The sequence below is a fragment of the Acartia tonsa genome, chromosome 8 (assembly GCF_053477335.1).
Source record: "Acartia tonsa isolate MP-2025a chromosome 8, ASM5347733v1, whole genome shotgun sequence".
Taxonomy (NCBI): domain Eukaryota; kingdom Metazoa; phylum Arthropoda; class Copepoda; order Calanoida; family Acartiidae; genus Acartia; species Acartia tonsa.
In genome coordinates, this window is record NC_137267.1 from 35,838,388 (window position 1) to 35,899,335 (window position 60,948).

General features: G+C 32.2%; 2 protein-coding genes across 2 annotated transcripts in view; both read right to left on the reverse strand.

Moving 5' to 3' along the window:
* The window catches only part of LOC145326820 (protein dimmed-like), an 18,132-nt gene extending 16,311 nt beyond the window's left edge, over positions 1 to 1,821 (reverse strand). The window contains exon 1 of the mRNA XM_080170247.1: positions 1,681 to 1,821. Within this exon, the coding sequence (XP_080026373.1) occupies positions 1,681 to 1,739 (59 nt within the window). The 5' untranslated portion in view covers positions 1,740 to 1,821. The remainder of the gene's footprint in view (positions 1 to 1,680) is intronic.
* Positions 1,822 to 36,053: 34,232 nt separating this feature from the next.
* On the reverse strand, positions 36,054 to 60,722 carry LOC145326590 (uncharacterized). Its single transcript, XM_080169961.1, has 22 exons — positions 60,627 to 60,722; positions 60,414 to 60,491; positions 59,916 to 60,065; positions 59,490 to 59,554; positions 58,568 to 58,680; positions 57,829 to 57,940; positions 54,223 to 54,252; positions 52,725 to 52,791; positions 51,999 to 52,065; positions 50,112 to 50,186; positions 49,165 to 49,220; positions 48,927 to 48,965; positions 41,673 to 41,767; positions 41,458 to 41,491; positions 40,921 to 41,019; positions 40,332 to 40,370; positions 39,770 to 39,882; positions 39,304 to 39,428; positions 39,009 to 39,120; positions 38,477 to 38,696; positions 38,029 to 38,090; positions 36,054 to 36,405 (listed from the first exon to the last, which is right to left on the reverse strand). Exons 1-22 carry the CDS (start codon positions 60,720 to 60,722, stop codon positions 36,357 to 36,359), a joined length of 1,896 nt encoding a protein of 631 aa, XP_080026087.1. The 3' UTR covers positions 36,054 to 36,356.
* Between the last annotated feature and the right edge of the window lie 226 nt (positions 60,723 to 60,948).

Genomic DNA, 60,948 nt, shown 5'->3' on the forward strand with positions numbered 1-60,948 from the left:
CCCCTACAGGCTAGGGGCGAAGCCGCTTGTGATTACAATATAGTATAGTTACTTTGTTTATTACTTTAGGTCAAGTCAGCTTAAGTTATATTGGGTACTGAGTAGTCTTGCATGGTTAGGGCACATAAGGTATATACCTCAAAGGGTTAGTGCACCTCTTTTTAATTTACATCAAAGTAAGGGGGGTTTTAGTGCTCAACACGCACTTTGTGTTAAAGCACATAACTCTCTTTACTATTTTCTTTATGTGCGATTTCTAAAGTCAATTAACAAGATGGAATGACAGACAGGTGAAGTTGTAATTCTATTGTTATTTTATAGCATTAAATAAGTTTACTAAAAAACAGGGTAGGAGGGGACATTGGGGTTACACTAGTCCCCAAAGTCTTGTAATAACGTTGGCCTAGGAACTTTGGGGACTTTAGTGAATTTTGTTTGGTTGTATAATTAAATTGTGTTCGAACGTTTCAACCACTAATTGTATCTACATAAGAGGTAATTTTGTATATCCTCATTGGGGATGTATATTAATTTATCTTAGTCTTATCCCTTTAGATCCCTGACAAACAAACCTTTTTATCTGTCTCTTAATTCTATTGACCTGTTCAATGGATAGGATGTAAAAAAAATTCTTTGTCTTATTGTATTTTCTCGTATTCATTCGAATCCAGTGGATAGGAACCGGTTCTCATCCATACGAAAAAACTATGTCTAGCATCGTATTATATCCAGTTTTCTACGAATATAAAAATGTACAATCATAAGATTAAAACCAGTTTTTTTAGCCCGTGTCTTCGGCACCTCGGGGCTGAAAAAAAAACTGGTTTTAATCTTATAATTGTACATTCTATATCCGCGAAAAGCTGTTTATAATACGATGCGAGAAATAACTATTCTTGTTAACTAGGATGACAACATTCATAAAAGCGAAGCTTTGAACTGTAAGAACAAACTAACTTTTTAAACTCTTGTAGAGTTTCAGAACAGAATTAGCCAAATATAAATGTATAATTTTGAAAAAATTGCACTTAAATTTGTTGCATAACTGTTAATTACAGGATACTTTTTAAAGGACATACTTACATTTTTAGGACTTGAGTATAGTGATGCTTGTCTAGAAATCAATTAGAGACAAGTTTCACTTTTAAAAAGACTACGCAATTAATTTATTCAATGCATAATTAAGCATTGAAAGAAAATTTATGACAAAAGCTTAATGCTTATCAAAAAAGAAATATTTGATATAAAAATGCTTTTTGACTAATAAAAATTATTATCACTTCTGTAGATTATAAATTTTAACTCTGAAGGTTTGTACAACTCAATCAAGATTTGATAAAGGTACCCAAAGTTTTAAGTCGACGAATGAAAGATTGTGTTTATAAAACTACGGGAGTCAGAACAATTCAATATCTTTCCCTCCCAAAATTAAGGTACAAAAGAATGTAATTTTGACTAGCGGAAAATATGTAGACTAGTTATTTATAGCATTGTATTATAAACAGTTTTCCGTGGAGATTAAAACCAGTCACGGGCTAACAAATCTCATGATTGAACATTTTATATTAGTAGAAAACTGGATATTATATGATACGAAACATGATTTTTTAGAGTGACTGAGAACCGGTTCTTCTCCAGGGGATATTAATCGGTTTCTCAGCCATACTGTAAAATGGTTACCTGTTTTCAGAATCAGACCCTCCCTCACTCGACATCCCGTAGTCACTTAATTTATCCATTTTTAAATATTTCTGCAGATTTATTTTTCCTGTGGTTTTTGCGGTTTCCTCTATGTGGTTAGAATTTTATGTTATTATTTCTGAAAAATAGTATGTATTAAATCCTAATTCTTATAATAAAGTAACAGGATGTCTGTCTGTTTGTCATCTGACTGTACCGAAGGATCTCCCTTACCGCTAAACCGATATGGTTCACCTTTACAGGGTAGCTTCTCATAGTTCCTAGGAAGGTTTTGGGGGAGTACCACCACCCTCTCAAGAGAAATCGCCTCTAGAAAATAATTACTCCCCCCCCCCCCGCTAGCATATTTAGTATGAATAAATATTCTTTACAAAATAAAATTTTTTTAAAGAGTTAAATATGTTAGCACCATGTTGACATATAATCCCAATAGTTTATGTCGAGTACATATGCATGATATTCGATACAAGTCATATTAAACAGGTATCCTAACACATAAGATATGATAATTAATGTAAAACGATAATTATATTTAGTATATAAAAATTTGGGAAACTGTTAGTTTGATCCAACCAATCAAGATTTAAGTAAAAAATCCAACAATATGATTGAATGTGATTAATAGGTACCAAAATAAAATAATTTACAGTCTGATGTCCCCTTCCTGCCTTGGTAATAGCCACCAAGTTATTGAGTGGTATCAATATTGATATTTACTCATATAAACCAAATTCTATAGTGTAACATTAACAAACCTATGATACTTTGAAATAATGACATAACGTAGAATCCTTGGTTTAACATGTAACACTAATAGTACGTTTTTGAAAGTAATAGAAGAAAACTCATCAATAGAAAAAAAAGTCTAGCTAGCATTTTAAAGGAATATTATATTATACAATAAGTACGTGATTATTTGAAAATAAAGTATAATGAAGTTGTTAACGCTGACAAGTAAAATATTTCATAAATAAAATTTTAAATCTACTTATTAAAAATAATGATATATTTAATTTTATTGTTAAGTAATTTCATATTTTAAGCTTTAAAGTAATTACTTTTTTAATTCTAAAAGATTTATTATTTTTAAATTCATCGTATTTTTCTGTCTTTTAAAATAATTTTATAAATAGCCTAAAACCTTCCCGAAAATAATTGCGGAACTATCGTTAAACAGTTAACGAGACATTACGGACAAAAGACATCCTGTTTCTTTATTTGATAAAATTTACCCTAATTCAAATTATATTCAATACAAGAACAATTTGATTCCATTTTACCAATCTCTTGAGACAATTCAGATATTAAATCAACGTCACGAGTACAAAAGCTAAAAAGGGGTTATCTATTTATCTTCATTCAAAAATGTTTAGGTTTTTGTTAAATATGTGTTTTTGTCTGTCTCTGTGTACAGAAGGATCTTGCTAACCACAGAACCGACATAGCTCTTCTTTACAGGATAGCTTCTTATATGTCCTGGGAAGGTTTATAACTATTTTGAGTAGAAATCGCCCCTAGAAAAAAATTACTCCCCTCAAAAAAGATTTTTTTGCAATTGAGAGTGATGGAGGGGGTCGACTCGACTTGCCACCCCCATGAGCGCCCCTAGAGGCCTCTAGGGTCGTAACGCTGGTACAAATATATACGATTAAACAACCTGTAGAGTAGCCTCGCTGCTGTTAAAGCAGCTGTCCTGTGATGAAAGTAAATTAAATATAATCCTGCAAGGCTTCCCCTTCTCTAGCACCGGAAATTGAGACAGGGATCTAAAGTGATTAGAAAATGGCCAATAATTGGATATACATTCCCAATGTTTGTTTATACACAAAATTATCCCTTCTGTAGATTACAATTAGTGATTGGAACAACCGATCAAAATTCATTAAAAGTCCCCAAAGTTGTTGAGCCAACGAATAAGAAAAACTTTGGGGACTAGTGTAATACACAGCCCAATGTTCCCTCTCTCTCTCTGGGATATTAACAGGTCACACAGGCACAGGGATACGACTATTAAAGAGAGATAAATCTCCCTTTAAAAATACATAAAGGTTTTCTGTGAACCTAGTAAAAGTGTCGGACTGATTATGACGTAAAAAAAATTAGCCAATGAGAGGCCACTATAAATTTTACCATTGGTCAATAATGGCCTCTCATTGGCTATTTTTTTTTTAAGGTCATAATCAGTCCGACACTATTACTAGGTTCGTTTTCTGTAAAACTAATGAAGAAATCAATGGTTTTTAAAAGAGATTTTCCTTCCAATTAAATTGTACAAAATTCTATAATTTACTGGCTCGTAGGCAGCCCAACAATTTTTTTGGAGAGGTGAGCTAATTTGCTAAGGTGGAGGGGAGTATCACCCCCCAAAAAATCATCTCTAAAGGCCACAAAAACATTTGTCAATTAACACCTTGGAACCCAGTAAAAAAGTCTGACTATGACGTCAGAAAAAATAAACAATTAACCAATGAGAGACCGCTTATATTTTACCATTGCTCAATTACAGTGAATACTGGCTTCTCATTGGTTAATTTTTTTCTGACGTCATAGTTCGACACTTTTACGAGGTTCACACCTTGGTTCAAACCCCTTAATTTTAACCAATCAGATGATTTCTTTACATTTAAAATGATTGGACGTCCTTGACTAAAGGTTAGGTCTAGGTGGATTTGTAAAAGCCCCACAGGGACACGGCCGATCTCAGCATTAACATAAACTTTTAAATGTCCATATTTTCTCTTTATTTTTACTGAACTGAAAAAAATTCAAAATATATGAAAACTCTTTTTAATCTTTAATGTAAAAATCATGTAAGACATGAATTTATATTTAGATATACAAAAATTAGGATGATAAAATAAATAAAAGCGAAGCTCTGAAACGGTAGGAAAAAACATTAAAATTCATAGAGTGTTAGAAATAATAAATAAGAATAAATATCTTATTCAGAAATCTTAGTGTGAGACATATTCTTTCTTGGATTTTATACCATTTTATCATGTACTCTAATAATTATACTAGCAGCTAGCTAAACAACAGTAACCCCCACTCATCACATTTACCAAATCCCATCTCCTCCAACTGGATTAACGAACTGACCAATATTTACGAGAAAAAAGAATTTAAATAAATTTTAGGATTATATTTCTCTGTTTTTGATTTACTAAAGTATATTCATCCTGTCAAAACTTTTAGAAATTCTACTCAAATTTAATGTAAGATAGATATATAATATAGGTAATATCTATTAAATATTATTTAACACAACTTACGAAAGCTTCGTCCCTAGCCTCCAGGCAACGGTAAAATTTTTTTTGGTTGATATGTAATTTAATGTTTACTTTATGGCAAAAATAATAAACTTGCTTGAGGGTGATATATCAATAATTCTTCCAACATAAAATAATTTCTAGCTGACAAAGTTGCTTGTTTACATTTAGTCAAATATGATACTCTAATTATTTCTCTATAGCTTACTTTATATAATAAATTTAACTATATTAAAGCTGACTTATTATAAAAATAAAAAAAACTAACCTTTCATATTAAAATATGTAAATTTTCATATATATGTAAATGTATTTTGTAGCACTTAGTAATATAACGAAAACTTCCCTACATAATTTTTAAGTGCTTAATTTTATAATGAGCAGATAATTCCTTCATATTTAGAAATTGAAAATACCTATCCTAATGTCATATACACATACTAGCGCATACGCCCCTAGAGGCCTCTAGGGGCACTTGAGGTTGAGGAATTGAATTTGATAACAAAGAGAGATGTTCATTGCAACCAAAATATATAAATACTAACGGATACGTTCTTAAATGGCCTCTAGGGGCCCTTGAGGTGTGGTGAGGAAATTTTAATAGTAGCAACAGCTTTTTGATTGCCTAACACTTGTCTTAATGTCTTAATGGTGTACTGAGTTGCGCCTGTTTAAGGGTCAAGAAATTTTGCTTACTCTGACATATTATGTCACACGCCTGACATATAAGCAGTAGTTACCATTTTACAGTCTTTTGTATGACGCGTTGTAGGTTAGACTAGAAACTGATTGACAACTAGGAGATTGGTTATAATTTTCAGTTTTTAAAAAACACCAGCTAATGATCTAATGTTTATTTTACTCTATTTTTAATACAACAGGACTTATTCTTTACCTAATGAGCGACTTCTTTTTCTGATTTTTACCTTATAAATTATAGTCGAAAGATTTTTTATAAAACGGCTTGCTTTATTGCATTAAGATCCATGACAGATCTATATAGGAAATAAACGTCTATAAATGAGCTCGAGTCTTCTAATAGTAGAGTGTTTAATACTCATAGTGCTCCAATAATCCATAATAAACTCTCATTGACCAGAACGATAAGACCCATTATTTTACTCCATGAAGAATAAATTCATTTTTTTTATTTCATGTTGCTATTTGAATTATATTAAAGTATTAAATTTCTATTCATAAAATAGAAAATTTAAATTTATAAAATAGTAAATCAAAGAAAACTTAGTTTTAAAATAATTTGATACTAGCGGCGTGTCCGTAATGTGTTCTGATATTAAACTAAAATGTAACATTTAACTAAACATTTTAACCCTTTCAGGATGATGATTTGAAACAAAAAAAAATACTAGGATCCTAAAATATTTTAAAGGAAGAGAGACAAAATTAGAAATACGGTTTTAAATAAAAATAATGAAATTTTAAAAAGACGGAAGGAAAGGGAATTGAGAGAGATAGAGAAAGAAAGATGAATATTCAATCTAGCCAATAGCGGGATAATTTTAGAACGCCGCCTCTAGTAATGGAATATTATCTCTTTTTAAATATATTTTTTTATAGATCTTTATTCTACAGAGTATCGCTGAAAAAGCTATGATAGCTTGATCATTATTTTTTTTTGTACAAATCTATTTATGATTTTATGCATATAAAGTGGTCTAAAATCCAATTTTTAAAGATTTTTGAAGATTATTTTACAAAAATAATTAGGTGATTAGGCTATCACATCGGATTCAGCGTTACGTGTTCTTTTTTATCCTCAGAAATCTAAAATTAACAACTCTTTAGTCTATGTAAATCTATATTGAGAGATTATGTTGATTTATAAGTTTGAAAATAAACATGTATAATTAAATCCAAAGTATTACAAGCGAACATAACTAAACTGTAAATATTTCACCTTCTTTGTAAAAATTAAGGGTTTTAAACACCTTTCCCATTGAACGTGTTCTTAAATGGAGTAAATAATGATTAAGTCTAAGGAAGATTATTTTATCTTCCAATAACCTTTCCATGTACTTTGTGAAAGTACTGGAATATGTAAAAAGCAAATCCTATGATAAATGTATCAAATTTGTTGGGGGTAATGGTATAAAACATTACAAACATGTCTTCCTATTCAGAGAGAGGGGACAATGAGCTGTTTATTACACCAGTCCCCAAAGTTTTATAATAACGTTTTCTTAGTGAACTTTTAACAACTTTTAGGGCTTCGGTGAATTTTGATTGGTTCGTTCATTAAGTTGAGTGTTCAAACGTTTCCACCACTAATTTTAATCTACAGAAGGGGTAATTTTGCGTGACATCATTTGGGATGTACATCATTTTATCGGCCATTGTCTTATTCCTTTAGATCCCTGCTACCTATATTTTTCTATCTATTTTCTAAATGTTTAGACTGTCTATCCATCCACTTTTGTTTCTCTAAATTGATGAACATCTCTTATGATGAAAAACCAAATTTCCTATTTATAAAGAATCTTCGCTTTTTAAAATTTGCATTCCCATATAAAAAACCCCTTAAATAGTGGATGTAAATATTCATTTATTTCCCGGAGGTAACCATTTATTTCCCCGATGTATGTCATTTTTAGAAGATTTTCAAATTTTTTTGGAAGATTTTTGAATTTTTAGTAATTATTAAAAGAAACTTGATATCAGGGATAAAAATGATCATAGCCGGGAAATAAATGAAAATTAAAAACCAAAATTAAACCACATTTTAGCATAAAAAAATGAGTTTTTGTTTAAATGAGAATGATATTCCTGTCCAGTTTTTTGTTTAGGAATGAATATTTCTTACCCGAGGGAATAAATATTCATTCCTAAACAAAAAACTGGACAGGAATACCCCATTTCTAGTAAACATGCAATAAATTAAGAAAAAATTATTTTTAAAAACTAATTTATAACATATTTTTATTTCGTAATTTTTATTTTATTTAAATTCTTATTTCAAATTTTAAATACAGATTTAAACTGTGCTATATAATATCTAAAGAGGATTTGTAGTAGATTTGTCCCTTACATAAATAGAGGAAAGGCTTTGCATGTGTGTTATATAAGATCTCGATAACGTTGGGACGAGAATTTATTAGGGGTTCACCAACCATCCTTATTTGTTATTGTTTACAAAAAAATAATGGGGACATTTTTTCTTCATTTAAGAAAATAGCTGAAAACCACCCCAGGACCAGTAGGTATTCCCATGAAGAGTAGAGCCCAATCGGTTAAGCAGAACCGATATCTTAAGCTTCAGACAGACAAACAGACGTGGACAGACAAAAAGACATCGATCTAATTTGTATGATAGATAAGTAGGTCTAGGACAAATGTCATTGATATATGTATATTTTTTAAACAGAATGCCACAGAGAGAGAGAGAGAGCAATAGAGAAATATAGAAAGAAAAAGACAGACAGAAAGAGATGGTTATAATCATTGAGAGAAAGGGGAAATAGGAAAAGTAGAAAGAAGGGATTAAGTGAGATAATGAAAAAAATCTATAAAACTCAGCGTGAAGTAATATATTAATCTATTTCTAAATGTCATACACACAATTAACATGGTTCTACATTCTGATAGGTAAATCAAACTCTACTTAGTCTAGACTCTTGTCCAGTGAATTACTGTGACCGTCAGACAAACCTATAATAAATAAATTGGAAATGAACCCAGTGGCGTGTACAGTAATTCGTCAGGGGGTGTGAAACCTTAAATGTTTGATGAAAGGGGAAGTCAGACCATTCCAATTTTGATTTTAAAGGGAATGTTAACACCCCTCTGTAGCATTTAAATGGGGGGGGGGGGTTAAAAAATCATCATTTCATCCCGACCCCAAAAGTTGAAATATTTAACCCACACCAAAAAAGAGGGCTTATAGTTTCTTGTCTATTATCGAGACAGAAAAAAAAGTGTTTTGTAGTCTGTTGAATGAGGATTGTGTAGCGACTATATTCTTGACGATCGTTCTGGAACAAACATAGACCTGGTTATAGACTAGATGAATTTAATATACAAAACATAATTAAATTTTCTTAATATTTGTCTCCCTCTATGTTCCTATATTATTTGACACATTTATAATTGTAATTATATTTATCCTGATAGAAAATGGTAGGATGTTTGTATGTCAGTCTGTCCTTTTTTACCTTAAAAACTAAACAGCTTAATTTAGGGAAGCTTCTGGTTCTAGTTCAATATATTCCCAAATTACCTTGATCTTTAAACCAAAATTGGGTCCTACCCCGAACGTAGAAGTCCCTACTGTCGAAGTGGACAAACGTAGGAGTCCCAAACGTCGGAGTGGACAAACGTAGGAGTGGGACAAAAGTCAGAGTGGAAAAACGTCGGAGTGGACATTGCTTAAGTAAAACCTAAGAGTGTCCGCTATTTTAATAATATGACAATTCTAAAATTTTTATTCCCCTGTATTTTAGGACCGGTGTTTTGTATAAAAAAAAATTCAAAATTGAAGAAAAAATTCAAAATTGAAAAAAAAATTCAAATTGAAAAAAAAAATTGGGACTCCTGTGTTTGTCAACTCCGACGTTTGTCTCAAAAATCCTGCGTTTGTCCACTCCGACGCTTGTCCCACTCCTGCGTTTGTCCTACTCCGACGTTTGGGACTCCTGCGTTTGTCCACTCCGATGTTTTTCCACTCCTACGTTTGGGACTCCTACGTTTGGCCTGGAACCCAAAATTGCTTTAAAACCTCTTATTTGGGACTATTACAATCTCAAACTACTTATTCATAATTTAATCTTTATGAAAGTAACATGATGTTTGTCTGTATATTTGTAGCGAAGGGGTACAGGGAGATAGTAGCTCAAAAAACAGCATGTGACGTTATAAAAATGAGGGATTATCCATCTCATTTTTAGGGGTTATCTTTCCCACTTCTCCTCTCATCTCCCTCATTTTTAAGACGTCAGATGCTTCTTTTGCCGTCATAGAGTTAAATGTTAATTAGGGGGAATGTACCTCCATCCTAAAGATAGCATCCACAGAAAGAAAAAAGAAGGAGGGGGATTTTTCTCTTCATTTTCGTTTTAAAAAAAGTAGAGAGTTAACACCTCCCCCCCTCTTCTTAAGATCACTAGTGGGGGGGGGGGGGGGCGTAAACGCTGTTATTATAATATTAAATGAAGCAATTTAATTTTTATAAATCCTTTATTAATTCTTTTAAAAAAACTGTATTTTTGCGTAAGAGTTGGAACTTTGGAAGTGTAATTAATTATCATCAAGTGCCTATCCCTCAAGTTATGCACAGCTATGCAATTTGTCTCCAAGCACTTGACTCCACGTGATGACGTAATCCGTGACGTCACCAGAGAATATTTGCTTTATAGGCTTATTATTATTCCTGAGATGTACAATATATTGGCTTTTATCTACTAGAATATCTAGCTGTTTGTTTAAATATCTATCTTAGCTATTCCATTAAATCTATCTATCTATATTATGTTTTTGTTAATCTAACTGTCTACGCATCCATTTTCTTCCATCTATCTATATTTTGGTAATTTCCTTCAAAATCCCTAGCGAGCACAAAAGCCCCCTACTCTTTTTTTTTGACAATTAGGGTAATTTTTTCCTATGTCTAATCCCTGCTGGGGGCCCTACATTTGCCAAAAAAAAGGGAAGAGGGAAGGGTTTCTGAGCTCGACTAGGTGTTTAAAGGGGAAAATACTTTTTTCTCTATCAATAATATATCTTCTTGGTAAAAAGTGCTTACAAAGAAAGATAAATTGACAGATAAAATATTTTTATTAATGTAAGTTGAAGTAATTGTGTTATTACTGAAGCCGATCGGCCACAGTAAAAAAAGCTTATTTATTATAATCAATTTTCTTTTCAAAAATAAAATTTTATATGAAAAAAGGTAATAATTTCATACCATTAAGAAATAAATCATATTATATTTATAATATTTATAGGAAAGCTGTCTATAATACGATGCAATAAATAACAATTTTTAGTTAAAACATTTTAGAAATTAAGTTAATAAATCAAATTTCATATAACTAAAAATATTTTTCCAAAAAGGTAAAAATCAACATGCTTTAAATGACCAAATACTTAAAGGTCTTTTAGAATCATTCATAACGGACTGACAGACCAAACTATTGCATTTAAAGCTTCGCTTCGAGAAATGAAAAATGGCGTAAAAGGGGTATGTAGAGTAAAGATTGAGAAAAAGTAGAATTTATATTCATTTAAGAGGAAAAAAAGAAAGTAACAAAATTAGATTTTTAAAAATCCATTCTTAAATTAATTTAATAACTAAATGCATTATAAAGCTTTTTAAAATTCATTTTATTTAATTCAATTATTCAATATTTTTTCAACTTAGATTAAAAATCAAACTAAATTTGTTCAATTTCTGGATCAAAAAACTTTTTTCTTAATTTTTTTTAAGATTCAAATTTGTTAGAAAATTAATTATAGAATATTATTACACAATTTAAATATTTAAGGTCGTAAAGAATATTTGAAAATAAAAATGGAAATTCAAGTTAAAATATTTTTCTTGTACTTTTTGTACAGAAAAAGTTATTTATCTAACATGTATGGCAACATCCATAAAATTGAACGTCATCAATTACAAAAGTAGTTTAGCAACGTTTTTATTATCAAATTATTAAAATACTTTAATTAGAAAATCACCTTTTAAACTACTCTGGAAATTTTAATAATCCTATAATTTCAAAAATGAAACCTCAATCAATTATAAACAATGATATAAATTAGAAAAGTAAAAATTTATTTTTTTAAAACTAGCTGAAATGTTTTAAAAGGGCATATTATCTTCATTAGTAGTGTAGCATTGAAAAAAAGGTAAGCTGATTTAAAAGATTAAACGGACCATAGACGTCCAAGAGGGGGGGGGGGGGTAAAGGGGTGATTACCCCCAAAATTTTTATTTTCAAAATTTTACCCCCCCCCCTCAAATAAAAAAAAGCTTGGACACCCCTGAAACAGACCTTGAGACAAATAGACAGACAAACGTACCCAAACTACAGATTGGCTGCGCTACTCAAAAAAATGTTCCCCTGTAAAAATATTAAAATTTAATCAAACTAATGGTTTGATTCAAAAGTATTTACATTGTAAGATGCATTTTTATCCAACAAGAATGAAAATGAACACAATTAATAAGGAAAAAAGGATAATTTTTGGAATTACAATACATTTTTTAAAAGTTTTCTGAAAAGTATATGGCAAAATAGCTTATCTTAAGGAGCTCTATCTTTAGACTTCTAGCTGATTTTAGATTTGTAAAAGCTTGATTTCCCTTAGACTTACAGGCGAATTACGAGCGGCTGCCGAGCCCTGTCTATCTCTGACTATTCTGCTATCATATGCAACTCTCTACATAAATGTCCCATTCTTTTGTGAACAAGTTCTAGGAAGACATAATTTTGTAAATAACATGCTTTTCCTTTCTGTATAATCATTATTAGGAAAATGTTATTAATTATCGTAGATACTCTAAAACATATAATGTAGGTATTACTTAAGTTTTTTTTATTTATTTTATTTTTTTATCTAACCCCCTATGGGTTACACCTTCTCATTTTAATGGGTTGTTAAAAAAATGTTTTAATTTTATTGTGTTATTTTTATTAAGAATTGTAATATTCAGTTTTAACATTCCCAGGGTTTTAAGGGACATTTCATATCAAGATAATCTATTTTACAAAACATTAATGCATACAATTAAAACAACTATTATTTTGTTAAAAATATAAAAGAATAGAATAGTTTTCTTTTGATGCATTATCCATTATCCCTGAACATTTATTACATAGAATTATATACGTAAGAGACTTCATGAAAATTCATCTGTTTATCTTCAGGACAACAATTAACTTTTTTGATTATAAAAGCAAAGATTTTATACATTTGGGATAAATTCAACCAGCTGTATTATAAACCAGTCAACCAATTTTACGAGCCTTGCATGTAGATTACTTTGATGATCAGGTACAAAAATTGTCTCAGAGGTGTACAGAAGAGAAGCGGGGGGGGGGTAATCACCCTCTTTACCAAACAGGGACAGTGGAGGGGGGGGGGCCGGGGGGGGGGTGTAAAATACCCTCACGAACAAGGAAAGTGCCTCATGTATGAGTGTCTAAATGCCTCTTATTATGGTTGTTTCCATCCTTGTTTTTCTTTTTAAAAAAACGTAAGCACTTTTAATAAATCTATAAAAATAGACAAAAAGGGCTTCTTTTAAGGAAATTTAAAGATTATAAAGGATCGTATTATAGAAAGATACACTTGTCTTCATTAATAAATATTCCATTAAAAATATCTGTATATAGGTTAGGTATGATGCCTACACATTTTATGCATAATATTCTGCAGAAATGTAAAACAAATACAAAACCTTAAATTGTGTCGTTCTTATTTAATGATGGATTTATAAGAACAACGCACACATGGGATTTTATTTTATTTCTAACCACCTTACCTAGAGAGTTGAACAATATAGGGGGAGAAGGCAAGGGGTTAAAAACTGTATGTCCCCAACCCGTGGACCTTGTGCTAGCAGACGAAAAAGGTCCCCGACACTGGATTTAGTATTTATGAGTATAATTGTTTGTGTCTAAAGCGAATATTTATATTTTATCGATTTCCAAAAGATTCATATCATAAAAGTAAAACACTATCATCATTACCAATTTTGTTATATATTTTATATATATTATTTATATCTTTATTTGAGTTCATTGGTCATTCCTAAGACGAATTGGTGCAGCTTATCTAAAATTACCACATACAAAAAATGTATAACGACGAACTGGTATACTATTTTTGTTTCTTTCCTTTAAAACAAACTGTCACTCTATTAAAATTACTGTTTGTTTTTCTGATTTGTAAAGTTTCGCTTTTATGGATGTTATTCCTGAAAGTCACTATATCTCGTATGAACGTGTATTTTTAAACTGAAGTAAATATATTAGCGCAACAGGCTCAAATACTCAACACCATGTATTGGAGGATTTTTAAAATATTCATTTTTATATAATTACAGCTGATTTTTAACCTGAAATTGTCAGCGAATGTGTTGTTATGTTAATAAAGTTGAGGTCTATGGGAATATTATTCCATATCTTCTCAGTGATGACGGAGCAAACCTCCCTGAGTATTTCCACGGAGGGGGGGGGGGGGTGTTTATCCCTACCCTTTACTGACGGACGTCTTGGAGGCCTCTCCGTAGGGGGCGTCTAGTAGGGCGGTGAGGTACCTGCCCCCTAGAGAGAGAAGGTGGTGTGTTTATAAGACAACTTAAATAATAATAATAAAAAAATATATTTTATCTTTTTAAAATTTTACTAGTTATTATGTCCATAGCATTTATGGGGCAATTTTAAGCCTAAAACCATTCCAAGACTTTAATTTAAAATGAAATTTCTTAACTCTAAAACAGGACCTATATAAAATTAGGAACTCAATCCTTTCAGTGAGCTTTTAACTAAAAAACCAAAACATTACTTTATAAGACTATATTATATAATAAGATATTTTTTCGTTAATAATCATGTACATGTTGATTTTTTGAAAAATACCCATTTATTCCAGTATTTATTTTTTTTATTTTTAAATTTTTGCTCATTTTTAAAAACATCTTTCTGTCTAGGAAGAGTGGGAGGGCCTTGTAGGATTGGATGGGGGGGTGGGGGGGGGGGAAGGGAACGAAAGAAAAAGAAGGAAAGGTAGAAAATAGAAGAGGAATAACATTAATTCCAAAGAGAAAAATAGATATTAGAGAGAGAGAGAGAGTAAAAGAGAAAGAGAGAGAAAGAGAAAAAGGCAATGTAAGGGGACGTGGTGGAAGGAAAGATAATGATTGTATCAGGGGAATGCCCTGACAAAGGGAAGAGGTGCAAACTATTACATGAATGGAACCAACAAGTGGCCGAAGTCTTTACATGGGAGCCCCAACAAAATAGCTATGAATAAGGGATCTTAAGCGTAAGGGATAAAACAATGAACGACAAATGATGTACATCCCCAATGATAAAAATTACCCCTTTTGTAGGTTAAAATGTTTGGTTGCAAAGTTTATACACTGCAAGTTTGAACCAACCAATCAAACGATTTCAAACGTACTCAAAGATTTTTAAAACCCATGAATGGTAGAACCAGTTGTTGGAGAGTGTAAAAGGGCAAAAACCCCATATTTACAGAATATAAACTGTACAAAATCGAATACTGAATAGTAATTTTGATAACATAAAATTTAGATTTTAGTGTATGTTTGATATTAATTAACAAAACAGTTGATACTAATTTTTTTATATAATTTTGAACATGTTAAATCCACCCACTTCTGCAAATTATAATAAAAGATTGGATCATGGAAAGAAAACGAAGAAGTGGGTTTCTTGATATTTTCATAGTAACTTTTGATAGGTTATTTTAGGTTACTTTAAGTTAATTGTAATGATTGCCCCGCAGGGTTAGAGTCCTCCGCTGGGGCTAGAAAAAGGAGTAAAACTAATGTGAAAATACCCCCCTTAAAAGGCGATGTCACAAAATCGCCAATACCTAAAAATCAATGTTTTATCAACACCATAGCACACAAATAAAAAATCTACCATTTTTCCCGGGACCTTTTACCACTATTGACAATGCTTTAGGTTAACAATGAATGATAGAAAAAAAACAGGGATCTAAAGGGATAAGACAATGGCCGATAAATTGATGTACATCCCCAATGCTGATATACAAAATTACCCATCCTGTAGGTTACAATTTGTGGTTGAAACTTTGGACACTCAACTCAATGAGCCAACCAATAAAAATTCCACAAAAGTCCCCAACGTTGTTAAGCCAACAAAAAGGAAAACGTTAGTATAAAACTTTAGGGACTAGTGTAATAAACAGTCTAATGTCCCTTCCCTCCCTGGAAAAGAGGTAAAGGCAGAAAAGAGGAACATTGTCAATGGGAGGGAAAACAAAGAGGTTGTGCAGATGGGGGAAAAAGCGTACATAGTATTTTTACATACTCAAGGATTTGAAATTGTATATAGGAAAAGTCTTTAGAACAAGTCAAGGATTTATTTTTTTTTTAATAAAGGGAGAAATTATAAAAATTACTGTTTTCTAAGGGAACATTTGGCTGTTTATTACACTAGTCCCAAAAATAATATGGAAAAGATTTTCTTATTCGTTGGCTTAACGACACTGGGGACTTTTGATTGGTTGGATTTAGATCCCTGCTAAGAAACAGTGGTTGCATGATATATCTCAACGGAATCTATCCTCATAACTGACTAAAAACCGCACAAAGCTTCCTTGAAAAGCACAAACCTATGGAATTAACCGTTTTAAACATTACGGTATAAACAATAAGATACACAATCTATTCAAATTTATCTTTCTTTAAAATATAGTTTTATGTCTGTGCTTTCAAGCTAAGAATAAATTTTGTGGTGGAAATTCAGACCAAAAAAGCTACATTTTTGGGGCAAAGCTTCCTGAAGGGCCAAGACTACCGATAGCCAGGGAGTAAGGGAGGGGACAATGGGCAATTAATTCAATATAAGAGTTATCAAAGAAAGGGCATGAAATCCAGTTTAATCCAATAAATTTGTAGGAAATTATAAGGGGATTGTTAATTGAATAATAGATTTCCATAGCGTCATGTAAAGTGAAATCACAACTTGTTTTTGATGAAATATATTGAGGTTTTTTGGTGTGATTTTTATATTAAAAGATTATTGGACCCGCCCAGCTGCTAGCAAGAATATGACTGCCCCTTTTTATTCTGTTTATTTCCCTTGCCCCTTGCCCCCACCTCCCTTCTCCCCGTCTGCTACATTCCAAACTAACACAACGAGTGTTTATTTCCCTTCCCCCCACTTCCCTTATCCCTTCTCCCCGTCTGCAATATTCAAAACATACATAACGAGTAGCGGCATTCTATGCGCAAGTCCCCAAACTCAGTCAGAAACTGCTAAATTCTTGCACATTCCCATTAAGCCAGTCCCCAAAGTCTGAGACTCCTAAAAATTGAATATTCGATCCATTGTCCCCTCCCTTACTCCCTGACCGATAGCTCTGCCTTTTTTTCCCATTTTATTTTGGAAATTATAGAATAATTTATATTTGAATTTAGAAATAAAAAATAAGGATTTTTTGTATGGTTGTTTTCTTGGGGGAGGGGGGGGGGGATTGTGGTCTTGCAAAATAGACCAAAACCTAACCAGGACCATTGAAGACTTTCTCTCTATTATTTTAAAACTATTTTCGAATGTTTATGACAAAAATTATCTTGTTCTTAATATTAAAGTCAGAGAGAAAGGGGACAATGAGCTGTAAATTACACTAGTCCCCAAAATTTTATAATAACGTTTTCTCATTCGTTGGCGTTTTAACAACTTTTGGGACTTTGGGGAATTGGTGACTTTGATTGGTTTATTCACTAAAATGATTGTTCAAATATTTAAACCAATAATTATAATCTACAGAAAGGGTAATTTTGTGTATCATCATTGTGGATGTACATCAAGTTATCGACCATTGTCTTATCCCTGTAGATCCCTGAAAAAAGTACTGAACGAACTGAAATAGGAAAGAATTTATATTATTACAAACATTACATAATGCACTATGTTACCATGCAGGGTTTGGACAATGGATTTTAATTAATCTCTCCCCTCCAATTTATCAAGTGCTAATTTTTTCCTTTAGTATTACAAGAAAAACAGTAAGTCATAAACCTATGAAATTGACCAAAAAAACTTCCACTTTAAGAGGGTGTGTTAAGAGGGGAAAAGATAAAGATATACAGATAAGAAATAAATTTAATTTTTTTCTCCCTCCCTGACGATATATATACGAATGACATTAAGTATACCTACAAATTACATAGGGTTCTCTGTCAAAGACAGGGATAAATAATATGGTTAACAAAAAAGTTAAAATAATTACATAAAATGTTTTGAATCATAAGCCATCTTTTTGCATAAGCATTAAAAAACAAAGTCATGGATAAAATTAAAGTAAAAGAGTAAATGGAACTTCACTTTTAAAAAAAACATCATATATAGCAGGCGAGAAAATTTTTAAAATCCAGACTGACGGACGGACAGACAAAGTTAATCATTAAGTAGCTATTTTTTTATTTCTGAAACGAATATTGGAAGTACAGATGTTTAAGGGATCCTAATGAACATACAAATATTTACAATCACATCCAGCTACTTTATTTTATAAAATATTTCTCACTGTTCCTGTTTTTGAGAGCATCGTAAAGACAATTTTGTTTGTCAAGTACCTCATTACGGGGACTATTTTTAGTTTACTTTATCTACTTCATGCGTGCGAAAGGGGGGGTGTCAACACCATCCATAGATTTAAATTCATTACGGGGGCTAATTGTATTTTATATTATTGACTTCATGCGTGCAAAGGAGGGGTTTTAACACCATCCATAAATTTAAATTAATTACAGAGGCTATTTTTAGTTAACATAATCTACTGTACGCGTGTGGAGGCGAGGTTATAACACCTCAATAAAATTGAAATTTGTTACGGGGGCTAATATTAGTTTATATTATTGACTTTATGAGTACGAAAGAAGGTTGTCAGCACCCCTTTAAGAATTTATTACGCAGACTAATTTTAATTTACATTTTCAATCATACCGTGCCGAAAGAGGGTAGTCTGCATCCCCTTCAAATTTTAATTCATTATTGGAGCTATTTATTTAACATAATAAATAAATTTACCTTTTGTTACCCTCCTCATTGTTTACACCCCCATGAGAAAACCCTAAGCACACCACTGTTATCGACCCTGTCATACAGTCAGTACTAACAATGAATTTTTATTACGGTGCTTGCCCTCAAATCAATTCTCGACCAAAGATGAATTTGAAATACAGTGGAGGTAGTTTTTTCGTACCATTCCATTATATCGAAAATCTCATGGCATTATAACAAACTTTAACATTAAAATGAAATAATTTTTTGAAAGGTATTGATTAGTTTCTTATCTCCTCTTAATCAACAATAGTTAAAAGCATATTATATAATAATTAAAGCAATTCCTATTGACTGAAAAGAGTTGTCGCACATTTTGAATAATGGATGTAGAATAAATGTGGATATTTTTATCTTCAATTTTGCTTGCTATTTTCCCTCTCATTTATTGGTCAGATTGTTTATCATCCGGTTAGGTAGGGTATGGGGTAAAAGGGGAGGAGGGAGGGGGTAGTTATTTTAAGCCGCTGCGTGTTTCACTTAATTAGAATACATGCTAATCTGGTGTAAGATCGAAGTAATAACAAATCTATTTTTAAATATATTTAATAATTCAAAGGTTTTGTTAAAGTCCAATCTACACTAATTTGTAACAAAATAATACAGTCTTCAGGTTAATCAAATTGAAAATTAGTTAGTTTTTACAACGTATTATAGACAGCTTTCCGCGAATATTATAAATTAAAATTGTAAATCATAACCAGTTTGGTTAACCCCGAGGAGCCGAAGGTCGGGGCTATAAACTGATTAATTTTATGAATTTTGTTTCAATATATGTGGAAAAAACTGTCTCTTACACGATGCAGAACATGATTTTTCAGTATTGATGGGAAACGGTTCTAATCCAGCAGATTTTAAAGAAGCATATAATGAAAAAATTATTAATTCATATCGATATTTAGACACTTTTTTTAAAACTGTTATCTTTATATCTAAAAGTAATGAATTGATGTTTCATCCCGTACCTTTCTCTATTGTATTTTTCATGAATAGAATATATTGCTTTTTTTCCAGGTTAAAACATCAATATAAAAACGGAGCATCTTAGAATAAGAATATTATACAAACCAAAGTTAAAATTAGGTTGATCGTGGTGGTTTGGAATAACTATTTGAGATTTATTTATACCGTACTTTATATTATAGGATAAATTGCAAAGTTATGCGTCAATGTGTTCCTGGACATAGTTATCCTTGTTAATTTCTCATAAATATGTAAATAACAAATACTATAACTTAATGCATACATAATTATTGATCACAAGAAAATTAAAATTAAAATTCTCTAAGTATCAGGGATACAGGTAGAGGACAATAGACATTTATAAATCAATCTTATCCCCCACTTTAAATTGTCTTAACTCTCCCTGATATTTTAACAAGGATGACAACATCCATAAGTAGCGAAGCACAAAATCTATTATAAAATAGACAAACGGACAAAGTGAGTTATAGACCAGGTCATCTGTTATCCTAACAAAGAAAAGAGAAAGAATATACAAAAACTGCAAAAAAATTACGAAACCTAAAAACATTTAGGTTATGACTTTGAAAGTTGTAAAAAGAAAAGTAGCTAAAAAACTACTTAATTATGGTGCATAATGAAGGGAATATTGGCAAGAAGTTTCAGCCGTGTATCTTTTGTAGGAGCCGGAAAAAATATGTTGTAAAAAGAAAAAACGGCTAAAAAGCTGCTTAAAAGCAGTCCGACCAATACGGATGTTTTACACTTAATTATATGCTCCATACTAATGGAAATGTACAAGAAGTTTCAGCATTCTATCTTTTATAGGAGCCGAGAAAATCACGTTTCCCCCACCTTATCTCTTATGGACAGACAGACTTATAGAGTAGCTTCGTTACTCAAAAATTAATCTTATCTTTATATTAAAGTAACAGAATCTGTGTGTATGTATACAAAAGGATCTCCTTAACAGTGTAGCTTCGCATAGGTCCTAGAAAGATTTATAGCTTTTTAGGGGAGATCAAGTTCACCACCTCAAGTATCACCCCCCCCCCCCCCCCCCCCCGAGAGATATTGCACCCGCAGCCCAAGCCCCAAATATTTTAATTTGAGGCTCAAGGTTGCTAGTTAACTTATAAACCTATCATGTTTTTATTTTACATAAAGAAAGAAAGTATTGAAGATTTGTATAATCTCCAATGTCCTATACAATCCTGATGTTCTTCAAATAAATAAAACAATTTTAATATTTCTTATATTTTATCATTGGTGACTTATGGGGAAAGGAAAAGTTTGTGAATTAATTTAAACCTCATTGTCCTTTCTCTCCCTGATATTTTTTAAATATAATTTACTTATAAACCTATAATGTATTTCAATATTTGTTTCATGTTTTACTTTCAATTCTTACACCAGCATGACCTATCTTCATCCAAAATTGATGAAATATCAAAATAGCCAATGTTTGTATATTTGTGTGAACTTTGTTATTTTTGATGACAAACTTTTTATTTACTTTTTAAAATGTAAAATGTTGAAATCCCTGAGGCTTACAGATGGCTGAAGCACGGCTGCCGAGTCCTGAGGTGGATTCTTAAAACGTTTGCCTCACTAAAAATTCTTTGCCTCCCTAAAATTAAAAAAGTGAGGCTCGCTAAAAATTTAGAGGGGATAATTTTGCCTCACTATCTTAGTGAGACAGTGAGCTGGAAAAGTTTTTTTAAGAATTCACCTCTGTTTTTTTCACTTCCCTTCACCTTCTGAAATACATAAATTACAGATAAATTTAGGTGTAAAACATCATTAGATTCTGAGAGGTGTAGAAATTTCACAACCCTTAAAAATATTTTTTATGTGCTAAACCTAAAAATGTGCTAAATCTTCTCATTTTATGGAAACCTTTGTATTGCTCCAGTTTGGGATTAATTCCATTTTTTTAGACTTTTTATGCGAACGTCATTTACATAAGTTTTTGGTATTTTTTGGTAAATATTTGAATGCAAAGAGAAGAGTAGAACATCAAAGGCGTAATAAGATATCTTGTTTGCATTTTAATCAATTTTGGAAGCAACGATATATACTAGATCTTTTCATGAAAATACCCTTTTTCGAATTTCAATCGTCTGCTAACCTAAAAAGTTACTTTAGGGGCCTAGAAATATATGTACAAAATTTCAGCTCTCTATCTCTACTGGCGACCTAGCGCCAGGCATGTAAAATATCAACAGATAACGGTAGCACGGCGGTTTTAACAATATCTCAGTAATGTGCAGGTTTTCAGCTCTTCTGCATATTTCAATTTAAACACATAAAGCCAAAGATATTTTATCCAAAAAATCTTTTGTCAAAGTCTACTCTAGACCTAGCGCCAGTCAGTTTTCTAAAATCATGCATTTTATACCTGTGAAAAATGAAATCGCCAGCGCTAGGTGTAGAGTAGACTTTGACAAAAGATTTTTGGGATATCATATCTTAGGCCTTATGTGTTTAAGTTGAAATATGCAGAACACCTAAATTCACCTTCCAAGCCATTCTCTAAGCATTTTAATTTTTTTTTGAAATAACGGGATTTCAAAACTGCCTTTTGAAAAGGCCTAAAAAATATCTTTTTTTGTCCCTTTTTTCACTGTATATAGTTACAACTTATTAAGATATTATTCTCAGTTAAAAAAAAATTGGCGCTTCCAGCACCAAAACCGGCAAAAACAGGCAGTTAAACTTCTGAACCCCTACTTAACCCCCTGACAGACCCCCCATCTATCTCGGCTCCTGTTACAGATAGAGACGTAAAACTTTTTTCTGGTTGTTCATGTGCATTTTTGGAGAATTACTTTTGCTAGTCATAGTGGTCAGACCGCTCCTTATCCGCTTTTTAGCGTCCAGCCGCTAAATATTAAAACAGCTGTAGAGCGGCCAATCTTAAAGCTAAGAAAACCAAATTTTATGACAAACTATTATTTTTTATAATAAAAAAATACCTTTTTTGACCATCGCCAAAAAACGACGAATAATGGAAACCGCCAATTTTGGCGGTAAAACGGCCAATTTTAAAGCTAAGAAAACCAAATTTTATGACAAACTATTATTTTTAAACGGCCAATTTTAAAGCTAAGAAACCTAAATTTTATGACAAACTATTATTTTTTATAGCAGCCAGCCGCTAAATATTAAAAAAGCTATACAGATAGAGACGTAAAACTTTTTTCTGTTGGTTCATGTGTATTTTTAGAGAAAATTACTTTTTCTAGTCAGAGCGGTCAGACTGCTCTTTATCCGCTTTTTAGCAGCCAGCCGCTAAATATTAAAAAAGCTGTAGAGCGGCCAATTTTAAAGCTAGGAAAACCAAATTTTATGACGAGCAATTATTTTTCATAACAAAAAAAATGCTTTTTCTGACCATCGCCAACAAAACGACAAATAACGGAAACCGCCAATTTCGGTGGTAAAACGGCGGTTGGCGGCACTAGTTTTATCTGTTTATGATCACAATAAAGACTACATACAAAAATTGGCTAGTCTAGAGCTGTTTTAGAATTCCGCTACTGGCAGCTTAAAAAAGGCAAAACTACAGGTAGGAAATAAAAAATCAGTTAAAAATCGGTCAAGGAGTGGCCAAATGGTCATGGCCGTACTATTCACGGAAGTTTATTATTACTCAAGAATTAATATATATTTATCAAATAATTTAATTGATTTGAAGCTTACATGGACTACCTCCACTGGCTGTGGTCAGCTGGAAACAACAGCTGATTTGAAAAAAAAATTTAATATGTCATGTAGGCATGTAAGATAAGCTTAATTTTACAATTTTAAGTCTATGAGTAAAAAAATAAATACACTGGAGCCATTCAAAGTTATTTGAAGACTAGGAGGATTATATCCTGCTGGATCATACCTGAACACCTAATTTTCATCTTATTTTTTACTAAGGTTGATTAAATATTACAAAAGTAATTACAAGAGAGTTGTCCTTACTTCTGATCTTAGAGCTTTGTCTTTATGGATGTTGTCATCCTATTTTTGTCTGTATTTAATCACTTATTAATGTTGTCATCATTGTCATATTATTTGATAAAAATATCAATGCTTTACAAATAAAATTTATAGAGAAGATCATCTTGATGTTTTTAATAATTAGATTTGTATATTTTGATTTTGTTGTTAACCCTTTGTAGACAAATTGATAATATTTCTAAATGTTATTTTTCTTTAATTGTCTGTGTCTGGCATCTGACTAAAATAAAAATCTATTACATTAGTTTAAACAATCAACTGTCTTGACCCTTTCCAGACCTTAATCAGCCAATTTTTGTATGTAGTCTTTTATTGTGATCATAAACAGATAAAAATATTAATTGGCCCTGCCAACCGCCATTTTACTGCCGAAATTGGCGGTTTCCGTTATTTGTCGTTTTGTTGGCGATGGTCAGAAAAAGCATTTTTTTTGTTATGAAAAATAATTGCTTGTCATAAAATTTGGTTTTCCTAGCTTTAAAATTGGCCGCTCTACAGCTTTTTTAATATTTAGCGGCTGGCTGCTAAAAAGCGGATAAAGAGCAGTCTGACCGCTCTGACTAGAAAAAGTAATTTTCTCTAAAAATACACATGAACCAACAGAAAAAAGTTTTACGTCTCTATCTGTAACAGGAGCCGAGATAGAAGGGGGTCTGTTATGGGGTTAAGTAGGGATACAGAAGTTTAACTGCCTGTTTTTGCCGGTTTGGGTGCTGGAAGCGCCAATTTTTTTAAACTGAGAATAATATCTTAATAAGTTGTAACTATAAACAGATAAAAATATTATTTAGCGCCACCAACCGCCGTTTTACCGCCATAATTGGCGGTTTCCATTATTCGTCGTTTTTCGGCGATGGTCAAAAAAGGTATTTTTTTATTATACAAAATAATAGTTTGTCATAAAATTTGGTTTTCTTAGCTTTAAAATTGGCCGCTCTACAGCTGTTTTAATATTTAGCGACTGGCCGCTAAAAAGCAGATAAGGAGCGGTCTGACCACTATGACTAGAAAAAGCAATTCTCTAAAAATACACATGAACAACCAGAAATAAGTTTTACGTCTCTATCTGTAACAGGAGCCGAGATAGAGGGGGGGTCTGTCAGGGGGTTAAGTAGGGGTTCAGAAGTTTAACTGCCTGTTTTTGCCGGTTTTGGTGCTGGAAGCGCCAATTTTTTTTTAACTGAGAATAATATCTTAATAAGTTGTAACTATATACAGTGAAAAAAGGGACAAAAAAAGATATTTTTTAGGCCTTTTCAAAAGGCAGTTTTAAAATCCCGTTATTTCAAAAAAAAAATTAAAATGCTTAGAGAATGGCTTGGAAGGTGAATTTAGGTGTTCTGCATATTTCAACTTAAACACATAAGGCCTAAGATATGATATCCCAAAAATCTTTTGTCAAAGTCTACTCTACACCTAGCGCTGGCGATTTCATTTTTCACAGGTATAAAATGCATGATTTTAGAAAACTGACTGGCGCTAGGTCTAGAGTAGACTTTGACAAAAGATTTTTGGGATAATATATCTTTTGCCTTATGTGTTTAAATTGAAATATGCAGAAGAGCTGAAAACCTGCACATTACTGAGATATTGTTAAAACCGCCGTGCTACCGTTATCTGTTGATATTTTACATGCCTGGCGCTAGGTCGCCAGTAGAGATAGAGAGCTGAAATTTTGTACATATATTTCTAGGCCCCTAAAGTAACTTTTTAGGTTAGCAGAAGATTGAAATTCGAAAAAGGGTATTTTCATGAAAAGATCTAGTAGACATATAGGTAGATTGATGATAGATAGAGCAAGAGAAGAAAATGGGGGAAATCATCACATAACTGTCCTATTTTTAGTAGCGAAGCTACTCTATAATTCACTTTGTCCGTCCGTCCGTCAGTCAGTCAGTCAGTCAGTCCGTCAGTCCGTAACGCTATGGGGGAAATGGGATTTACTCAGCTCCTATAAAAGATAGAATGCTGAAATTTTTTGACAACATTCCCATTAATAGCAGAATTAACTATAAAACATCATTTGCGGTCGGACCGATTTTTAGCAGGTTTTAGGCTATTTTTATATTTTTCACATTTTTCTCCATATCTTCAGTGTTTAAGGTCCGATTTTCAAAATTTTTTCAGTTACAGATATCAAAATTTTTTCAGTTACAGATATCAAAATTAAATTTCCTGTCGTTTAAAGAAACAATCATGAAGGCCAGATTGCCTTTTTAGCAGGTTTTAGGCTATTTTTTATATTTTTCACATTTTTCTCCATATCTTCAGTGTTTATAGTCCGATTTTCAATATTTTTTCAGTTATAGATATCAAAATTAAATTTCCCGTCTTTTAAAGAAGACAACCATGACGGCCAGACTGCCTTTTCAGCAGGTTTTAGGCTGTTTTTTATATTTTTAACATTTTTCGCCATATCTTCAGTGTTTATAGTCCGATTTTCAAATTTTTTTTCAGTTGTAGATATCAAAATTAAATTTCCCGTCTTTAAAGGAAATAACCATGACGGCCAGACTGCCTTTTTGGCAGGTTTTAGGCTATTTATAAATATATTTAACACTTTTTCCCATATCTTCAGTGTATATGGTCCGATTTTCCAAATTTTTAAAGTTTTTAAGGATTTAAAAATCAAATTTTTTGTCGTTTTAAGAAAACAATCATGGCGGCCAGACTGCCTTTTATCAGGTTTTTGGCTATTTTTATATTTTTTACATATTTCCCAAGATCTTTGTTTATTTTGATCCAATTTTCAAACTTTTATGGGATATCAGTATCAAAATATTTTTTCCCATTGTTATATAATTTAATATAATTTACTTTGACCATCGTCATCATACAAAATAAAACAAGGTTTCATATTTATTTTATCCAATAAATCTATTCTTGATTTTAGTAAAAACCTTTTAAATCTACCTGTACGTATTCCCATCTACGATTTTTTGTTCTTCGCTACTTGTGGATGTTGTCATCCTTGTTTTTTTAATTTGGCGCTTATCGCCTTAATTCAATAATGTATTCGGTTAATTTTTTTAACAGTTCACACCTAAAATGTGAGGAGTAAACTATTGTTGGGTAACAAAATTGTATAAGAATTAGCACATAGTAAATATAGAATTATATTTTACATATTAACATGTTTAGAAGCTAAAATATACTTTTAATTCGATTACATAATGGCTAAATCATTTCATCTGCCAATAAAATAATCTTTATTGGTATAAAATGTATGTATTTGTTTATAGTTTATTTTAAAACAATAATCACAACATACAAAAAAGTGAAGCTCTTAAATGGCAGGACAAACGAACATTAAGACGAGTGTTAGAACTAAAGAAACCGAATATTAATGCATAAGTCTAAACAAATTTGTAAGTAAATTTGTTGCATAACTTCTTAAATATAGGATACTAATTTTGAACATATTTTATATGGACGTATTGACTTTCAGATAACGATTATAGAGTTGCTATGCTTCCTAAGTCGTACCTAATTGTTATAGGAATTTGAAATGATTCGCTTTTAAAAATAAGGGCAGCAAATTTTCGGCTTTGTCTCAACTTGATGGGGACGAGTGATGAGCCTTAGTTTAAATGAATGAAAGTTTAGTCTTGGGGCAGACAATAAAGTCTAAAGACATGAAGTTTATATAAAACAGAGAGAAAAACAAATTTGCTGTGTAATTATACACGCATATTAATAAAGTAAAAGGGACTTAATTGCATATAGATATACAGTAGATCTTTTCATGAAAATACCCTTTTTCGAATTTCAATCTTCTGCTAACCTAAAAAGTTACTTTAGGGGCCTAGAAATATATGTACAAAATTTCAGCTCTCTATCTCTACTGGCGACCTAGCGCCAGGCATGTAAAATATCAACAGATAACGGTAGCACGGCGGTTTTAACAATATCTCAGTAATGTGCAGGTTTTCAGCTCTTCTGCATATTTCAATTTAAACACATAAGGCAAAAGATATATTATCCCAAAAATCTTTTGTCAAAGTCTACTCTAGACCTAGCGCCAGTCAGTTTTCTAAAATCATGCATTTTATACCTGTGAAAAATGAAATCGCCAGCGCTAGGTGTAGAGTAGACTTTGACAAAAGATTTTTGGGATATCATATCTTAGGCCTTATGTGTTTAAGTTGAAATATGCAGAACACCTAAATTCACCTTCCAAGCCATTCTCTAAGCATTTTAATTTTTTTTTTGAAATAACGGGATTTTAAAACTGCCTTTTGAAAAGGCCTAAAAAATATCTTTTTTTGTCCCTTTTTTCACTGTATATAGTTACAACTTATTAAGATATTATTCTCAGTTAAAAAAAAATTGGCGCTTCCAGCACCAAAACCGGCAAAAACAGGCAGTTAAACTTCTGAACCCCTACTTAACCCCCTGACAGACCCCCCCTCTATCTCGGCTCCTGTTACAGATAGAGACGTAAAACTTATTTCTGGTTGTTCATGTGTATTTTTAGAGAATTGCTTTTTCTAGTCATAGTGGTCAGACCGCTCCTTATCCGCTTTTTAGCGGCCAGTCGCTAAATATTAAAACAGCTGTAGAGCGGCCAATTTTAAAGCTAAGAAAACCAAATTTTATGACAAACTATTATTTTGTATAATAAAAAAATACCTTTTTTGACCATCGCCGAAAAACGACGAATAATGGAAACCGCCAATTATGGCGGTAAAACGGCGGTTGGTGGCGCTAAATAATATTTTTATCTGTTTATAGTTACAACTTATTAAGATATTATTCTCAGTTTAAAAAAATTGGCGCTTCCAGCACCCAAACCGGCAAAAACAGGCAGTTAAACTTCTGTATCCCTACTTAACCCCATAACAGACCCCCTTCTATCTCGGCTCCTGTTACAGATAGAGACGTAAAACTTTTTTCTGTTGGTTCATGTGTATTTTTAGAGAAAATTACTTTTTCTAGTCAGAGCGGTCAGACTGCTCTTTATCCGCTTTTTAGCAGCCAGCCGCTAAATATTAAAAAAGCTGTAGAGCGGCCAATTTTAAAGCTAGGAAAACCAAATTTTATGACAAGCAATTATTTTTCATAACAAAAAAAATGCTTTTTCTGACCATCGCCAACAAAACGACAAATAACGGAAACCGCCAATTTCGGCAGTAAAATGGCGGTTGGCAGGGCCAATTAATATTTTTATCTGTTTATGATCACAATAAAAGACTACATACAAAAATTGGCTGATTAAGGTCTGGAAAGGGTCAAGACAGTTGATTGTTTAAACTAATGTAATAGATTTTTATTTTAGTCAGATGCCAGACACAGACAATTAAAGAAAAATAACATTTAGAAATATTATCAATTTGTCTACAAAGGGTTAACAACAAAATCAAAATATACAAATCTAATTATTAAAAACATCAAGATGATCTTCTCTATAAATTTTATTTGTAAAGCATTGATATTTTTATCAAATAATATGACAATGATGACAACATTAATAAGTGATTAAATACAGACAAAAATAGGATGACAACATCCATAAAGACAAAGCTCTAAGATCAGAAGTAAGGACAACTCTCTTGTAATTACTTTTGTAATATTTAATCAACCTTAGTAAAAAATAAGATGAAAATTAGGTGTTCAGGTATGATCCAGCAGGATATAATCCTCCTAGTCTTCAAATAACTTTGAATGGCTCCAGTGTATTTATTTTTTTACTCATAGACTTAAAATTGTAAAATTAAGCTTATCTTACATGCCTACATGACATATTAAATTTTTTTTTCAAATCAGCTGTTGTTTCCAGCTGACCACAGCCAGTGGAGGTAGTCCATGTAAGCTTCAAATCAATTAAATTATTTGATAAATATATATTAATTCTTGAGTAATAATAAACTTCCGTGAATAGTACGGCCATGACCATTTGGCCACTCCTTGACCGATTTTTAACTGATTTTTTATTTCCTACCTGTAGTTTTGCCTTTTTTAAGCTGCCAGTAGCGGAATTCTAAAACAGCTCTAGACTAGCCAATTTTTGTATGTAGTCTTTATTGTGATCATAAACAGATAAAACTAGTGCCGCCAACCGCCGTTTTACCACCGAAATTGGCGGTTTCCGTTATTTGTCGTTTTGTTGGCGATGGTCAGAAAAAGCATTTTTTTTGTTATGAAAAATAATTGCTCGTCATAAAATTTGGTTTTCCTAGCTTTAAAATTGGCCGCTCTACAGCTTTTTTAATATTTAGCGGCTGGCTGCTAAAAAGCGGATAAAGAGCAGTCTGACCGCTCTGACTAGAAAAAGTAATTTTCTCTAAAAATACACATGAACCAACAGAAAAAAGTTTTACGTCTCTATCTGTATAGCTTTTTTAATATTTAGCGGCTGGCTGCTATAAAAAATAATAGTTTGTCATAAAATTTAGGTTTCTTAGCTTTAAAATTGGCCGTTTAAAAATAATAGTTTGTCATAAAATTTGGTTTTCTTAGCTTTAAAATTGGCCATTTTACCGCCAAAATTGGCGGTTTCCATTATTCGTCGTTTTTTGGCGATGGTCAAAAAAGGTATTTTTTTATTATAAAAAATAATAGTTTGTCATAAAATTTGGTTTTCTTAGCTTTAAGATTGGCCGCTCTACAGCTGTTTTAATATTTAGCGGCTGGACGCTAAAAAGCGGATAAGGAGCGGTCTGACCACTATGACTAGCAAAAGTAATTCTCCAAAAATGCACATGAACAACCAGAAAAAAGTTTTATGTCTCTATCTGTAACAGGAGCCGAGATAGATGGGGGGTCTGTCAGGGGGTTAAGTAGGGGTTCAGAAGTTTAACTGCCTGTTTTTGCCGGTTTTGGTGCTGGAAGCGCCAATTTTTTTTTAACTGAGAATAATATCTTAATAAGTTGTAACTATATACAGTGAAAAAAGGGACAAAAAAAGATATTTTTTAGGCCTTTTCAAAAGGCAGTTTTGAAATCCCGTTATTTCAAAAAAAAATTAAAATGCTTAGAGAATGGCTTGGAAGGTGAATTTAGGTGTTCTGCATATTTCAACTTAAACACATAAGGCCTAAGATATGATATCCCAAAAATCTTTTGTCAAAGTCTACTCTACACCTAGCGCTGGCGATTTCATTTTTCACAGGTATAAAATGCATGATTTTAGAAAACTGACTGGCGCTAGGTCTAGAGTAGACTTTGACAAAATATTTTTTGGATAAAATATCTTTGGCTTTATGTGTTTAAATTGAAATATGCAGAAGAGCTGAAAACCTGCACATTACTGAGATATTGTTAAAACCGCCGTGCTACCGTTATCTGTTGATATTTTACATGCCTGGCGCTAGGTCGCCAGTAGAGATAGAGAGCTGAAATTTTGTACATATATTTCTAGGCCCCTAAAGTAACTTTTTAGGTTAGCAGACGATTGAAATTCGAAAAAGGGTATTTTCATGAAAAGATCTAATATATACATAGGGCACCTCAGAAATATTATAGTTAGTACATTGTTTATACAAAATAGCAAAATCCATACATTACACAACATTCTTTTTTTGTCCGATCAAAATCAAATTTGCTGTAAAGACCAGGAAAAACCAGGAATCAAAAGTGATAAGACAATGACCGTTCAATTGATGTACATCCCCGATGATGATAAACAAAATTACCCCTTCTAGAGATTACAATTAGTTATTAAAACGTTTGGACACTTAATGAATCAACCAATCAAAATTCAATTATATTCACCAAAGTTGTCAAGCCAAGGAATCAGAAATCGTTAATATACACCTTTGGGGACTAGTGTAATAAACATTAAACAGCCCAATCAATGTTCCCTCCCTTCCTAACTTATATACTTACGGTAGCTTGTCATTTGTCATTAAATAACTGAAAATAATATTTCTATATAAGTCATTTATTTAGAAAATGTAATACTCTACTTTATATGAACTATATTATAGAAAAATGTTTTTTTTTTCTTTTAAATTTTGCCACCCTTGTTATATCGACTACTTAGAATTTATATTAGCTAGTTGGTCAGAACTGAACGTCATTTCGTTAGAAAACATATTATGAAATAGAATTTTGATTTGTAGCTTCCCCTCTAGCCTTGGATGAGTTACTGGTCCTTCATTTTCTTTATAATATGCTTAAGCGTCTGACATAACAACCATAGGTATTTTTCATATCAAAACATATACCTATACATACCTTCTTACAGCTTTCCTTTCACCCATTCAGTTAAGGGAAGCTTCCCAGAGATTTTAGGGTGGTTTTAGGCTATACCACAAAGAATAAAAATATTGTAAAACAATATAACATTTTATTACATTAAGGTGTTTATTAAAGATAATTAACTCGTAATTCAATACCAATCAATGTCTTTTCTACCGACACTTAACAGATAAATTAATACACGGAGAAAACAGATAAAGATATCAAATTTCTACCTTTTTTACTAATAATTAGGTAATAGATATCCAATTGGTTTTCAAATAAATAATTGAGCTTTGTAAAGAAATATTTGTATAGAGTTGGAGTGTTTATTAATTAATTTAAACGCAGATGGCTTTTTAGTTTGAAATCCCCAATCCAAGGGTTTTATGACTTCTTAAAGTTTATAGGCAATGATCCAAATCTTTAAATTCAAATGAATATTTTTATGCATAAACAGACATCTAATTACTTTCATAGGGGTAGGGACAATTTACTTGAAATTATACTATATGTCTCTTAACTGTTTACTCTTTGATTTATAAAGGCACCATAAATATTTGCTCTTAGACTCTTAAATACTTCATCATGGCCCATAAAGATTAAAAATAAAGTCGTTTAATTTTAATCATAAAATTACACCTCTTGTATACTTACTCTTTTACGTCTTATCACAAATGGGATTTATAAAGTGGTTTAATTCTTGATCTAATATACTCTTAAATGTTTATTCTTTGACGTCTTAGTACAATTGTGAGATATTAAGTGGTTTAATTCTCCATCCAATTGTTGTCAATTAGAGAAATATATTCAGTGGGGCATTTCAGTTGGACTATCTATAATACAAAGTAGAATGATGTCTTTCCGTCCGTCTATTTGTCTGTTGTCCGTCTGTCTGTCCGTTTGTCTGTCCGTCTGTCTGTCCGTCTGTCTGTCCGTCTGTCCGTCCCTTAAGATCTCGGTAACCACTGAACCGATTGGATTCTACTCTTCAGGGAATATAACTACTGGTCCTGTGGTAGTTTTAGGCTTTTAGGCTATTTTCTTGGGGGGTGGGACACCCCAAACCCCCCCAAAAAACAAAGCCCCTAGAGACTAGGGGCGAAGCCGCTAGTGAATAATAAAGCGACCAATCTGCTTTTGTTATGGATCTTGATGATGCTAAGAACTTCTTCCCTACTCGTTATTTTTAATGCCTTTTTGATATAATACAGTATGGACCTATATTAATATCAAACTTGTTGCGCTAGTAAATAACACTCAGAAAAAAATCTAGATGTTTAAAGTATGTCATTTTAAAAAGGCATTAGTTTTCATGAAAAATAATCTTGTTAAATCAATCATTTAATTCAACATAAAAAGCTAGAGACATATTCAACAAGACACTACATATTTTTTTCAGTATGGCCTCGAGCTGGTTTTGCTCCAGCGGAAATTTAGTTAATCATCCGCTTTAACAAACAGTAATCAACTAAGGTACCTCACTGAAATATATTGTTGGATAAATTAAACGGAATCAGGAGGTTAAATTGACACTTCTCTAGACACTTCTATTCAATTAGTTTTCAATTATTGGGAGGGAGATTAAATTGATATATAATAGGCATTTAATTAATTGCGAAAATATTAGATTCATTGTTTCTCAGTAGCACATTTAATAGGTAAGGAGGGGGGTTGGGAGTCGACTTTCCGCTTTTGAATCATGGCTTTGATTGCCTGTTTGCGGGCCAAAACATTACTCCTGCTTTTTTTTATTAAAATTGTTACAATAAGAAACAGATCTATAGTATAGATGTATATACAGACAACTACCTCCCTTAATTTTTCAAAGACCTCTTCCGTTTGCTTCTAAATAGTTTTCTGCTACTTTAATACAAGCGATACCATTGGTTGATTTTCAATGACCCAATAGGAAGGTTGGACAAAACGATTGCGATGGGGAGATACAGTTATTTAACCCTTTCTTTCTCTAGTGTTTTACTCTAATCAATAAGACACTCTCGATGTGGGTGGAAATTAGTTATGAATATGAAGGAGTAAAATAAAAAACAAATAAAAAAATCGTTTTACGGGGGTCAACACTACTCTACCTTCTCCCCCCCCCCCCTTCATTTGGGCGTCCATATTTTTGTTTATCTATCATCTTCAAAAACAATAACGACTGTTCACCGACAAACCCCTAAAGGAACATACCTCCTAAAGGGACAAAGGTCCTAAAGAAGGTCGAAATCTTGTTGTGATTTTAGAATCTAATTAAGACTAAAGGAATGTCCCAAAACTTTATTGATAATTCTAATCTTTACAACTATAGGGACTTATTCACAATGCAGGGTTAAAGTGATTGTTACATTGCTAGAGATTAGGAAAATTTATGACGTCGAAACCGGATAATATCTGCTGGATTAAAACCGGTTATCAGCAATGAAACATCATGTATAGTATCGTATTACAGACAATTTTCCACGTATAATAAAATATAAAATAATAAATTAAAACCATTTTTGTGATCCAAAACATATTTGGCCAATCGTGGCTGAAAAAAAAATGGATTAATTATAATATTTTTATTTTAATATCCGCGAAAAGCTCTATACAATACGATGCGTTAAATAACAATTATTTTTCAGAATATCGGCGTTTTCCATGCCTTGCTGAGCATAAAAACTCCACCCCTTTTTTTAAAAATAATTGAAGATAGAAGATGTATTTTCTTTTCTTTAGGTCAGGTTATTATTAGTTTATACTATTAGGTAAAATGAAATCAGCATAGTTGTACCACTGGATGTACTGCTAGACTAGCCAAAGAATTTTTATAGGATTTGGACAATATCATGCATCTCAAACCCTATTCTTAAGAATGCAATATAAGTTAATATAGGAGGTCATATTTTTCACGTAATTTCCGTAAAGTTAGGTGCAAGCTTCCATTCAAATGCGCTAATTAGGTCAAACTGTTTAATTATACTATGCGTTTGGTCAAAGTTGTGAACAGTTTGACCTAATAAGCGCATTTGATTGAAAGCTTGTGCAAAGCTTTATAGAAAATATGAGAAAAAATGTCTCCCTTATAGAAAAAAGTTCATGTTCGCCTATTACATAATTCCTGTATCCAAGACTTGTTATAAACTTTCTTCTAAAGTGTTCTTCACCATAGACAAAGCCTAACACTCAAAAATTAATCCTTTTGTAAATAAAAGGTAAGAAATGTAGAAAAATGAATAAAAGTTACACTTTATTGCATTATATAGATATATATTTATTTATTTATATTATTTATTATGTCTGATTCAGAGATCTTAAGGGATAAGAAAATGAATGATAAATATATGATACCCCTATTTATGATAAACAAAAACCCAAATATTAGTGGAATAGTTTTGATACTGCTTATTTGCAAAAACAATTTTTTAACTAACAAATAAGAGAAAGTGTTGATATAGAACTTAAAGTAGCTTATTTGTGTGGCTTGTTTCTCTTCCCCATACAATAGTGTTGATAATCTATGAATCAAATGGTAAAAATCATTGGAAAGATTTCAAAAATCTAAAATACCTTTTTTCTTTCGAAAGTTTTCATAAATCATCAATTTCCATAAAACTTTTCTTATTTAATAAAGTTAACAATTAACTAATATATATATATGAAAATACCAAAAAAAAAAATTTTATTTAAAATCAATTATACAACAATTTTAAAATTACAAAAATATAAATAGTTTTACAATTTGCAACGCTTCCTGATCTCGACCTAGGGAATACTTTGTAGTAGGTCCAAAAGCATATCATTCAAGCTATTCTAGACAGCCAACCCTTTTATTACACTCGTCTATTAAAATTATTGGTGGAAATATTTGTACAACCCATTCAAGATTTAATGAAATATAACAAACAATTTCAGGCAACGAATGAGAAAACGTGTTTATTGATTTTTGAGGATTTTTGAGGATCTCCCCAATCTCACTGTTGTTTTTACATAAAACATGGAAATTACAATACATACATATGGAATTTTAGACAGCTACACTAAAACAAATTCACAATATTAACAACTATCATTTTTATCATTCATATTTAACAGAGAGAAACATTCTAAGTAACAATACAACAAAACCTAACCAATTTTGTTAAAAACCCAAATTTTTATTCAAATTAATGGAAATTGAATTCTTTAAATAATAAAAAAAAGAGCTGTACAGAAAATTAGCAAGGGTGTAAAAAGTGATAATCATTAATCAAATAATGCATTTTTTGTCTGCTTAATGCTTAACAGCTAGAGGTAAAGTCGCTAGTATAATGAAAAACTACTTAACTGGGTTACAAAATAAAAGACTTAAATTATTAAAAAAATGTCTATTATTGTTGTTTTACTCCATGTTTAGATTCATATTATCTATATGTATTTTATTAATTTTCCCTGATGTGGAAAAAGTTCAGCAAAGTTTCTTAAGTTCTTTTCTCAAAAGTTTACCCGCAAGAGATCTAAAATAAGAACAAGGATGACAAATCAATAATTAGATAGGCTCATGCATATAAAAGAAAGAAAAAACAGCCAAAAAGATGGAAGGAGCATAAAAAAGGGCTGACGAACAAAATGAGTTTTAAGCATATGTAAGTTGGCAAAATTTCAGCAGTATATTTCTGATAACAGCTGTGAAAAATGCACATTTCCTATAACACTTTTATGTATTCCAGAGCAATACCGATGGACCACCAAATACCAGTGTTTATGAATTAGATATACTGATTGGCTAATTAAAATTGGATATCCTCTAGAACATTTAAGTCTTTTCTAATATGTCACAAGAATTCTTACAAAAATAAATTCATATGTCTATCATATGTAGCAGCCAAGAAGTTTACGTCTTCCAAAAAAACATTTAGACAGACGAACATCTTGAATTACAGATTATCATTGCTTAAATTTTCTACGTATATTAAAATAAAAATCTTAAAATTAATGCCAGTTTTGGTAGCTCCCAGGGATTTAATCTTATAACTTTTCATTTTCAATACACGCGGAAAGCTGTCTATAATAAAATCCATAAATAGAATATTCTTTCTAATCCTTGTTAATTCATTGCTTAAAAGTTAAATTGTTCATTTATCATCAGATAAAGAATTTTTCAGCTGAAGAAAAACTAATTGAAGGCTATTTACTTACACACCAGTCAATATCTTATGTTCCAGTTTCTTTAAATGTTATATTAACAACTAAAGAATTTAATTGTGCTTAAGTAAGTAATGTAATTAGTCTATAACTTTAAACGAAGATTGTTTATGAGATCTTTGTTATCACAATGAGACAGACAACCTACTTATTTAGCATAAACATAAAGATTATTGAAAAAATGAAGAAAAAAATATGGAATTTGAATTTGAAATTTGAACTTTATGAATTTTTCATGATCGTTCTATTCATTGAAATGATGTTATTCATCTTTTCAAATTAGGAATAAACAAGAACAATAACATCTTTAATAAACTCAGCTAATCCAAGTAATGGCCTTTTAAACATTTATTAAACCTAATCTTATCTTAAAATAAGTGCCAAAAATAAGTTTATTATTTAAACCAATCTTTGTTATATTATTAAACTTAAAGACCTTAACAAGCAAGGAGCTGCGAAAAAAAAGGCTTAAACTTAAATGCATATATGTATATCAAAATTATATAATTAAATCTAAGAGTGGCTAGTCTTCTAGGCTAGCCATTTAAATGCCAATGATTTAAAACATAAATAATTAAAATGTTTTTTGTCATATAGAATTGATTCCCATTTAAATAATGTGTCTTTTATGTAGACTTTTCACTTGGAGGACTGGGAAATTTATTATCAATCCTGTAAAAAATTGTGTTTTGATATACCAACAATAATTTAAATATAATAATAAATAATATAATATGCCATTATGATACCGTTATATTGAACTTGTTTCAGTTTAAATCACTTTAATTTAATATCATACGTAAGTTTATGTTAATATTAACCACCCAAAAAATTTGAAAATTGTTTTTCAAGAGAATTACTTTTTTAAACAAGATAATTTATAAATTAAGGACAGACAAACAAAGAAGAATTATAATGTAGCTTCAAAAACATACCTTGGTAGTTGGTCAATGAAAGTGATGCCTCCTCTCAGCATTTTATAGCTTGCCAATTTTGTCTAAAAAATATAAGAATTATTGGATTATTTTCATTTATTTTTGTACTAACAAAGTAGAGCGATATCTGTCTGTCTGTCCGGATGAAGCTAAAGATTTTGCTAACCAATGGACCGACTGGTCATACAAATGTTTTAAGCTAATTTCTCTCAACTTCCAATTTAACTAATAGAGGCTATGAGCGAAACCACTAGAAATCAAATAAAAGTAATAAAAAGTTTATTTAATCTTTATTTTTAAATCGCCTAAAATTGTTCTCAAGCAGAACAATTTTCTTAATTCTAGGGACAATGACTGTCTGTCTGTCTTTCTGTAATGCAAATTTACAAACAGCTGCTTGCCTATTTTTGAGTCACCTCTCATAATGAACCAAGCATAAAATATTTACCTCAATCATGGTATCAATTTCAGCTGATAATTCCTTCTGATCCTTGTCTGCAAAAGTTGGTTTCAGGACAATAAAAGCGCGGGGCACCTCTCCCACGCCCTCCTCCTGCGCGGGGACACCCAACACCCCACAGTCTGCCACCCCCGGATGGGTTAGGATGGTGTCTTCCAACTCTGCGGGGGCTATCTGCCACCCTTTGTATTTTATCAACTCTTTCAATCTAAAGAACAAATAGAAAATTAATAATGGATGTCTGTTGGTAAAAATACATAAATAAGGTATAGTCAACGAGCAAAATAAATCTAAAATAATGAAGGACAGATAAAAAGGTCAACAGTTTTACTATGTGTTGCCCCCAACAACAGCTGAAAATCATGTACAGATTTTGTGATTTTTTTCGAATTAATTTTGTTGTTGGTATAAGATTGTAAAAAATGTGCTTTTAGACCACCTAAAATTTGCAGCTTTTAGGATATTTTACAGGGAAAGGTCAACATCCCTTCACAATCCAAAAAGTTGCAATTGTATTTACCTGTCTGTGATGTAGAACCATTCATTATCATCATAGTAACCAATATCCCCGGTATGGATCCATCCTTCCTTGTCTACTGTTGCTGCCGTACTGCCAGCATCGCCCAGATAGCCTTCACAATAAATTATTGTTTAAGGTTGCGTGATTTTTAAGGTTTATTATTTCATGTATAATGATCCCTTGCCCTTATTATTCATTTTACCTAGGTTTGGTACACAAGGTTTTGCGATTTTTAATGTAAATTATTAATGGAGAGGTCTCATAATCCAAATATCTCTTACTTTGATGACAATACCTTTCATAATAGCCAAAGATCTGACAAGCAACTCTCCAGATTGGTTCTTCCCCTTGTCCTTTCCAGTCTCTGTATCCACCACTCTGGCCTCGTTTCCAGGTAACAGAACTCCAATGCTTCCAGCTCTAAACACGAAATCAATTATGAGCAGATGATTAATTAGCTCATGAAATCAATGAAATTCAGGAAATAAATAAACACATTTTAACCACTAAATTTTAAGGTGTGTATGTATCTATGAATGATCTTTTTAAAATTATTGTTTTAGATAACTGCTGTTAGAACTGTATTAATCACTATCTACCTACCTCTATATGTCTATATTTTGAATACTAATAGGTTGGACATATATAACTCACTACCATTTCTGGCATATTAAAACCATTTTATTTCAACGACTTGAACATCCATTTATATCTGACCCTTGTCTACCTATCAACAACACTTTTTCTATCTATCTATATACCTCATCATTTCCTCAGACTGCCAGGGGGGCGGGCACATACAGGCCGCAACCATTTCTGACATACCATAACCATTTCTTATATACTTCACATTCACTTTCTCTGACAGAGCATTCTAAAAATCATAACAAAACCATTATCATTCAATCAGGGGAGTATGTTAATTGTAAAAACAAATTGCTGACAAAATTATTTTGTCTTTCTTTAGCTTGAAGTATATTGAGTAGGATTGTGTTTTCCCTCAAAGTGCCTTGTTGAGCAAACAAACCAAACTACTACTCCCTTATTTTAAATAAAATATAAAAATGAGGGGGATGTGGGCTAGTTTTCCATTTGTATGTGTATATTTTTTTGGGTTGGGTTAGGTTATATTGGGTGATGGGTAGCCCTACAGGATTACAACAGGGTATAGGCAAATTGATGTACACAAAATTTCCCCTTCTAATGATCAAATCAATCAAAATTCACTATTGAGAAAACGAATAAGAAAACGATATTATAAGTCTTGGGACTAGTGTAAAAAACCAGCCCAATGTCCCCTCCCTCCCCCTGATTAAACCTAACCTGAAGTTGAACACTCAAGGGAGCAGCTGCACATAGAACCTAGAAAACATTTATGAGATATTAAAGAACAAAAATAGGAAGTAATTTTTTCTTTGTAAACTACTTTCTGAGACTTTTCAACTGCAAAGTACAACCTCCTCCCCTTTGCTCTTAATAAATATCTTAAAGCCTGATTACAACATTTACAGAGCATTAAATTTATTTGGGGTACCTCCACCATAATTTTTTTTTCAGCTGTTACTGATATACTAAGCCTCTACAGTTTTTCGGACAATCAGACAAACTTACATACATACATACACCTTACCACTTCAGTGGATAGAAAATTATTGCATTGCATTGTATTATAGATAACTTTCCTCGAATATTAAATAAAAAATTATAAGATGAAAACCAATTATGTTGACCCCAAAGGGCCAAATGCTCGGTCTAACAAAACAGGTATTTATTTTATTATTCTTATCTTAATATTCGTGGAAAATTTCTGCAATACCATGCAATACATGATTTTTAAGTATGGCTGAGGACCGGTTCTAATCCAGTGTACATCAATCGGTTTCAAAGCCATACTGGAAAAAAAATTATTTACCTCCTCAACTGAAGAAAGATCAAAATTATTGACCATGGGATGTTTGGTCAAAGCAGCGGCTATAAGTGGCACTATCGGTAGGTGGGTTATCTTATAGTTCTGAAAATAAAATAAATTATTAATAAAATACAAACATAAATATCCAGTGAAGCATATACATAAATTCTTTACCGTAACATTATAGACGGGCTTATGAAAAATTAGTTTGAAGAAAAGATGTTTAATTCACTTATTCTTAAGAAGAAATGTATACTATACCATTACCAACATACCGAATTTCAAAATAAGTTATAGATTTAATGAATAACAGTCTATCTTTATTTGTTAAGTGAATCTTAAAAATATCCACAAAAAATATGTAAAACTAATACACTACTTACAGAATTTTACCAAACGACTGACAGGATGAAGGAATCTAAGTAACAGGTAATGCACAAACTGCAAAGGCGAGAATTTTTTTTTCTTTAATTACAGAATAACTAAACAACAAATGTTAATGGAGTGAGTTTACTACAAAATGATTAGTTGTTTGAATACCTGAACGGCTTTCAACATGGCTTCCAAATCAAATCTAAAGAAAAAAATAATTGAGTTATAAAAATATAAGAAAATATACAAAATCCTAAAACATTTCCCTAGCCTAGCAGTTTCTTAAGGATTTGCTCCATGTTTAAAACAACATCTTATATCTTCCTATATCTATTAAAAATCCATAGCATTGCCGTTCGTAAGATCTTAAAAAGCATAATTACCTTGGTAGGACACAGTAAGCCGCCCCTTTTTGCAGACAATCTAGCGCCATGGTAAACCCATACATATGAAACATTGGCAGTAGTCCAAGCATTGTCTAAAATACAAATAAATTGCCTAAAAATCAAGGAAAAAATGGCTGGGGGTAAATTACATGTTGTCTAAAGTTTTTGTAAGCACGATTATCTAATCGGTTTGCACAAATTTTTTTTATTTAGTTTTGATTGGTTGGTTCAAAATTCCCTCCCCCCCCCCCCTGGAAAAAACAAAAAATGTACAAGGACGTCCATTATTTTATTCTTTCTTTAAGATACCTGATACACGTAATATAAAACTGCTCCTGTTATAGCCAGAGGTTTAGCAATCTTAAAATCTTCATTTATTAAAAATGTCTGGGTGTAAAATAGCCGTTCCTTTTGCCTGTCTCTGTTATCTGGGAAAAGTTAGCTTGTAATTTCAAACACCTTAGCTACTATTGTCCTTCTTAATAAATAAACAGAATTGGATATGTAGCTGATATTATCTTAAAATGAATCTGTTTACTACACTATCTAAATCCATATTTTCTTAGTTATATGCATATTTTAGATTTAAACAAACTTTATCATAAATATTTTTCTTTAACAGTGCACTATGAGTTAAAAGTCCTCATGTTGCCAGCTACCCACTAAATCACCCTCTCATATTTCTAGTTTTAAAAACTTTATTTTTATGTACATTTTGGTTTTGTTAAGTGAGGTTTTAAACTGTAGCCTAAATTTACAGGTGCAATTTATTCTAATAAAAGGTTAGGACTTTAAGACAAATGTCGTACAGTTAGTAGGTTTAATTGCCTTTTAAAGAAGGTTGGAAAACCTTGGTCCAAAACACGTAGAAATAGTTAGGACTTTCAGACAAGTTAGTGTATGTCTTAATTGTCTTAGTTGGCATAACAGTGCTTTCAGATCTCCTAAAAAGTTATAGCTCTACATTTTTATCAACCATACTTCAAATTAACAAAATATTTTTTTGTGGTACCATATCCTTGTACGTCCCTTCTCCTTGGTTTACAAAGGTGTACAATAATATTTTCAAACAATTCATTTTTCAGTTGGATAAAATAAAGTATATTCCAGTATGGCTTCGAAACCGATTGATATCTGTTAAAATAGAACCTTTTCTCAACTATTCTGAAAAATCATGTATAGCAAAGTATTACAGATAATTTTCCACGAATAAAATGAAAAATTATGAAATAATTTTTTTTTTTTTCATTTTAATATCCGCAAATGGCTGTCTTGAATACGATGTGATCATGTGGTTTTATAGACAGTTGTCCGCAGTTAGGAAATTTGTATTGGTATAAATAAATAATTCATTCTCAGTGCTTTCGAAGGTGCTTTGACTTTAGTGTCAGAACCTAAATTGGGACATAGTGCACTTCATTACACTAGGTTAGGTAACTTCATTTCACTTTTCAATAAAATCTAAAATGCAGCGGTTTTTGAGAAAATTAAATTTAAAAATTTCAAGTTCAATTTTCACCCACTAGGAGTTACTGCATAATCATGACAAGAAAAGCAAAGATTATTTATTTAAAATTTTGAACAAATTTGCTTTTATAAAGTTCTTCATAAAACCACTCCTAAAGTGAGTTAATTAATGGCCATTTTTATCAATTGCTTTGCTAAGGTCATGGAAATTCAGCCTTAAATAAATCATATATAGAGAGGTTTTATGACTGACTTTATAAAAGCAAAGTTGTTCAAAATTTTAAATAAATAATCTTTGCTTTTCTTGTCATGATTATGCGGTAACTCCTAGTGGGTGAAAATTGAACTTTAAATTTTTAAATCTAATTTTCTCAAAAACCGCTGCATTTTAGATTTTATTGAAAAGTGAAATGAAGTAACCTAACTTAGGGTAATGAAATGCACTATGTGCCAATTTAGGTTCTGACACTAAAGTCAAAGCACCTTCGAAGGCACTGTGCATTGTTTGTTTATAACATTTACGATATGTGATTTACACTACTACTTCATATGAGATCATTTACCAAAATTAAATCAGACACAGAAAAATGCTATAAATTTCAAATTTAGCATGATGATTCCTGTAACAGTTAGGTACAATTTAGAAAACTTAGTAAATTTATTATCATTACCATAAAGTCCATATATCATTTTAACATACGATTTTTACCTCTATTGACTATATTTTTGTTCCGACTTCTAAATAATGTTAAATATTAAATGGCTAGTCACTCTACATTTGTTAATGTTCCTTTGTCTCAGTGTCTCAACTGTTAAGGTTATTGGTGTTGTTTGTAGTACCTTATAAATTATACAATACAATTTAAATAGCTAATGATAGGCCAATACACAGACTAAATTACGAATGGAAGGCGACTCGCGAGTATATATTTTAATTGACCATTGACGTCATTTTTTATAGGCACTATAAAAAGCTTCGTTTCCATCTAATAACCATAGTTCTATAAAACTTACTAGCGGCTACGCCCCCTAGAGGCCTCTAGGGGCACTTGAGGAGGGGGGAATGGAATTGGATAACCCAATTTCTTAATTCAGATTTTAAAAGAAAAAGTAAAAAAAATGAGGTGCCCCCCCCCCTATTTTAATTTTAGTTAAAAAATCAAATTGATTTTTTTTTTTTGGGGGGGGGGAGCAATTTTTTTCTAGGGCGATTTCTCTGAGGAAGGTGGTGGTACCCTCCCCCAAAATAGTTATAAACCTTCCTGGGACCTATGAGAAGCTACCCTGTTAAGGAGAACCCGATCGGTTCAGCGGTTAGCGGTTCGTTAGCGGTTCGTTACAAACAGACAGACAGACATCGTTCTACTTTGTATTATAGATTACAGCCCTCAACTGTTGAAAATAATATTTTGAAAGAATTCATGTTTAGAAAATATGTCAGGATAAATAGTTGGATTATATGTATTTGTTACAACCTAACAATAACATTTATCTACCAATCTACAGGGATCTAAATGGATAAGATAATGGCCGATAACTTGATGTACATCCCCGATGATGATACACAAAATTACCCTTCTGAAAATCAATATTATTGATTGAAACGTTTGAACACTCAACTTGATGAAGCAACCAATCAAAAGTCACTGAATCCCGAAAGTTGTTAAGCCAACGAATAATGAAACGTTATAATAAAACTTTTGGGACTAGGGTAATAAACAGTTATATCATATTTTTATCTATTCTTCTAACAAAATTTTTTATTGTAAAATATGACTTAAAACACCTTTCCCCTCTTACAAATATTGTAAATCTATCTTCTTATATTTCTACTAGCGGCTTCGCCCCTAGCCTCTAGGGGCTTTGCCCTATGAAGTAATGGGAAGTCAACCCTCCTAAATCACAGTGTGTTCGAAGGTGCTTTGACTTTTGTGTCAGAACCTAAATTGGGATATAGTGCATTTCATTACCCTTTTGAAAAAGTTTGCTTTTATAAAGTTCTCCATAAAACCACTCCTGAAGTGAGTTGATTCATGGCCATTTTTATCAGTTGCTTTGCTAAGGTCACGGAAATTCAGCCTTAAATAAATCATATATAAAGAGGTTTTATGACAGACTTTATAAAAGCAAAGTTGTTAAAAATTTTAAATAAATATTTTTTGCTTTTCTTGTCATGATAATGCGGTAACTCCTAGTAGATAAAAATTGAACTTGAAATTTTCAAATAAAATTTTCTCAAAGACGGCTGCATTTTAGATTTTATTGAAAAGTGAAATGAAGTTACCTAACCCAGGGTAATGAAATGAAATGTCCCAATTTAGGTTCTGACACAAAAGTCAAAGCACCTTCATACGCACTGTAAAATAGAAATATTCAAAAAGTTATTCTTTGTTTAATTAGTCTGTGGTAAAATTAAGCCCAGGTTGTGCGCTGTATGAACAAAAATTTAAATTCGTAAAAATTAAACCCAGGTTGTTTGCCGTATACACAAAAATTTCATATCGTAAAAATTAAACCCAGGTTGTTCGCATACACAAAAATTAAAATTTGTAAAAAAAAATATTTAACTTTTTTTTTTGGGGGGGGGGGGATTCGCCACATGGTGCAGTGGGGTTCCTCCACCCCAATTACTGTTTTTTTTAAATTTTGAAAGTTGGGATTTTTTATTTATTTTTTTTGGGGGGGGGGTGTTAGGGTGTCCCACCCTCCAAGAAAATAGCTTAAAACCACTAGAGGGCCAGTAGGTATATTCCCAGAAGGGTAGAGCCCAATTTGTTCAACAAATTTTACAAAAAATGTATAAATTTTTTGGGGGTTGGTTTTTTTTAGTTTTTTGGGGGGTTGGGGGTGTCCCACCCCCAGGAAAATAGCTTAAAACTATCACAGGACCAGTAGGTATATTCCCTGAAGAGTAGAGCCCACTCGGTTTAGCGGTTACTGAGATCTTAAGCTTCAGACGGACAGACATCAAGCTACTTTGTATTTTAGATATGGCCATCTTTAAAAACATAAATCTACTATTTAAAACGCTAGTACAAAATTTAATAGATTTTTTGGTTTTTAGATTATTATTCCTACGTATACTAGGTAAATCAAAATACCACTTATTTCCTTTAAATTTTATATTTCTTTCTGTTTATTGAATACATAGGAAAATTTTATATTTAAAGAATTATAATTCAAAGGAAATAAACAAAAGAAATGCATACCAGATACTCAGTGCGTCAAATACTTTTCAAAGAAATGATAGTCCGTCTGAATAATATAGTAAGAGGTTTGTCATTGAGTATTTATGTTATTTATAAACCTATAGGAAGCTTCACTGTAAAGGAGAACTATATCAGTTTCGGGGATTTTTCGAGATACAGACAGACACACATCCTGATAGTGTTACTTTGATCTTAAGATATAGACAAACAAACATTCTGTTACTTTTATAAATAATGATTTCCCCCATACTGGATATACGAACTGACCAATAAATGACAGGAGAAATAGCAACCTAAATTGGCAACAATTTTCCCCTGTCAAAACATATACGTATATTCTACATACAGTTTATAGTTACATTCAAACTCATCAAATTTTGTTTTTTTAAGAATTCATGTAACAATCCATACACAAAATATTGAATCTATTTGTTTGGCTAAAAATGGTTTTATTCCCCAAAGATACAAAAATATTTGTCTTCTAAAAAGACACAATAGTGACGGAGATAAAAATTGGACATTTTTATGTTCAGAGGTAGCGCAGCAATTACAAGAAAATAAAAGTACAATTCTTATAATAAATTAAAAGGATCTGTGTTTGTATGTTTGTCTGTACTGGAAGATCTTGCTAACCGCTGGACCGATTTTGGTTTTCCTCTACAATGTAGCTTTTTATAGGTCCTGGGAAGATTTATAACTATTTTGTTATCATTGTTACTTAATTCACAACGACGACTTACAGACAGGCGGACAAACCATAAATAAAATTTCTACGCTTATAAATAGTAAGAGAGAGAGTCATGGTAGGGAAGACAAAGAGGGAAAAAAAAGGATATATGTACAGAAAAAAAAGATTCAAAAGATCTACCCTGTCAAAAAAAACACATGTGTACCGAAAGATCACGCTAACCGCTGAACCGATATGGTTCTCCTTCATAATGGAGCTTTTTATAGGTCCTGAGAAGACTTACATATGTTTTTGGGAGGGAATCTACCACCCTTCCAAAAATAGACAGCCTTTATAAAAAAAAAATTACTAAACCCTGTATAAAAAAATTGGATTGGGAAATCCAATCATACTCCCTCATGTGCCTCTAGATGTCTCTAGGGGCGTAGCCGCTAGTTTTAATATTAAAAGGTAGAATGTGAGTATTTTTGTAAACCACTGAAACGATTGCATTATCATTTTCAGGTAAGCGTAGAAGTACTACCCCTGCGAATCTTCTCTAAACTTTAATATACTTAACCTAACCTACATTAAGCATAAAGGTCGTTTGTGGCTCATATTTGATTCATATGAGGGCAACCTAAATATTTTTTTTAAGAGGGTAGCAAAGGGATAAAAATATTATTCCATGGATATGACAACAAACAAATCGTTTGGTTGTCATTCAAAATCGCAGATTTATATATTCATAAGTTAAGGATGTTAACCTTAAGCAACAACTTACAGAGAACTAACCCTTTAAGAATAAGACCTAGCCAATAACATTAACCATGCATGCATATGGTTATATTAAACTAGTTTTCTATCTCGTTGGAAACAAAGTTGGGGACCTTTAATAAATCCTTTAATTGGGTTGTACAAACCAACATAGTCCAAAATTAACTTTTATTCTTACAAAGGGGTAATTTTGTAATCATAGTTTGGGTTGAATATTAATTTATCGTTCATTGTCTTATCCATTGTTTTTAACTTCATGCACCTGACAGAGCATCATAAAAAATTCTTGGGTGAAATGACCTAAAGATCAAGCTCAGAAATTAAGACCCATCAGACACTTAGCTGACGTTTTACTCTTTTGAGAGGGAGGTAGTGGTCATTGTGCTGTTTATTACACTAGTCCCAAAGTTATATAATAATGTTTTCTTATTTGTTGGCTTAACAACTTTAGGGACATTAAATTAGTTGGTTCATTTAGTTAAGTGTCCAAACGTTTCAACCACTAATTGTAATCTACAAAAGGGGTAATTTTGTGTATCATCATTTGGGATGTACATCAATTTATCGGCCATTGTCTTATCCCTTTAGTTCCCTGCTTATTTGTAGGTTTGTTAAAGCGATGAATTTTGTATCTAGTGCGTGCGCAAGTAGGGATTTAATATAAAGAAGAATAATATATATATAGATTTAGAATTGACGTAAACAAAAATAAGTATTTTTTGTGAAGGTCAAACTGAATTAGATTCGCATGGATGTATTTTATTAAAGTAACAGGATGTCGTATATCGGTCTGTTTGTCTATGTGTTTGTACAAAAAGAACCTCTCATATTTCTATGATAGCTTTCATTACTGGTTTTTAGGTGACAGTTAGGTTTTTTTCTAGAATGGCTTCGAAACTAATTATATACGCTGGATTAGGACCGGTTCTAAGCATTACTGAAAAATCATGTATAGTATCGAATATCCAGTGTTCTAAGAATATGGGGTGAGGCATCAGATAAAAGTGAATAAAAATTGTGTATTATTGACATGCTACAAAGAAAATATACCAGACTTAATATATATGAAGTACTACTACTAAAAACCTCTATCTATACTTATTATCTATGTTCTTAATTAAAATCAAATACCTTTCCAAAGTCCAATGTTCCAAACATAGGATCCATTTCCTGAAAAAGAGAAAAATATAATATTTTTGATTTATGTTGATTTTTAATTAAATGTAAATAAAATAGAACTTATCTTTTTTTAGAAAATAGATAGTGAAAAAATCAGGCATAATCAAAACGGGGCTTTAAAATTATCCAATTGTTTAACCTACATATTTGTTTTGTTTAATAAATTTTGAATGATCAAAAATATACTAACCATCATTGAATAGGAAACAACATTTCTATGACTCAAACAAATGGCTTTTGGCATTCCTTAAATCAGACATTATATTTGGATATAAAAAAAACAATTTTAAATTGGTTAAAAATACTAAATGTTAAATCTAAATTCTTATTTCACATTTCTGAAAGGATATGGCATTGTACTGTACGTATATCTTAAATAATAATTAGGAAAATAATTCTGTAGAATAAAATTATTAGTAGTAAGAAATTGGGAAGTGTTAGTTTAAGCCAACCAATTAAATGCCCATTTTTTTTAAAAATAGAGTATAAATTAGAGTCTAATGTTCCCTGCCTCACTGACTCACATGTATGTACTATGTATTACTATGGGATAAAACAAAGGCCGAAAATTGATGATACACAAAATTACCCCTTCTGTAGATTACAATTAATGGATGAAACGACCAACCAATCAAAATTCAAAAAAGTCCCCAAGGTTGTTAAGCCAACGAATAAGAAAATATTATTATGAAACTTTGGGTACTAGTTTAATAAACAAACCCAATGTCTCCTCCCTCCCTTCCTGACTTTACTACAAACCTGTAGTACCACTGCTGAATGTCTCCTCCCTCCCTGCCTGACCTTACTACGCACCTGTAGTACCACTGCTAAATGTCTTCTCCCTCCCTTCCTGACTTAACTACGCACCTGTAGTACCACTGCTGAATGTCTTCTCCCTCCCTTCCTAACTTTACTACGCACCTGTAGTACCACTGCTGAATGTCTCCTCCCTCCCTTCCTGACTTTACTACGCACCTGTAGTACCACTGCTGAATGTCTTCTCCCTCCCTTCCTGACTTTACTACGCACCTGTAGTACCACTGCTGAATGTCTTCTCCCTCCCTTCCTGACTTTACTACGCACCTGTAGTACCACTGCTGAATGTCTTCTCCCTCCCTTCCTGACTTTACTACGCACCTGTAGTGCCACTGCTGAATGGCATCAAAATTGTGGATTCAAAATCTTTCATCTCTGGAGCATTTGTTATGGGATCTAAAAAATGAAATTTGTTTATTGTGTCACTCAAGATCTCTGAAACTACCGGAAGCAAATATTCTTGGAATCTGGACGAGGTCATCTTTATATCATGCCGTTAGTATGACAATGTTTAAAGATATATATACAGGGTGCGCCACATAAAACCGGACTTTTTCTAATTTGTGAACAAATGAACATAAAATCGTCAATTTTAAAGATTTTATTAAATTTTAAAAACTGGGAAGCTAACTAGGTATATGACTATTAGATCATATAATAAAACCGCCTTCAGGATCAATCACCGCCTCTACCCGCCTCCTCAACCGCCGGCACGCCCAGGTCAAAATGTACCTGTCTAAGCTGGCGAAGTTCTCCTTGATAGTGGCAATAAGGGAGGTCTTTGTAGTATGGGCACGTCTATTGGTGCATGCTTCAAAGTAGCTCCAGGCCCAAAAGTCCATTGAATTAAGATCAGGCTGCTGGGAGGCCCCATTCCCTTAGAAAAATGAGAAACCGCAGGATCCAAATTCACCCAACTTTCAAGCTGCCCTTCAACACGGCGGCTCTCATTTGGGCCACAGTTGAGCTAGAACGACGTTCTGTACCTTTTTGGAAATGGCATGAAGATCTAGGGTTATCAGCGCAATCTATAGTCTAAAATGATTTTTTAAGTTCCATATGGGTATCTAACGTCGAGAATCAAGAAATTTTCACGATTTTTGACGTTTTTGACATCTTTAAATCTGCCACGTTTCACTTTGCCGGAGTACTACAGCCAAGCCATTTGAGATCTTACTTATGTATCTAACAGTATCCCCAGCAAGTTGCATAACTCTACCTCATCTACAGATGGGCTGAGGTTCAATTTAGTGGGCCATAGTCGAGAATCTAGATTATACCACCAGCGCATTTCGAATCTGCCTTGTTGAACATAAGAGCGGCCAGCTCGGAGTACGAGCCCATCTTCGTCCAAAGATTTTTTTGTGCTATAAAGTCATTGCCTAAGGTTTTTATAGTGGGGTCAAACGTCCTGATTGGTCAAGTAGTTTTGATGCTATGGCCGTTTAAAAAAAGGCCGGTTTTATGGGGCGCACCCTGTATAAAGGTTTGCACTTAATTCTTTTGCTTACTAAAATTGTTGCCGACGAAATTGACTTAATTCCATTAAAAGTAAAATTATGTATTATTTATTTAATACTTATATTCGCGGGAACTTTTGTTTAATGAAATCTTCCAATTTGTAACATTTACAAAACAGCCTATTTTATTGCATCAAGATCCATGACAGATCAATATAGGAAATAAATGTCTATATATGAGCTCAAGTTTTCTAAGCGATATATGTTTAAAACTCATAGTGCTCCAATAATCCACAATAAACTCTCATTGACCAGAATGATAAGACCCATTATTTTACTGTATGAAGAATAAATTCATTTTTTTATTTCATGTTGCTGTTTGACTTATATTGAAGTATTAAATTTCTATCCATAAAACAGAAAATTTAAATTTATAACATAGTAAATAAAAGAAAACTTAGTTTTAAAATAATTTGATACTAGCGATACGTGCTTAATGTGTTCAGATATTGAACTAAAATTTAACAGTAAACTAAACAATTTAACCCTTTCAGGACGATAATTTGAAATAAAAAATAATAAGATCCCAAAATATTTTTAAAAAGAAATCGTCAGGGAGATGATAATGGAAGAATAGGATTAATAGTCAGAATTGAGACAACCAAAAGAAAGTAAAACAAACATTGAATAAACCTAGCCAATAGCGAGATAATTATATAGAGCCCAACTCTAGTATTACATATTGTACCTGATTTTACTAGATCCATAAAAGAAATAACATCATTAGGGCAGTCTGCAGCCAAGAGAACAAACTTCTAAAGAAAAAAAAATTAAAACTAACTTTACGGTTTCTAGTCGAGCACAAAAACCCCACCTCCTTATATTGAGAAAATTGAAAATAGGGGGGGAATGGGAAGGGTTTTAGTTCCTTTGTTTATTACTTTATGTCAGGTTAGGTAAGGTTACGGTATATACGGGTAATGAGGGAACTATACTAGAATATCATCACTAAAACACAATTATCTAAAGGGTTTACGGCAATGATCGATAAATTGATATACATCCCCAATGATCTGATACACTAAATTACCACATCTGTAGATAACAAAAAATGGTTGAAACGTTTGGACACTCAAGTTAATGAACCAACCAATTAAAATTCAATTAACTTCCCAAAGTTGTTAAGCCAACGAATATGAAAAAGTTATTATAAAACTTTGGGAACTAGCGTAATTATTAGTCCAATGTCACCTCCCTCCCTGCTAAACATCTAATTACAGGATAAGGTATGAACCTCCAAAATTATTGTTACCTATACATCAGGACTCTTAAGGACTGAGACCTCCCAATTAATTTAATCTTACCTTCTAACGTTTTATACTAATGATTAGAGAACAATATAAAATCAATACCCTTCTCTAATATAGTGTGTATAGGCTATATTTTAACCATATCCCTGTTAGAAAATACTTACCATTTTGTCGTTGGCAGCTTGTTTGAGAGTATCAATGGAGAACTGGCTTGTTACCACGAGATCAGGACTATAAAAAATCAAAATTATTTTGGGTATACTAATCCTTATATATAAGTAATAGGATCTCTGTCAATATCAAAATATCTCACTGGCCACTTAACCAATATGGATCTCCCTAAATTGAAAGCTTCAAATAGGTCCAGAGAAGGTTTATAACTAGTTTGGGGTAGAAAACTTCTAACATTCTATGGAAAAAAAACAGAAAAAAATACCAACCTCCAATATTTTTTTACTTTTTTGCTCCAAACTAAATTAATCATAAAGTAGCTTTGCTAATAAAATTTACATAAAACAAAACAAAATATACTTTAGAAGCAAATTTAGTTGTTGAGAATATTAAAATTTAATGATCAATACTCGTACATATTTTCCTTAAACTTGAGTGGGCTCTTGCCAACTTCATTTTTCATTTAGGGGGGGAGGGGGGTAGATAACCCCATATCCTAAAAAAATGCACCTGACAGCCTCTTAAAAATCACATCTTTGTTTTTGATGTAATTTTTTGCAATTTTTTACAATATAACATATCATGGACAAACATTATTTATAGAATAGCTTTGTCCATAAAAATATCAAATGATAAGACAGTCAGAGAGAGGTGACAATGAACTGTTTATTACACTAGTCCCCAAAGTTTTCTCATTCCTTAGCTTAACAACTTTGGAAACTTTCAACCCCATATCTTTATCTACAGAAGGGGAAATTTTTTGTATCATCATTGGGGATATACATTAATTCATCGGTCATTGTCTTATCCCTTTATATCCCTGTATGACAGTACAGATGTCATATTTTGACCAACTAAACTTTTGCATGGTAAGTTTGTGTTGTTTGATATGTTTGCTTCCCAGATAATATTAAATACAGTGTGCTTTTTTTTAATGGATCAAAAGTATTGCTTTCATTTAACCCACTTACCAATGACTGAAATAAATGACCAATTTAATGGGTGTGCAAATATGCGTACATTTTTGATTTTTAAAATTCTAATTGCACGGCTTGTGTTAATAATAGAAACATGTTATTCATACCGTCAGAATCGACAACCCTTGTACATGCACACCCTTTAAATTAACACTTTCGAAAAACCTGTTTTTAAGGCATAATTTGTTGAAAACAATGAAATGTTTTTTTTCTGATACAAAATACCCAACGTCAATAAAGAAAATGAGATCAGCTTATACCAACAAAGAAATTAATTCAGGAAAAAATCACGAAACCAATACATGTTTTCAGCTATCGTTGAGGAGCAATACCTTTCCATCTGCCCCCCAAATATTATCATAGATTTATTTTGCTTGTTGGCTATACCTATTCCTGAAATTGCTAATTAACTTTTGTAAAGGGTAAGTGGGTTAAATTAAGCAAGACTTATGTTCCATTGAAAAAAACACACACTGTATTATTGCCCACTCTCCATCATCTGAAATTGTAATACCTGGTAAGTTTGAATGCGTGTTCTGTTTCACTAAATAATATTAAACTCCAGTTTTAAAGGGAAATTCATCCAGCCACATCTTCGGTGTTTTAAGACATTTAAGTTACAGAACAATATGGTATGCAGTCGTTTACACTTTATCAAATCACTAGCGGCTACGCCCCTTAAGCCTATAGGGGCACTTGAGGAGGGGGGAGTTGAATTCGATAATTAGATTTTTAATGAAGATTCTAAAAGAAAAAATAAATTATTTTTTTTTTTGGGGGGGGGGGCAATTTTTTTTCATTTCAGAAGTTACCGAGATCCTTCGGTACAGACAGACAAAGATCCTATTAATTTTTTATTCATGATGGAAAATCCATTCATAATATATTTGAAATTCAAACCTATAATTGACAGACAAACGTTCAATTATCTTAAAACATGGGATTATAAATTTCAAAATATAGAATTTACATTGTTAAACGTTGTGAAACTGTAAATTTTAAGATGCAAATTTGAATATACAATGATATAATATACTTATATATCCTTTAAAATTTGCATTACAAACCAAGAACAGTTGTGTCTTTGGCTCTTTGTCCACGAAGTTAAAAAGAAACGTAAGCAAACACGCTTTGCACGAAGCTTTGAAGAAGAAAAGGTAATGGTGAAAATCAGCCTCGCCCAAGGCCATCCACACCTTAAGCCTTAGTTGTAACAATAATAAATAGAATAAGCCACTCTACACCACAATCACCCTACAGCTGAAGAAGTTATAAAAAGAAAGAAAAAAAATCTAGGAGTAATTTCTCTTGGGGTGATACACTCCTCTAAATAGTTATAAACCTTCCTAGGACCTATGAGAAGCTCCATTGTAAAGGAGAATGATATCGGTTCAGCGGTTAGCGAGACGGACAGGAAACACACAAACACATGACATCCTGTTACTTAAAAATAAGAATTTTATTAGATTACTGAATATCAACTAAATATTTACTAAATCTTTGTTTGACTCAATCTAAACTTGATGTTCTAAAAATACTATACCCTGTACTTTTGAATATAAGTCAATAGCGTCAGAAATATAAACACAGCCCTACAAGTCCCTGCAAAAGAACAGAAAGCAATTTGCTAGCAGAAAAAGGGTCTCCAACACTTGGACAAGGTAGTTGTCTGGATCATTTTACAACTTTAAAGTTGTATTTTTTGTGACTTTATTTCAAGGAAAAAGAAAATTTAGGTTGAATGGTAAAGTAAAATAAATAGGGTATGAGAGAGAAGCAACTACAAAAGCTAAATTTTCATTTTTAAATCTCAAATGACCCAGGTTACTTGTAGTTAAATATGTTAAATATACTTAGAAGGTGAAGCGTTTTAGTTTGGTCATAACCCGCGACATATATACATTATACAAGTTAAAATACTGCTGTAATGTCAGACTCGTGATACATAACAGTAGTATCTTTTTTAATGCATAGGTAAAACTTAAAAATATTAAGATTGTATATTGCCATAATATCTTTGAATTATGGTTAATGCCATCCTTGTTTGATATCATGAATTTGTGTTAGAATAGACGATTTTTAAAATTTACCAGTAACAGTAGAGAAAAATAACATTAGTACTGTAACTGAAGAATAATATTATAGTTGATATATTTCTAAGTCCAGCAAAAAGGCTAGCGTGTAAATGGATCCCTAAGGACTCTCTAGCTAAAGGGTAAGAATAGAATTGAGTTATTGAGTAATAGAGGGTTAGTAACCAAAATAAATATATGAAAGTACAAACGCATCCGTCTTGTAGCACAGTTGGGCTTTTCAGTCAAAGGTTCTGCAATTTATGATGGTGTGTTTAGGGTTCCACAACAAACGCAGGAGTCCCAAACGTCGGAGTGGACAAACGCAGAAGGGTTAAAATAATAATTTAAGTAAGTATTTCTATACAGGTTAGAATATGGTTTAAAATAGGTCAGGTTAGGTTAAAGGAAGCATGCAAGAAATACCACGCTTTACCTGCTGAAAGACTGCCACAAGTAGACCAAATACCCCAAATTTGAAGCCTTCAGCTTCTATAACAAAAAAGTTCTAGGCATTTTAAAATGACATTTTATGTACAATGGAAATTTTGAAAGAATTGCAATGCTCATGTTGAAACTTTTAAAATTAAACTACGTGGCCTAGAAACAAAATTATAAGCTTATTTTTGTCATAAATTTAGGTTTCCAGTAACTAATTATATTTTTACAATAAAAATACCCATTTTTATAGTCAAAATCATTAAAAAAAATTAAGTTTTACTTGCGTTGCACCGAATGTACTGTAGCCAATCAGAAGGCTGAATCAGCTTAACAACCAATCACAGCTAAGCTTGTATTAGTTTACCCCTTTGTTTCCGCTATGATTTTCGTTTAAAAATGCAATTTAAATCGAATTTTTTTCATAGATTTTGACTATGAAATGTGGTGTTTTTATTGTAAAAATGTAATCAGTTACAGGCAATCTAAGTTTCTGACAAAGATAAGGTTAAAATTTTATGTCTAGGCAACGTAATTTAATATTGTTTTTTCTTTTATGAGCATTGGAAATCTTTCAAAAATTCCATTGTACATAAAATACTATTTTGAAATGCCTAGAACTTTTTTGATATTGAAGCTGAAGGCTTATAATTTGGGTTATTGGGTCTTCTTGTGGCAGTCTTTCAGCAGTTAAAGCGTGTTATTTCTTGCAGGCGTCCTTTAAGTGTCCACTCCTGCGTTTGTCCACTCTGACGTTTGGGACTCCTGCGTTTGTACTAGGACCGTGTTTAGTGTTACCTTTTCTAGTACAATAGACCTATTACCCTAAATGGTCAATCAGAAAAAGGAATTTCTTGCACACAAAGCTTTTGTTTTTATTTAGTCATAAAAGATTTAGTGCCAAACTAAGGGCAACAAAATTTATACCAAATTTTAAAAGCCAATTATGTAGTAAAATATAAAAGAAAGAATGGCAATATCAATAACTGGCAGATTACATATTGAATGCTCATTTGTATAGGGAATCTTCACAAAAAATAGCTGTCTTTCTTAATCAGCAGCTAAGAAAATCATATTTCCCCAATAGCGTTATTAAATGATAGGCTGTTGGACGGAATGACAGACATTCAAAGTGAATTATAGAGTAGCTTCGATTCTAAAATATGAATAGGAAATTCAGACAGATAATTTTCTTAATCTTTTCTCTTTAAATCTTATATGTTTATTGGCAAAAGAAAAGAAAATAAGAAACCATAAATACATTTATTTAAAAATAGGAATATATTATGGTTGAGAAATATTGAATGAATAAGAAAAGGTTGTTTATTTTATTAAATTTTAAAGGTTTGTTTCTTTTAGGGAATTTATGATTTTCTTTCATTAATAAAGTATGATCCAGAATGAGACAAAGCGGATTATTTTTCATCTTTAATTTTGTTCCAAATTATATACAATTCCTATTGCACTCAAGTCATTAAATTAATCCTACGAATGTATAGAAATCATTAGAGTCAAATTTACTCTTGTTATACCTAAAGCTATTTCTTCGCTTATAGCTCAACCTTTTTTTCATCAAATTATTTTAAATTTCTTTAAAATGAAGTAAATTCCTAGGTGTATAGATTGGGTTGTACAAGGAGGCTTTGTTGCCCGCATGGATGGCCCCCAGAACTGGTAAGAGGTAGCTGGTTACGTTTGGCAGAGATACTGCTACAGTAGAACCTTAAGAATAGAAAAAAAATATGTAAAGTAGTAAAGAACAAGTTCAGCGGCTGTTCACCTAAAATCTGAGACCCATTTGAAAATTCACTAAAATGGAGAACTCAATCGGTTCGTGAGATCTTGATGGATATATATTAAAGTAAAACACTAGAGGGGAATGTGTGTCGGGAATATTAACAAAGCCAAGTAGCAGAAAACAATTTGCTAGCATACGAAAAAGGTCATCGGAAAAGGGGGGTAGGTAATTGTCTATAATATAGATCTGTTGGATATACAAAACAACCTCACTGCTTTTAATTACAAGATTACTTTTTACCATACTTTTAAAAGAAGGTAGATTCATATAGGTTATAAGCAGTATGAAGGAAGCACTTAGTAGTGCCTAAAAATAAATAGCGTCATACAATACAAAAGCATAATTGACTTATACACAGGCTAAATTACCAATGGCAGGACAGTATACATTTTAATTGAGCAATGGTAGGCCAGTATGACGTAATTTTTTACATGCACAATAAAAAGCTTCTCATTGAAGTTAAAAAATAAATAAGTGATATGAAATTAACTTAAACTTTCCCTAGACTATGATTGACAGACAGACAATCATGACAGCTTTACCAAATTTACCTTGCTCGACATTGCCTTTCATCCATCCTGCCACCCTGAGTATCTGTTCTGCCAGCTGACCTCTGGAGGTTGTATGCCCAGTCAGACCATCAATAATAGCAGGAGAGTCAGGTCTTAAATATGTATAATTTTGGATTAACAACGATAAAATGTCACCCTCTCTGCCAAAAATACATTATCTAAACATATTTTCCAAACAATTAAGGTTTAGTGACAAAATGATTTGCATCGACATGTTTTTATATTGTTTCAAAGCCCTTAGTTTTACAAAGGGAGTGGGCGGTTTTGACACTTGTTGAAACCAAAACTATAGGAATTCAACTTAAAAAAGAGTTACAGCACTGAAATTTGGAATGACAGTCGCATTAAAGAGGTACAATTTGGAACTATGAAGAAAAGTTGATGAAACCGTTGCTACCGCCGTTTTCAACTTGAAAACAATTCATCAAAAGCGGCGGTTCTGCCGCCTTTTCTTCACAGTTCCACATTGTACCTCTTTAAAGCAACTGCTACACCAAATTTCAGTGCTGTAACTCTTTTTTTAGTGGAGTTCCTTTGACTTAGTTTTGGTTTCAAAAAGTGTCACAACCGCCTCCCCCCTTTGGTACATTTTATAAATACACTTCCTCCTTACACAATAGACATAAATAACAGCTTTTAAGTCCTTGGTTAATTGTATTCTAACTCAATTAGGTTAATAGAGAAAAAATCGACTTATTAAAGAACAAGTATAGTATGTGACAGTGAGGTGCATGGAACTGGCCTCAACACAAACTATACCTATTCTCCAAACAGTTGAGGACATAATGTGACAGTGAGGTGCATGGAACTGGTCTCAACACAAACTATACCTGTTCTCCAAACAGATGAAGACATAATGTGACAGTGAGGTGCATGGAACTGGCCTCAACACAAACTATACCTTGTCTCTAAACAGTTGAGAACATAATGTGACAGTGAGGTGCATGGAACTGGTCTCAACACAAACTATACCCTTTCTCCAAACAGTTGAGAACATAATGTGACAGTGAGGTGCATGAAACTGGTCTCAACACAAACTATACCTTTTCTCCTAACAGTTGAGAACATGATGTGACAGTGAGGTACATGGAACTGGCCTCAACACAAACTATACCTTGTCTCTAAACAGTTGAGGACATAATGTGACAGTGAGGTGCATGGAACTGGTCTCAACACAAACTATACCTTTTCTCCTAACAGTTGAGAACATGATGTGACAGTGAGGTGCATGGAACTGGTCTCAACACAAACTATACCCTTTCTCCAAACAGTTGAGGACATAATGTGACAGTTAGGGGCATGGAACTGGTCTCAACACAAACTATACCCTTTCTCCAAACAGTTGAGAACATAATGTGACAGTGAGGTACATGGAACTGGTCTCAACACAAACTATACCTTTTTCTCCTAACAGTTGAGAACATGATGTGACAGTGAGGTGCATGGAACTGGCCTCAACACAAACTATACCTTGTCTCTAATCAGTTGAGAACATAATGTGACAGTGAGGTGCATGAAACTGGTCTCAACACAAATTATACCCTTTCTCCAAACAGTTGAGAACATAATGTGACAGTGAGGTGCATGGAACTGGTCTCAACACAAATTATACCCTTTCTCCAAACAGTTGAGAACATAATGTGACAGTGAGGTGCATGTAACTGGTCTCAACACAAACTATACCTTTTCTCCTAACAGTTGAGAACATGATGTGACAGTGAGGTGCATGGAACTGGTCTCAACACAAACTATACCCTTTCTCCAAACAGTTGAGAACATAATGTGACAGTGAGGTGCATGGAACTGGTCTCAACACAAACTATACCTTTTCTCCAAACAGTTGAGAACATGATGTGACAGTGAGGTACATGGAACTGGCCTCAACACAAACTATACCTTGTCTCTAAACAGTTGAGGACATAATGTGACAGTGAGGTGCATGGAACTGGTCTCAACACAAACTATACCTTTTCTCCAAACAGTTGAGAACATGATGTGACAGTGAGGTGCATGGAACTGGCCCCAACACAAACTATACCTTGTCTCTAAACAGTTGAGGACATAATGTGACAGTGAGGTGCATGAAACTGGTCTCAACACAAACTATACCTTTTCTCTGAACAGTTGAGAACATAATGTGACAGTGAGGTACATGGAACTGGCCGCAAAACAAATTGGCTTTTCACAATTTTCAACTCGTTGTACAGCTGAAAACATAATTAAAATAACATTGACAGTCTCATTGGGAAGGGATAATTATAATGGTACCACATGTGCCCTTTTTTGTTGGCTTTAAATCATTGGGTACTTTTATGAAACTAGCAGCGTTACTCTTAAATGTAAAATACAATGTTATAGTC

Coding starts and splice junctions, on each gene's coding strand:
- LOC145326590 (XM_080169961.1), bottom strand. CDS start 60,722: ATGTTCTCAACTGTTCAGAGAAAAGGTATAGTTTGTGTTGAGACCAGT. Junction 60,066..60,413: donor CTCAACTGTTTGGAGAAAAG/GTATAGTTTGTG, acceptor TCAACTGATTAG/AGACAAGGTATAGTTTGTGT. Junction 49,221..50,111: donor ATTCAGCAGTGGCACTACAG/GTGCGTAGTAAA, acceptor GTCTGATTTAAG/GAATGCCAAAAGCCATTTGT.